A 72089-nucleotide genomic window follows, 5' to 3' on the forward strand; every position below is an offset into this window, starting at 1 on the left:
GTGGAACTCCAATTATTGCTTAAAGAACAAACAGATAAATATGCATTTATAAAAGATTAGGTGTACATTCATTCATCAAAACATTTTAAATATCTATTACATACAGAGTACTATGCTGAATTTCCATAGTAGTTATTTCTGACAATAAAAAGAGAAAAATCTTTGAAACTTGTTAAAGCAACCATATTGTCATCACTTAAGCTCCTCATTGTTTATTCATATCCAGTTATGGAAACAATGTCTTCACATATAAATACATATTTACCTCCCAAATCACAGTCAGTGATATGACCGTAACAGATAGAATGACATTTTGGTGGATTGTTATAGCATTGGATAAATATCCCATGGGAAATACATTTCTTTCTCATGGGGTGACTCATAGATGCATTAATTTAGGAAGGGTAAGTATTTTATGTGCACCATGTTTGGAGAGTACTTTAAACATGACATAACTTTGTAACTTTTATATTTCCCTCCTCCTTTGGAAAAGAAAGTTCATTTTTTTTTTTTTACAATTAAAGACATCCCCATATTAGGAGGGACCTTGGAAGGCAATGATTCCAGCTCCTCTCGATATCTGAATTCTGACCAGACACATATTTGAATGAAAGTGACAGTCAAGCCACTGAGTTATGATTCAGCTTGTTCCAGTTGGTGTCAGCTTGTTTGAGAAACTTTGTTTTCTTCTATTTTCTTCAAGCTCTAACTTTTAAAACAACAATGCTTACTATGAAGACAACATGGATATTTCCCTAAACTCTGTATGGCATGGTGATCCTAGGAGCTCCAAGATTATACTTCTACCCCAAGTCACTTTTGATAATTTTTTTTCAAGTTCTTTTGTTAAGAAATGGCTGGATTTTCTGGCTGGCAACAGAGATCTTACTTTGCTCAAACTCCTTAGAGTATTCTGTTATAACTTAACCATCAACGGAACTTCAGGAATATCCAAATTTCAGATAATCAAATTTCTTAGAAGGTGACTATCCAAAGTCATTAGACTTTCTGTAACATAAAATCTAATTTTGAACCCAGAGGTACTACATTTTGTTTCTCTCTTCACACATAGGCCTCTCTTGCTCTTTCAGTCTCTAATTATACCATCTGTTTCAAAATTAGTCAACCATTGGGATTGGATCTAGTTTTGTTTGTGTTTGCTTGACTGTCCTTTTATTTTCTATCAATAATACTTTCAATATGGCTTCTTGCTGTGGGAACCTGAGGTCATTTGTTTTGCTTCCCAAAAAGTGACATATTTTATTCAAATACAGTAATGCTATAGTATGAAAGTCATCCTATCAAAATACAGGTCTTCCTTTTTCTCATTCATTGCAAAACTGTGTAAGAGAGTCTAACAGATTATATGGGAAAGAATAGATTGAAAGCTAGAGGCTTTATACATAGTACCAAGTGGTATGTATGAGAGAGCAGACTAATTCCTAGTCATTTATGAGTGGACTAATTCTTCCATTTGTTTAACAGTAATCTTACCCTCCACATAAACATTATTTAGAAAAAGTTTGAAAGTTATTTAATATGGCTAGATGTTTACATCTACTCCATGTGTAACTGAAAGAACCTGGGATTGGGATTCCTAAGGCATTAGTATTATGCCAGCACCATAGACTGCCTGTACTTGGTCAAGTCACTTAAACTCTTGGATCATTAATTCTCTGTAAAGAGAAAATATGTACCCTCATTATTTCCCAGGGTTGTTTAAAGAATTACATGAGATGAAATAAAGAAAGGAAATGAAACTCTGCAACATATAAAACCCTCTACAATTTGAGTTTAAACCGGAATTGGTGTGAATGAGTGGATTTGTCTTTGCAGATGTTACTAATGTCAACGTTTGAAAAACATTTTCAAGTATAAGCTCTTCATATAAATAAGAAAGTAATTCCATCCTGGTTGCCTTTAGGCTACATTTGTCAGTGGATCTGCCCTGATTCTCACATCTCATAGGGTTCTCTATAGTCACAGGCCCTCTACTATGTAGATGTTTGTATTCTCCATTTCTCAAAATGCTGTTGATTAAAACATTTCAGGCAATTTGCACAGGAACTTTTATAGGGGAGCCCTAAGAGGAAATAAATATCTTTGGTATGAAAACCTTTTTCTGAAGCATTCAGAGAGTAAAGAGAATAGTGCAATTAAAACCCATGTACTGGGGGTTAAGCAAAATGGCAAAGTATTTACTCCCCCAGCAACTAACTCACTGAATATCAAATAAAAACAAGGACAGTCTGAGATCTCGGCTCTTCGGACGGCCACTGAGGTGCTGGAGAGTTGGGGTGAGTCCAGAAGCAGGGAAGGGGAAGAATGAGGATGGCACAGAAGCTGGAACAACCTACACACTAACACTGGAAGTACTCCCTCATTGCAGCCATTTTGGGATGGGGCTGGACAATACCCCAAACAGGGAACACAGAAGGGGAAAAAAATCTGAGGAAGCTATAGCCTGATTTTTTGAGGAAGCACAATTTAACCATGGAAGTTCACTGGAGTGGAGGGGATGAAAAGAGACCATGGCATTGTGAGAGTGCTGCTGAATCTTGCTGAGGCCTGAAATGAATAGGCACTAGAACTGGGAGGGACTGAAAGGCCAGCAGTGTGAGCGGAATACTTAAGACTGAGGAGCAGCACAGAGGGAAATGGTTGGCTCCCTGCCCACAAGGGACACCATGGGAAAGCCTGTTCAGAGATGCCCACAAAAAAAAGACATAGAGGGACCCCAACTTTGCCACAGAAAACTCAAGCCCCCTGTTTATGTCAGCATCTGCTACCACTAAACCCCCATGTCCTGTGCATGTGTATTGAATTCCAGAATTCAAGCATCCAGAACTCCTGAATCAGCATGGGGGGGGGGGGACTAAGGAAAAGAATGTCCTCTAGTTCTCAGGACATGATACCAAGCCCACTGTCACTGGGAAGATTCTGAGTTATAGAGACCCTGTAGGGTGGAGTGGAACTGACCCATGTGGTTCCCAGGGCTGTGAGTCTTTGTGGAGGTGGGCTGCACACCTTTCTCCTACAGAGTGGCAGGTGGGTGCAGACCCTAGCCTTTTGGTTGGCAACCAGGCACTTGACCACTACTTCATCAGGGCACCCAAACAGAAAATTTCCCACAAAAGCCAGGGTACAAAATTTAAAGTAAAAAAAGAAAAAGAAAACAAAATAGCATGAGTTCAACAAAAAAATAGTAAAACATGAAATCACAAAAAAAGAAGGACCAATCAAAAGCAAAACATGAGGAAAAGGAAATTTCTTCTATGGAGGCCAGACTAATGAAAATAGTTGATAATTTTCAGACTGTCATGCTAAATATGTTTTAAAAAAGCAAAAATCACACAGGAAACAAACTAGCGAACATCAGGAAACAAATGGAGGAACAAAATGGGAGACTCAAAAAGGAAATCAAAAACTTCAAAAAAAAAAAAGAACAAACAGAACTGAAGACTAAAGCAGCAGAATTAGAAAACGCAAGAGAAACACTCAACAATAGTGTCAGACAGAAGATGAATATGTGAAATAGAAGACAGGACAATTGAACTTAACAAGTCTGAAGAGAAACAAGAGAAAAGAACAAAGAAAAGTGAACAAACACAAAAGGAAATATTGGGTTCCATTAAGAAATCTAACATTACAACTATTGAAATCTCAGAGCACCATGACAACAATAAATGCAAGAAACAATTTTCCAAGAGATAGTCAGAGAGAATTTCCCAGACCTGAGCAGAGAAACAAGACTGCAAATACCGGAAGCTACACAAACCCCAATCTGAAAAGACTCAAAAAGATCAACTCCATGCCATATCCTAATAAAATTCTTGAAAACCAAAGACAAGGAGAGAATTCTGAAAGCAGCAAGAGAAAAATGCCATGTAACATACCAAGGGTCTTTCATAAGAATAAGCTGAATTTCCCCCAGAAACTCTAGAGACGAGAAGACAACAAAGCAACATATATAAAATTCTGAATGAAAACAATTGCCAACGAAGAATTCTTTATCCAGCAAAGTTGTCATTCAAAAATGAGGGAGAAATCAAGATATTCCCAAACACAAGTTCTGGGAATTTGCCACTACCAGATCAGCTTTGTAAGTATTACTCTAAGGAGTACTCCAAATGGAAAGACAAGAGTGGCTTGTGCATTTGAACTGCAAACCTTTTGGTTAGTAGCCTGAGCTCTTAAACACTGTGCCACCAGGATTCTAATTAAATAAATACTTGCATCTATACACAGTAAAATAAATAAGACAGAGAGAGAAACCTCCAAAAAACACAACAACACAGGTGTCATGGATTGAATTGTGTCCCCCCAAAATATGTGTCAACTTGACGAGGACATGATTCCCAATATTGAGTGGTTGTCCACCACTTTGTGATCTCATGTGATCATCCTATGCGTTGTAAACCCTAACCTCTATGATGTTAATGAGGCAGGATTAGAGGAAGTCATTTAATGAGGCAGGACTCAATCTACAGGATTAGATTGTATCTTGAGTCAATCTCTTTTGAGATATAAAAGAGAGAAGCAAGCAGAGAGAAAAGGGACCCCTTATCATAAAGAAAGAAGAGCTGGAGTGAGCACATTCTTTGGACCTGTGGTTCCTACTCTGAGAAACTCCTAAGCCTGGAGAAGATTGATGACAAAGACCTTCACCAACAGCCAACAGAGAAAGAAAGCCTTCCCCTGGAGCTAGCACCCTGAATTTGGACTTCTAGCCTACTAAACTGTGAAAGAATAAATTTCTGTTTGTTAAAGCCATCCACGTGTGGTATTTCTGTTATAGCAGCACTAGATAACTAATATAATGGGCAATCACAAGGACCAAGTAGATGATATTTTCAGGGAATAAACTTGAGAATTAAGTCTCACAAACAATACAATATCAAGTATGTAAGAAATAAACACAAAGTAGACTTGTTGAACATAGTTTGTGTAATGATGTTTACTGAAGACACACCAACAGAAATCGGGGAAGGGGGAACACATCAAGAAAAGATTTATTATGTTAAGGTTGTATATTAACTGTTGTTCATATTGTAAACATTGTTGCAACTGTAAGTTGTGTAATGTAATAAATACAGTAACCACTAAGAAATCACTGAAAAAAAAAATTCAGAAGAAGGAAGAAAGCAGGAAAGCTAATACAAGAAGGCATCAAATTAAAAAAAATCATAATAAAAAAACAAAGTAAATAGGAAACACTCAAAAAACAAATGGCAAAGTGAGTGTAGTAGACACTTTGCTTTCAGTAATAACCTTAAATGTAAATGGTCTAAACACCCCCTGCAAAAGCCAGAGAATGGCAGAATAGATTTAAAAAACAAACAAACAAAAACATGATATGTCATTTTACTGTCTAGAAGAAACACACTTTAGATGTAAGGACACAAATAGACTGGAAATAAAAGGTTGGAGAAAAATATTCCATGCAACCAGTAGACAAAAAAGAGCAGAGGTAGACAAACTGTTATCAGATAAAATAGACTTTAAATCAAAATTTCTTACAAGAGATATAGAAGGGTGTTAAATAATAATAAAAGCGTCAACACAGCAAGAAGACATAATAATTATAAATATGTATGTATCTAACGGCCATGTACCAAGATACATGAAACAAATACTAATATAAAAGGAGAAATAGACAACTCCATGATAATAGTAGGGGACTTCTACACACCACTTTCAATTATAGACAGAATAGCTAAAAAGAAGGTCACTAAGGACATTGAGGAAACCCTGGTGGTATAGTGGTTAAGAGCTATGGCTTGGCTGCTAATCAAAAGGTTGGCAGTTCGAATCCACCAGGCACTCCTTGGAAGCCCTATGGGGCAGTTCTACACTATCATATAAGGTCGCTATGAGTCAGAATTGACTCGACAGCAACTGGTAACCAGTAAGGACATTGAGAACTTAAATAAAACCATAAGTCAATTGGACCTAACAAACATATATAGAACACTCCACCCATCACCAGAACAATATATATTCTTTTGGATCTCATGAATCATTCCAGAAGAGATCATATGCTAGGACAAAAAATAAGTCTAAACAAATTTAAAAATATTGAAATTATATGAAGCATCTTCTCTGACCATACAGTATGAAGCTAGGAATCAACAAAAGAAAAAATAAGAAAAATAAATAAATAAATAAATACACAGAAACTAAATAGCACACTACTGAAAAAATATTGAGACATAGAAGAAATCAAAAGTGTAATAAAAAAGAATTCCTGGATCAAACAAAAATGAAAACACATCAAAATCTTTGGGACACAGCAACAGCAGTACTCAGAGGGAAATTCATAGCAATAAATGCCTATATTAAAAAAGAAGAAGGATCCAAAATCATTAACTTAAACAGTTCTAGAAAAAATAGAAAAGGAAGAGCGAAAAATGTCAGAAAAAGGAAATAATAAAGATCAGGGCAGAAATAAATGAAATAGAAAATAAAAAAACAATGGAAAGAATCAACAAAACCAGAAGTTAGTTCTTTGAAAGGTAAGTAATAGACAAACCAGTGGCTAGACTAGCAAAAGAAAAAATCCAGAAGAGGCAAATAACCAAATTAAGAAATAAAACTGGTGACATTACAACCAATTCAACAGAGATAAAGATCATAACTGATTATTATGAAAAATTATACTCCAACGAATTTGAAAACCTAGATGAAATGGACAAATTCCCAGAAACACACTACAAACAAATACAAACCAGTACAAACAAGTAGAAAATCTAAACAGACCCTTTACAAAATAAGAGATTGACAATATCATCCCAAAATTGCAAACAAACAAAAAGCCCAGGACCAGATGACTACCCTGGAGAATTCTACCAAACATTCAGAGAAGGGCTGACATCAATCCTACTCAATCTCTTCAAAAACATAGAAGAGGAAGGAATGCTACCAAACTCTTTCTATGAAGACAGCATAACCCTGATACCTAACACAGGAAAAAAAAAAAAAAGGAAGAAAATAACATATAAATATCCCTATGAATACAGACACAAAAATTTTCAACAAAATTCAGCACCATATCAAAAAAAAATTATACACCATGATCAAGTGGGAGTCATACCAATATTACAAGGGAGAGGAGTTTTACATTAGAAAACCCATTAATGTAATCCACCGAATAAAAACAAAGAAAACAATACATGATCACATGAATTGATACAGAAAAGGCATTCAATAAAATTCATCACTTTTCTGATTTAAAAAAAAAAATTCTCAGCAAAATAGAAATAGAAGTGACATTTCTCAACATAATTAAGGGCATATATGCAAAACCTATAGCCAACATTATACTCAATAGAGAAAGGCTGAGAGCCTTCCTTTTGAGAACTGAAATGAGACAAAGTTGCCTATTATCACCACTCTTATTCAATATTGTACTGGAAGCCCTAGCCAGCGCACTAAGACAAGAAGGAGAAATAAAAGGTACCCAGATTAGAAAGGAAGAAGTAAAACTATCTCTATTAGTAGATGACATGATCTTATACAGAGACAACCCTAAAGATTCCATAAGAAAAGTGCTGGAACTAATAGAAGAATTTAACAACATTGCAGGGCACAAGATCAACACCAAAAAATCAGCTGGGTTCCTCTATACTAACAAGGATTACCCCAAAAAAGAAATCAAGAAAGCAATACCATTTACAATAGTCCCCAAATCGATAAAATATGTGGGAATTAACCTAACCAGGACATAAAAGACTTATACAATGAAAATTAATAACACTGCTACAAGAGATTAAGAGAGACTCACAAAAATGGAAAGATATCCTGTGCTCACGTATTGGAAGATTTAACATAGTGAAAATGTTACCTCTACCTAAAGCAATCTACAGATACAATGCAATCTGATAAAATCCCAACAATGTTCTTTACTGAAATGGAAAAATTAGTGATAAGTTTCATATGGAAAGGAAAGAAAGCCTAAATAGTGAAAACAATATTGAAGAAAAAGAACAAAGCAGGAGGCCTCATTCTTCCTGATATCAAAACATACTTATAAAACAAAAAACCAAACCCATTGCCGTTGTGTCAATTGTGACTCACAGCGACCCTACAGGAAAGAGTAGAAATGCCTCATAAAGTTTCCAGAGAGTGCCTGGTGGATTTGAACTGCTGACCTTTTGGTTAGCAGCCATAGATCTTAACCACTACACCACCAATCTTTCCAAAACGTACTACACAGCCATTGAATAAAAACAGCCTGGTATTGATTCAACAATAGACACATAGACCAGTGGAATAGAATTGAGAACCTAGAATTAAACTCAACCATCTATGGAAAACTGATTTTTCACAAGGGATCAAAGTCCATTCAGGGGGGAAGAAACAGTCTCTTTAATAAACGGTGCTGGTAAAACTGGATACCCATCTGCAGAAAAATGAAACAGGACCCATTCTCACGCCCTACACAAAAACTAACTCAAAATGGATCAAAGACCTAAATGTTAAGCCTAAAGCCATAAAGTTCCTGGAAGAAAAACCTATGAAGAAAACTATGGGACCAAATTTTTTCTGTAAAAATGGGAAAACAGATATAACAAATGCACAAATACAAAGAAAACAAAATAGATGGGACTTCATAAAAATTAAAAGTTTGTGCTCATCAAAAAACTTCATTAAAAGAGTAAGTAGACAACCTATAAACTGGGAAAAAATCTTCAGAAATGGCTTATCCAATAAAAATCTAGTCTCTTAAGTCTATAGAAAACTGCAACAACTCAACAATAAAAAGACAAACAAACCAATCTCAAAATGGGCAAAGTACATGAACAGAACCTTCACCAAAAAGGACATCTAAGTGGTCAACAAACATATGAAAATGTTTTTATTCATATTTACCAAATTGAGCAATTCAAATTCAAAGAAGATAATATTTTTCAAAGATTACAATTATTAAATGATGGATTCTTTTAACTATAAGTTCAGTATTTTTCCAAAAACCAAATTTATTACTAAATGAATAAACTGGGTAGGTTACTCTTCCACTCACCTAAAAGGTTACTCTTAACCTGGCAATTCTACCTCTTTTTTACAAAAAATGCATTGATAATAATAGGTATTGCTTTAAAAAAATAAGATTTAAATGAATTCTTACCCCCCCTTCAGTAAAATACAGGCATGCACAATCACTCCACTATTTTCTCATATTGGTGGGGGTATTTCATATATATTTTTGCTCTCGATAATTCCTGGAGACAATTTGTCCTAATACACATTGGGGTGCCATTTGTTAGATCCTTACTTCAGGCTGGTGGCGTAGTGGTTAAGTGCTACGGCTGCTAACCAAAAGGTCAGCAGTTCGAATCCACAGGCTCTCCTTGGAAACTCTATGGGACAGTTCTACTGTGTCCTATAGGGCCACTATAAGTTGGAATCGACTCCATGGCACTGTGTTTGGGATTTTTTTTTTTTTTTTTGGTTTGTTTCCCATAAAGAGAATAATGAAAGCTGGGCTCCCTCTTTCCTTATTCAATAAGCGGGTCACTGATGACAACCTCCTCAACCTTCTACAGCACTTTAGGGATTTCAAAGAACTTTCATATAATAATTTGAGTCTCGTAACAACCTTATGATGTAGTCAATGCAGGGATTATCACTCCCATTATACAGATGAGGAAATGGAGACTCATATGAGCTGGGGGATTTGTCAAAGACTATAAACAGATTCAGGTTTGGAAAATTGGTCAGTTGATTCTAATTATCAATGGTATAAATTACCTTCAAAGTTGAAAATAAGAAAGTTGGTCAATGAGTATTATCACAAACTATTCACATAACCATGGCTGGTTTTCGTACCTGTCCTAGACATCTAGTGCTGCTATAACAGAAATACCACAAGTGGATAGCTTTAACAAAAATAAATTTATTTTCTCACAGTCTAGTAGGGTACAAGTCCAATGGCAGGGCTTCAGCTCCAGGGGAAGACTTTCTGTCTCTGTCAGCTCTGGAGGAAGGTCCTTGTCATCAATCTTTCCCTGGACTAGGAGCTTCTCTGCACAGGAACCCTGGGTCCAGAGGATATGCTCTGCTCCTTGTGCTTCTTTCTTGGTGGTATGAGGTCCCCACGCCCTGCTTGTTTCCCTTTCTTTTTATTTCTTGTAAGATAAAAGGTGTTGCAGGCCACACCCCAGGGAAACCCCTTTACATGTGACCTTAGTAAGGGTGTTACAGCCCCACTCTAATCCCTTTCCACATAAAATTACAATTAAAAAATGGAGAACAACCACACAATACTGGGAATCATGGCCTAACCAAATTGACACAAATTTTTGGTGGACACAATTCAATTCATGGCAGTACCTATGGCTAGTTTTTTTTTTCCTCAGGCAATTTCACTGCCAAGGACTGAGAAATCTTCACCAGTAGAGTGCAATGGATAAGGAAAAAAATGTCATAGTTGTGAATGACAGCGAAAATAAAGAAATGCAAATGTATTGAACCCTAAGGGAAATAACTAATATGTGGAATTTACAAATGCCTAATTAAATATGTTGAATAGAAGATCAATGACACTCAAAATCAGATAGGCAAAAGTACCACGGCTACGTGAATACACATTCTAGTATTAGTGGAAAAAGAGCAGAGTCTAACTTTCTGTTATAGGAAAACATCCAAAATAGATTATCAGGCTCCTAACCAGGGGGACTTAATTTCACCTTCAATAGCACCACCCTAACCATGACCGACATCAATAATTGAATACCTATCTCAAACTAGGTAAATAACTAAGTATTTTATGTACATATGACATTTAATGCCCATGATCACCTACACATCAACTTTTACTATCTTCCTATATTTTCTAAACTATATGTTTTGTACTTTCTATGTCATAGACTCATTCAGGTAGGTAACGCTGTATCATCACCATCAATGTACAGTTAAGGCAACTGAGGTTAACAACAGTCATGAAAACATTTTCAAGTTTATTCAGTTTCTAAGAGACAAAAAAAGAATCAAAGCCATGCCCATAACTAATGTACCATGCTGCCTCTTGACACAAGAACTGGAGAATTCAGCTATAAACAAAAGCTGAAGCATCCTAATCTTGCAGGCTGGCTCTATATAATTCAGGTAGGAAATTAATTATGAAATTCACCGTTAGTCTTGGTGTCTACACTTACATGAGCATACTAGACACTGCACTCAAGCCAGTGAGACCAATCCCCACCCTTACTTTGATGTGCCCCTGTCACACAATATAGATAGTATACTGTTGTTGGTTGCCATTGAGCGGATTCCAACTCATGATGACCCCATAAGTGCAGAGTAGAACTGCTCCATAGGATTTTCAAGAATGTGACCTTTCAGAAGCATATTGCAGGCCTGTCTTCTGAGGGATCTCTTGATGGGTTCGAATCACCAGACTTTCAGTTAGTAGTTAAGCACTTAAATCATTTGTGCCACTGGAGAACTCCGTATTTGGCATTACTGAATGTTCGAATATACCTTGCTGTTGTTAGGGTTGCCTTGGAATATAACTATTTCTGTAACTCTGGAGTAGAGATTTAACCTCTATAGTCTATCAAAGCTAGATGAACAAATTGCTGATCTTCTAAATATGACATGCTTTTAAATTGCCAAGTAAAACAATTCCTTGGGTTATCTAAAAAGCTTGTCAATTGAGCAGGCAAAGTGAGAAATAAAAGCCTGAGCTATTTAGCCCCTTTTATATAATATTCATTAAGATTTTAAGTGCCCATGATAGATTTCTTTGTTAGCATTTTTCATTATCTTTTCTTTATGGTCATTCTTCATTCAGTTTTCAATCTATGTGGCAATACTTGCAGCTAAGATAATTTGAATTAAATTTTCAAGCAAAATCTTTTTTGTATGTGTGTGTAAATTGCTATCAACTTGTTTTATTATGATCAAGGTATTTTCCATCTACTCTATTCCTTTATCCACTAATTTAGTGAGTTTATCAAAAAAGCAATCAAGTTTGTCTGACATAACACGTTCTTTATAAATTTAGCATGGCCCCAGAGAATGTAATCTGCTATTTATCAACAAAGCAGGCAACAGAAGCACAAGCTTTTTCTACCACACTGCTCCAGGGGACTGCTGCAGAGACTGATTTCTGGTTTGAAAGAGGAATTCATGGTTTGTTCTCTGTAAAGGGTAAGACCCCTGAGGCAAAGGGTGAGTCTCATGAAATTCACAGAGGAATCTCAATTTTTGAAATTGGATTGATTTATAAGGGGCTATATCCTTGACGTGAAATCAAGGGCCTTGAAGTATCACGGATGTGGTATCTGAAATTCTGAAAGCTGGTCAGAGCAACAGCTCATGGTCAGAGCACAGCTCACAGTCAGCCTTATTGGGGCTCTTGGGGGTCAGAAAGTCCCTGCCATCTGCCACATACTTTAAGTGGTAACCTTTTAATTGGCCCATCACGTTTTTTCCCTGAACTCATTTAGTTTAATTTTCTTAAACAAAGAACAATAATAATAATTTTAAAAGACCTTATTTTGTTAAATGAATTTTTGCAAGCCTCATCTTTGTACTTTGTTTTGTTTTTTAATAGACTAAGAGGGGCATAATTGAACATGTACAAATAAGTAAAACACTTTGGAAACACCTGGTGAATCAAGTAGGTGCCTATGTAGATTAAATCAGGTGATTCATATTAAAGAGCCTGTACCATTCAAGTACAAATCTCTAATTTTAGTCTGTAGAGGGATTATTTGCTAAAACTGCAAAACATGGGGTTCCACTCCCATATATTCTTACTCAGTGAGTTAGAAAATGGAAATCTGCCTTTAAAGAAAAAAAATCTTTTGAGGTGAGTCTGATAGACCAAAAAACCAAACCCAAACCCATTGCCATCCAGTTGATTCCGACTCATAGTAAACTTATAGGACAGAGCAGAACTGCCCCATAGGGTTTCCAAGGAGTAGCTAGTCGATTTGAACCACAGACCTTTTGGTTAGCAGACGAGCTCTTAGCCACTGTGCCACCAGGGCTCCAAATCTGATATAAAAAAACTACACTATAAGGAAAAAAAAAAATTCTAAATGCTATTGAATTGGAAGAAATTGTTATTAATTAATTTTAATTTTAGAATGTTGAATTCTAGATAACATCTGTGATATCTATACTATATATATGTATATATCACAAACTTGGCCACTATGGGGTGAAGTATTATTTTACCCATAGAACTAGGTCTTTGTCCTTGGTTCCCAGGAGGTAACCTCTAAACTCTTTGAATTTCCCAAATAATTGGAATATCTCTGATGTTCCTGGAGGACTCCAAAACACCCCTAATAGCTTATGCTAATGAAGTGACCGAGAGTCCTTGTGTGGTAGAAACAGCTAACCCTGTTGGCTGTTAATCCAAAGATTGGAAGTTTGAGTACATCCAGAAATGCCTTGGAAAAAAGCCCTCCTGATCTACTGCCAAAAAATTAGCCATTTGAAAATTCCATGAAGTAAAGTTCTACTGTGACACATATGGGGGTCACTAAAAAAAAAAAAAAAAAATTTTATTAGTTGGAGTTGACTTGATGGCAACTGGAAACTGAAGCAACTGATGGTGTAAGTCTCAGAAGACTCACCACATGATACAGCATAGTCTCTCCCTGACCTATGGAAAGGGAAGGGGCCCTGGAGACTGAGTTCAATCATGTGACCAAAGATTCAATCAATAATACTTGTACAATGAAACCCTAAAAAAAACTGTGGACACTGAAGCTTAAGTGAGCTTCCTAGTTAATGACAGACATCAATTCATGGGGGAGACTAACATGTCCCTTGAGATATGGAAGCTCTACACTGGGGACACTCCAGAGATAGCACCTTATGTATTTCTTCATTTGTATTCTTTTTGGTAAAATAAAATTTATAATAGTCATAAGTATAGCACTTTCCATGAGTTTTGTGAGTTGTTCTAGTGAATTATCAAAACTGAAGGGATAGTAGGAACCCCCAAATTTTTAGTTAGCAGATCAGAAGTGAGGGTGCCCTGGGGACTCCAAGTCTAGTGACTAGTGTCTGAAATCTTGGGCAGATTTGGTAGACTGGAGGACTGTGCCCTTTAACTTATAAGATTTGACCTATAGGTGTGCCTGACTCAAGCCGTGGTATTTACAATTGCCTTGTATGCATATGAAAACTGTACAATGAATAAGCAAGACCAAAGAAAAATTGATGCATTTGAATTATGGTGTTGGCAAAGAATTTTGAATATACCATGGACTACCAGAAGAACAAACAAATATGTTCTGGAAGAAGCACAGACTGGATGTCCCTTAAAAGTGGGAATGATGAGACTTCGTCCCACATACTTTGGACATGTTATCAGGAGAGATCATTCCCTGGAGAAAGACATCATGCTTGTTAAAGTAGAGGGTCAGTGAAAAAGAGGAAGATCCTCAAAGAGATTGACTGACACAGTGGCTGCAACAATGGGCTCAAATATGGCAATGATTATGAGGATGGCTCAGAACTGGGCAGTGTTTTGTTCTGTTGTACATAAGGTCACAATGAGTCAGAACCTATTTGAAGGCATCTGACAATAACAATGGAATCAGAATTACATTTGTAATTGGTTCCAGAGAGCATATTTAGAGTTGGTCTCTGAGAAGACAAACATAGACACCTTAGACACATATTCTCTTCTTTGATAATGTAATTATTAACATTTATAGGGAGCCATGGACATGAAATTAAGGAAGTAGCATATCTGGAAATGACATGTAACAATTCCACCATTATTCTTTGGCTAGAACCCAGTCACATGACTCCAAGATAATTTAAAAGGAAAATGGAAAATATCATCTTGTTCTGAGCCTGGGAAGACGATTGGTGAGCAATCTTCCCAGCGTCCACCAGCATGTGAAAGAATTTAGATCTATATATCACTGAAAGTCAGAGCTAGCTCATTTTCTGAGCACTGGGCTGGGGGAGGGGGGGGACGGGGAGAACAACTACAGAATTATGAAATTTTGACCTTGCAATATCTTTGTGATCCTTAAGTTTGTGTGTTGACTTGGTTGGGCCATGATTCTCAGTGGTTTGGCAGTTATGATGATGTGATCACTTCCATGATGAGATTTGATACAATGTGATCACTTTCATGATGGGGTCTGCTGTGAGTAGCCAATCAGCTGAAAAGGAGTCTCCTTGGGGGTGAGGCCTGCATGAATATAAGTGGGCTTTCTGGCAAAGCTCCTGGGCTTTTGCTCACTCTGGATCCTACAGCTGGCTCCTGTTTGTCTGACCTCAAGTTTTTGGGACTTGAGCTAGCAGCTTACCTGCTGTTTTACCTACCAATCTTGGGATTTGTGGATCGTTGCAGCCTGTGAGCAAGAGCCCTGCTGCCTGATCTGCCAGTCTTGGGTTTGCCAGCCCCTGTGGCTATGTGAATCAGTGGAGTCCCCTATTCTGACCCACAGACTTGGGACGTTCCAGTCTACGATCACATGAGCCATTTCCTTGACATAAATCTCTCTCTGTATATATTTGTAGGCTTTACTGGTTTTACATCTCTAGAGAACCCAGCCCAAGACAATCCTTTAGAGATAACCAGATGCCAAAATTCTAACTTTGATTTTTTTTTTAAGAAGTGAGGAAAATAACCAATTAATATCATCGAGTAAAAAGCAAGCAAGTAAACAAATAAAAACCACAAACAAAACAAAACAGGACAAGGATACCCAGGCCTTTGACTAAGTATATTTATTCTTTAAAACACGGGCATAATTATGCACTCCTTCAAGGTAAATGACTTGGAACAGTTAAGTTCCTTAAGTTTTAAGTGCTTTGACTAACAGAAAGAGCTTAATTCGGTATATATATATAATCTGTCTGAGGTAGATTAAATTCTATAAATGGCAGTTTATGGACAGTTATAAGAGAAACAAATGGACTGTGTATTTATTATTTTTAGCTACACTTACAAGAAACATAATATATGATAAAAATGAACGGATTCCAAAATCTGGAGATACAGGCACAACTAGAAAGACACAGTCAGCTTCGTTTCGCAGGAGCAAAAACTGCAAGATTCATTTCTGGTAACAAAACCCAAATTAAACCCATTGCCGTCAATTCTGACTTGTAGTGACACTACAGAACAAAGTGGAACTGCCCCATAAATTTTCCAAGGAGTGACTGGTGGATTCAAAATGCTAACCTTTTGGTTAGTAGCTGAGCTCTTAAGCACCGAAGCACCAGGGCTCTACCGTTATATGTAGGAACACTGAAATGTTAATTTTGATCAATTGCTGAGGGCTAAGTGTATGAACTAGTGTGAGCGTGAGAAACTCCTGGGGGCTGCAGTCTTAGGAGGGCCTCCACACTTTCCTGAGCTTTACCGCCAGGGATTTCATCATGTCCTCATGGTGAAAATCACAGAAAGATACCCTCATGGCACTGGCAAAAGAGAGAGTAATCGTTGTGAAATATACTAAGAACCTTCTCCTTAACAAAGGTATATTCTGCAAAAGAAAGACTTTCTTACAACATTATCCCATCTGAGGTAAGAGTATTCCTTCCATACCACATCTTTCCAGCTTTTCTGTCTCAACTAAGTGAGGAAAACAAAAAACAGAACTTCTATCCTTCAAGGAAATAGGTAGAAAACACTGGCTCTCAGGGAAAGGAGTACACAGCAGGGGAAAAAGGTACCCCACTGGAGAAACACTTGTGACCATCACAGGCCCATGAAACAGGTCTACTAAAAGACTGAGATATAATCAGAAGATTATAGAATGCCCCCCTCCACACCTTACCACCACAGAAAAAGGGCTCCAATATAATAACAGTGAATTCTAGATGAAAAAGTTGCAAGACACAGGCTATCTCTGTGGAGGAGTACTTAAAGAATCCCAAAATCATGATGGGAGACAAAAGTGGAGTTTGAAGGCTTTGGAACTTATAACTACATCAAATAGTTACCATAGCCTGATTTATGTTTAGATTTCAACAGACTTACAAGGCCTACCGAAGACAAGAAAAAAACAAAGTCTAAATTTAGAAGTCATCAGAAGCAGATTCAAATATGACACAATGTCACAAAGGACAGGTGGGAGGAACTGGAGATACTTGGTTATAAGGCTCCTGAACTACATATGAAGTGGTATCATGTGATTTAAATGTAGGCCTACGTGAGTTAAAAATGGATATTGTGGACTCTAAAGGAACCATTAAAAAATAAATTAAGTAAAACTAAGAAAAAAAAAGATACTTGATACACTAAAAAGGAAATAAAATGAAAGCATATAAAATTCATAATTAAAATCACAGCAGGTAGAAAAAAAGAGGAGGGACAAAAACTAAGGTACACAGGTAGAAAACACTTATAAACAGTAGATATTAATCCAATTATATCAATAATCATTTTAAAGGTGAATGGTCTAAATATACCAGCTAAAAGAGGTTGTCAAAGTAGATTATAAATAAATAAAACAGAAGAAAAGACCCAACTAAAAATCTACTTTAAATAGAAATACTCAGACGGCTAAAAGCAAAGGAATGAAGAAAGATATGCCATTCTTAGATTAATCAAAAGAAAGCTGGAATTGCTCTAACAAATTAATAATTTCAGACCAAATAACTACGGGACAGTGAACGGCAGCTGAGACAAAGAGGAGCATCACGTAATAATGAAAGAATCGATTCTCTTAGAAAACATAATGATTCTAAACATGTATGTACACAATATAGACTGTCAAAATAGATGGAGCAAAAACTGGTAGAAGTGAAAGGAGAAATAAATAAATTTATTATAATGGTGGAAGACTTCATAACTCACTGTTTCATGATTGATTAAATCAAACAGGCAGACAAATCAGAAAGAGTATAGACAATTTGAACAGCATTATCAAGTAAATTGACCTAATTAACATTTATAGAATATTTCATCCAACAATAGCAGAATTCCACATTCTTGTTAATATCACACAGAACTTTCACCAAGATAAACCACATCCTGGGCCAATTTAAAAGATAGGTATTCCACAGAGTATGTTCTCCTAAAGGCACAATGGAATTAAATAAGAACCCAATGACAGAAGATAGCTGAAAAATCCCAAAATATTTAAAGGTAAAATAATACACTTCTAAATAACTATGGATAAAAGAAGTCTCAAGATATTAAAGATAATGCTAATCTGAGCATATCTATAGGTAAATTATTTCAGTTGTATGATATCATTACCAACATCATTAATCCACATTTACAACAAATTTAATAAAATGAGCCATGAAATGTAAGAGAGAAACAACCAAACACATAAATAAAACTTCAAGGTCATATGTACAAGTTTGCGTGTGTTGGGAGATCAGTGTGACCAGGGGTAAAAAATCATGAAGTACCACTGAGCCACGCAGATTTCAAGTATGGAAATTCAGAAGAGCTTGTCCCTCCAAAGGGAGCTCTGGGATTACTGAAATCACAGTGATAATTTTGCTTACTGTGTTTGAGTTCATATGGCATATGCAGACATACTCAGTGGGGGTAGAAGACCTTTATAGTAGTCACTGCACTCGGGTTATATGAATATAATGGCCATGTATGAAGAATCAGCAGTCAAGAAATCAAAAGACGCATTGCATTGGGCAAATCTTTTTTTAAGGACCTCTTCAAAGTGTTGAAGGGCAAAGATGTCACCCTGAAGACTAAGGTGTGCCTGACCCAAGCCACGGTATTTTCAATCACATCATATGCTTGTGAAAGCTGGACAATGAATAAGGAAGACCGAAAAAGAGTTGATTCCTTTGCACTGTGGTGTTGGCGAAGAATATTGAATATACCATGGACTGGGGCAGTTCTACTCTGTCCTATATGGTCGCTATGAGTCGGAATCGACTCAACGGCACTGGGTTTTTTTTTTTTTGGGGGCCAAAAGAATGAGCAAATCTGTCTTGGAAGAAGTGCAGCCAGAATGCTCCTTAGAGGCAAGGATGGGGAGACTGCGTCCTACATACTTTGGGCATATTGTCAGGAGGGATGAGTCCCTGGAGAAGGACATCATGCTTGGCAGAGTACAGGGTCAGCGGAAAAGAGGAAGACCCTCAACGAGGTGGATTGATGTGGTGGCTGCAACAAGGAGCTCAAGCATAACAACGATTGTAAGGATGGCGCACGACCGGGCAGTGTTTCGTTCTGTTGTGCATGGGGTCGCTATGAGTAGGAACCGACTTGACGAAACCTAACAACAACAGCAACATGAAGAATCAGCTTCAAGATACATAAATATCAATATACAATACCTGTACTTTTGACTTAACATTCAGCTCTAATTTGTAAATAGATTGCAAATAGTCCCCAACTTATGACATGTTCAAGTTACAATGAGCCACACTTTTTTTTGTTTGTTTTTTTGGCATATCTTTTCATTAGTAAGGCGTACTACATTCAGTGTTGTAGTGCGAGATATTAGTCATTCTCAGATGTTCACTCACAGATGTTTATATGTAATGTTTCAACTCCCAAAGTCAAATAAAGATCAGATTTATAAAGATACTGATAAGAAAAGGCAATAATACTGAAAACTAACTACAACAAAAAAAAGATACCTGACTCACAGAATAGACTTACCAGGGAGTCCTCTGAAGAAAACCCCATTGTAAGTCAGGGACTATCTGTATTTCATTTATAAGAGTGTTGAGTGTGTGTGTGTGTGTGTGTGTACGTGTGTGTTCTGTGCCCAGTTACCCAAACATGTGCAGGTAGATTCAGCTTCTTAAAATAATGTCACTTTGTGAGGTCCCAAATGATGAATCATCAGGGAAATAATTTTTTTTTTGCCACGAAAAAGTGTTACCTCTTGATGCTATCAACTAATGTAGAAAAAATGTTTGACAAAAGTCAACACCCTTCATGATTTAATATAAAGGGGTAGCACTAGAGAAATTTTTGTGTGATGGAATAGTTGTGTATTTTGATTGAGGCAGTTGGTACACAAGTCCACACATGTGATAAAATGGCATAAAACTATACACATAGAATGTCCCAATGTCAAGTTCCTGGTGTTGATATTGTACTACTGTTACGTGAGCAGCAACATTTGGGGAAACTGAACAAAGTAGGCAGGACTTTTCTGTTCTATTTGTGTAACTTCCTGTGAATCTGTGATTATCTCAAAATTGAAAGTTAAGTATGTAAGCTAAGATTCAGTAAAATGTTGCATAATACAGGACACTGGGAAATTGAAATGCTACACATTAAACAAAAGAAAAAAAAATCCTTGATTTTATCGTCTTTCTTTTCTGTGTTCACATTAAAAACGTTGATATATTTTCTTGAATTTTTTCCAGAGTTGGCAATATCTGCAGTTTTAATTTGATTAAAATCAGAAATTTTCCAAGGGTGTTTCTGTACAAGAACTGAGTAATTTTACCCCCCTGCAGTAAACAATGAAAACAATCAGGCCACCGAAAGATGTATCATAGCTGTTTTATTTGCATCCGGGCTTATTCAGCAAAGAGTAAGTGGCCATGGCATGCACTTCTCAACCTGTAAATGCCCAAAAAGGTCTGGCCGTGTTATGACCTCTTTCTTTTTCTTAAACTAAATGTTATTCCATTTCTTATGAATCTATTATATAGCACATGGCTGCTTAGCTTATTTATCCTGAATATGCTTTGCTAACTCATTGATGGGGATAATTCTTACCTGACTGGGTTTATAAAGTGAGCATTTTCAAAAGTCCTTTTGCACAGTTCCATCGTACATCCCTTGTCTAACATCTAGAGTTTGTTTGTGGGAGCTTTCGCCTTTTCTTTTTCACAATTCAAATGCATAATACTGTAAAGTCACTTCTGTTTTAATCAGGACTTTGAGCCTGTTTGTTCTGGTTTTGAACCCCTATTGAGAATTTGCATTTCTAGCAAGCTCCCTGCTGAGAATTCGCATTTCCATCTCAGATATACTGAAACAGAATCTACGTTTTCACAAGATCCCCAGGGGATTCTTCTGTATAACTTCCTGGGACCTAGTTAGAAATGCAAATTCTTAGCTGGGGTTCAAACCGGAACAAACCTGTTGAAACCCTGATTTTGATCAAATAGCTTTCTTTAATTCTTTCTGGTATAGTTCCCATATTACAATTTTTTTTTCTTCCTTCTTCCCTCCCTGCCTCCCTCCCTTCCTCCTTTTCGTTTCTGCTTCTCTTTTTTTATTTTCCTTCTATACGAAAAATATCTTTTGAATTACCATTGCTATTATTTCTACTATTACTTGCAGGTAATTTTGATAAAAAACCAAAAAACCCCATTGCTGTCGAGTCAATTATGAGTCATAGCAACCTTATGGGACAGACTAGAACTGCCCCATAGGGTTTCCAAGGAGCAGCTGGTAGATTCGAAACGCCGACCTTTTGGTTAGCAGCCTGAGCTCTTAACCACTGCGCACCAGCCACCAGGGATCCATTTCTATAAAAGTCTAAAATAGATACAATCGTGATTTTTTACATAAGAAATGCATATTTTAAAAATAAAGCACTTTTTAAATGGCTATGATATTTCAAACTTGGCAAAGCCATAAATAAAAGGATTAAATTGCATATTAGCATCCAAAATAATGAGTTGTAGGTGGAAGAAAAACTGGTTAAATTCTCCCACCTAGTAAATTATTGTTCTTGAAAACAGAGAATTATTATATTTTTGTTTAAATACTTGGAGATTAACATAACACTTAATGAATAATTTTCTTGAATACATGTTTGTTGAACAATAATGAAAATAATAAAATAATTAAAGATCTGTAGAATTTATTTAGCTCATCAGCTACCGAGCTGTCATCTAGCCTTGTTATGCTGTTTTGAAAATTTACAGTACCCATCATCAGGTTAGATTTTCATCCTTTTGTAAACTTTAGTTTAAAATAAGATAGCATCTGTTTATGACTTTGTTATGTTTTGTACTTTATTAAGCATTTTCTCATCATTTTTTTCCTTCTAATTCTTACTTTAATATATTGTGGCATTATGATTTCCATCTCCAGGTTACAGATGAGGAATCTTAAATTGAGACGGGTTAAGTAAAGCCTTTGTCTTAGCTCTCTAGTGCCATTGTAACAGAAATACCACAAGTAGGCGGCTTTAAAGAAGATAATTTTCTCACAGTTTAGAAGTTTGAATTCAGGGCAGTGGCTATAGTGGAAGGCTCTCTCTGTCAGCTTTAGGGGAAGATCTTTGTTTCTTTTAGCATCTGTTTAGGCTCGGTTCTGTTACCTGATAGGGTCCATGCCCTGGAGCAGTCAAGCCAATGAAACATACTCCAAGTCAGAAAGAGTGAGAAAGTTTATTAAGGAGATGCATACATCACGGGGGACCCAGCAGCAACACAGCCTGTCTCTATGGAGTCCCAAAGAGCGGTTTTACATTAGAGCTTATATAGAATCTTACAAGGGTTACAAGGGTCTTTGTAGTTCCCTGCCAGACATTTCTTTATTAGGCTAAAGATATACATATCTGATACCTGGGCTCCAACTTCCCTGTGGGGGTTGTACTGCACAGGTAGTCAGGACAGAACAAAAGGTTATTTGCATCAGTTTTAAAACAAAGAACAAAGTCATTAACATTTGGTCAAAACAAAGTCATTAACAGGGATATGGGAAGGAGGCAGGCAGGGGAAGAACAACTTATAGGTTTATCATGGCCTTAGTTATGTTAAGCTCTCAGTTGCCCATTTTGAAAAAGGAGAAAACATGCTGGGGGGTATTGGGGTCACAGTTCATTGGTGATCTCTATGTAGCATCTATCTTCTCCTGTTTGTGCTTGCTTAGTTTCTGGGTTTATGCTGCTTCTTATATTACTCAGAAGTAATTAAACCCCGTTGCCATCGAGTTGATTCTGACTCATAGCGACCCTATAGGACAGAAGTAATTAGGTCTGGGAAACCGTGGTGGTGTAGTGGTTAAGTGCTACGGCTGCCAACCAAAGGGTTGGCAGTTCAAATCCACTAGGTGCTCCTTAGAAACTCTATGGGGCAGTTCTACTCCATCCTATAGGGTTGTTACAAGTCAGAATTGACTGGAAGGCACTGGGTTGTAATTAGGTCTGGGACATACCCTACACTGATATGCACTCATTTACAAAACAAAGAAAATTCTATCCCCAAGTGGAATTACATTCACAGGCACACAGAGGTTGGGATTCCAACTCACATTTTGAGGGGACACATTTCAATCCATAATAGTCTTCAAGGCCAAAGAACTATAATTCCATCAAGACCAGATTTCATATTTTTAAAGGTAACTGCCAACCTCTCTGGGTGAGTCACAATATGGAGTTTTCTAGCTATTTTGAAGATATGTTTTTGGCTAGAATAGTAAATACCTGTAGAGAGAAAACCAAACAAAGCATTAAAACTTTTGACTGACAAGCTGGTATACATCCTGACTTCTGGTTTACATCAAATTCATCTTAAGATTGTTGTTTTGACTGAATTCTGAGGGAGTTTTTCCACCACCTGCTATTTTGCGTGGATGAAAGGTTTCCAAAGACCACGCCGTACCTATCATACATACCACTTTTTACAGGCTGCCTGAGGTGTTCAGCACTCTAATGACTTTAGACCAAATACAAAACAGACATAACGACATTAGCAACAGATGTTTTCCTGTAAGATCCTCCGATTAAATGACAGAAAATGATATCATGCTTTTTAAAAAAGGTTTCAAGTCAACTTATTTTTTGAAAGAAATCCCACTCTAATACCAAATCCTTTTTTGTCATTGTCAATGAACTCTTTGGTACTGTTTGTGTCATCATAACTACATTGCTTTTTCTTTTTTCTTTTATTAAACAAATGATTTAAACTGGTTATTTTATGTTAACCCAATTATTAAAATGAGGGGGGCCTCATGCAACACCATAATGTAATGTGTGTATTTTGGTAGAAAGAAATTATATAAAACAGCATCTAAGGATGCCTATTTTACATAATCCTTTCAGCACCTCTGAATATTTTATTCTTAAAGGCAGGCACACAGATTTTTCAAATGAATACAATAACAAATTTTAGTACCCTTCGTGGAGTTGCAGGCACCAAAGTGACACAGATTATGGGGCACATTTCAAATCAGCTTGCAAATATAGTCAAATGAAACACTTGGGGGAAATAAACACCGTACACTGACTGGTTTTTCACAGTGCTCCCACTTTCCTGATTTACTCAAATCCCAGAGAACACACCCACAAGGGCAGGTAATAATATTTGATGCAGGAAATCCCCTCCACGGCCTATGAACCAGGGGGCTTTCGGAGAAATGCCAACGGGATCATTATCTTTCTGAGTTTAAGTGTTATCAATAAAATGACCCCTGTTTACATCACAGCTGAAAGAAAGAGTAAGGAAAAAAAAAAAAAAGAATCTAGTTCTCCCTAAAACAAGCTACTGTCAAATACCTTTGGGATATCTTTGTGCTAGAGCTCCAACCACCCTCCCAAGCCTGCTTAAAGCCACTGTTCCTCCAAGATTTTGTAGTGAAATTTTACACATCACAACTCAAATGTGAAAAAAAAAAGTCTAATTGTTGTCGTTTTGCTCTGTACCCACCAGTCCACGCTCTAGACACAGATGAGAGAGAGGAAGGGTGCAGACATATTTAAAATTATAAGTTTTTCTGACTCTTCTGGCTTACTTGATTTCCTTTTTGGTCCCTTTTCACCCATTATTTATCTATTTAATAATGTATTTATATCACTCTGAAGTAATACTATTTATTTATTCCTTGGACATTACCCATTACAATCATTATTTATTGCTCTTTTTTTTTTTTTTTCCAGCTTTCCTTATTCGAAGATCTTTCAGATGGGCAACTGTGTCCTCTTAAACCATTTTCTTATTTTCTGATAATATGAGAAGATCCAGGCTCAGGCTCAGCTTATATTTTCCTTGTCTCAACCCTAGGATCACCTATTTCTCCAAGGAGTCTTTGTTTCCTTTATTATAGAATGGTATTTAGAAACCATGACCTGGTGACTAGATGTCCTCATTGCTGCTGGGCTGTCTCTGCTTCTAGGCTCTCTAAGAGATCAAAGTCAGGAAGAATATGTACACATACACTTAAATCTATATTTGTTTTGTATTCGTATGTATATATATTAAAATAAAAATGGCTTCATGTTGATATTTCTGTCTTGAACCTGGCATTACAATATTCATTCTAACATTTCCGTTACACACTTGCAATATCTTTCTCTAACAGTGAAAAAATTGCAACTCAGTGTCTATATTACACTAACTTATTTACTAACCCTGAGTATAAACATAAAGTAATTTAGAATTACTAAGCAATGCCACTCTGATAAACACATTTGTAAGTAGAATAGAGTGTTTATGTACAGTTTTTTTGTCTTTAGTCTTACGGTTATTTAGTTAGCTTCTGTCTTCCCCACCTCTTTCAGACAGCTTATGTCATATATTTGTTATAATACAGTTACAATGTAAATTCCACTCTGAATTTTCCCCAAGAATCTAATCTAATCTAATCTAATCTAATCTTTTTTTTTTTTTTTTCATTCTTGAAGTGTTTTTTGTAAATTTTGTGTGGATTTTCTACATAGACCACCATGCCACTTCCAAATAGGGACAGTTTTTATAATTCTTTCCAACTTATATGTTTTATTTTTACTAACTACTTGTATATGAATACATCTTCCTTCTACTTGGTCTTTAGTGCAGGTGTCTTACTCATCCAGTGCTGCTATAACAGAAATACCACAATCGGATGGCTTTAACAACAGAAATTTATTCTCTCACAGTCTAGAAAGCTAGAAGTTAGAATTCAGGGCACCAACCCCAGAGGAAGGCTTTCTGTCTCTGCCGGCTCTTAGGGAAGGTCCTTGTCATCAATATTCCCCTGGTCTAGGAGCTTCTCTGTGCAGGAACCCTGGGTCCAAAGGAAAAACTCTGCTCCCAGTACTGCTTTCTTGGTGATATGACGTCCCTATGTCTCTCTGCTGGCTTCTCTCTTATATCTCAAAAGAGATTGACTTAAAGGACAATTAATCTGGTAGATTTTGTCCTACCGCATTAACATAACTGCCACTAATCCCACCTCATTAACATCATATAGGTAGGATTTACAACACATAGGAAAATCACATCAGATGACAAAGTTGTGTATAATCACGTAATACTGGGAATCATGGCCTAGCCAAGTTGACACATATTTTTGAGGGACACAATTCAATCCATAACGGTGGGTATTTATGTTAATCTATTCAAAAGCTAGACTAGATTAGATGTTTTTTGTTGAAATGGGAGAGAGGAAGAGTCTCTGGGCTGACTATTCTCTTTTGGGTCCTTGCTGACATACACCAAGACTGCTTTTACAGGGCATTAAAAAAAATGACTGTCTTAGGCTGGGTTCTCTAGAGAGGCAAAACCAGTAAAGTGTATAAATATATACAGAGAGGAATTTATACCAAGGAAACAGCTTACACGATTGTAGGGGCTGGAATGCCCCAAGTCCTTGGATCAGGATAGAGGCCTTTCCCAATTCATGGAGCTGCAGAAGCTGGTGAACTGAAGATGAGCAGGTCAGAGATCTGGGCTCCCACTCACAGGCTATGAAGGTCAAGGAATCCCCAAAGTCGGCAAACAAGACCAAAAGATTTCTCCTGATTCACTTAGCTTCAGGGGCTGGGGAACCCAAGATCGGCAGGCCAGGGAACAGGACTCTTGCTCGAAGGCTGTGAAGATCGATGAATCCCAAGATGGATATGTAAGCTGCTAGCTCAAGTCCCAAGAACCAGAGGTCAGACAAGAGACAGCTGCCGGATCCAGAACAAGCCAACAACTTTTGTGAGGCAAGCAGGAAGGAAGTAGGCAGTGGAAGGCGGAGAGACGAAGGCTGAGGGAGCTGCCATAGGCCCCACCTCAGCTGGTACCACTCAGCAGATTCCATCAGGGGGGTGATCACATATCAAATTTCAACAGGGTAGTGATTACAACATTATACAACTGCCAAAACGCTGAGAATCATGGCCCAGCCAAGTTGACACACAATCTTAACCATCACAATGACTATAATACTTTCCACTTATTCCCATTAAGAGGGGTGTCCGTTTCCCCAAATCTTAAATCTGGGCTGACCTTTTGACTTGCTTTAGTCAATAGGAAGGGAAAATGATGGTCCTAGGTCCCAAAAGGAGCCCTGGTGGCAAAGTGGTTATGAGCTCAGCTGCTAACCAAAAGATCTGCAGTTCAAATCCACCAGCTGCTCCCTGGAAACCCTATGGGGCAGTTCTCCTCTGTCCTATAGGGTTGTTATTAGTTGGAACTGACTGGATGCCAATGGGTACAGGTATGGGTAGGCCCCAGGTGGTATTGGAATGTCTACTGTTGATACTGATTGGAACTCCACAACCATAACCATGTACATGAGCCCAGGTTAGCCTGCTATATGATGAAAGACATATGACTTGGTTCCCCTGTTTCCTGGCCAATAGCCAGCCAGTTGCGGGCCAACTGCCAGATAACCTGAATGAGGCCTTCACTACTTAGCCAATTAATTAATAATTAAATCCACCCAAGACCAGCAGAAAACCTGTTCAACTGAGCAAAGCCCAAATTGTCAATCTACAGAATTGTGAGCCAATAAATAATTGTTTCAATCACTGTATATCGGGGTGGTTTTCTATATCCTTCATCCCACCTTGTGTCTTGATGTGATGTCTGCTGACAGCTTGTTCTGCCTGTGTTTTGTGGTGTTGCTTTGGCACCTACTGTTAATGATCATGGGCCTCATTGTGACCTCCAACTCATAAGAAAGCAAAACCTGTAACATCTACTTTCCGAAAATTCAGTCTCTATCAATCTGTCAGACTCTTCAGCACTTTGTGACTCATTTGAGGATAAAATGTCTAAATTTATATAGCTTCCTGAACCCCAGGCCTCAGTGTATGAGATTCAGTGATTTCATCCTCGTATGACCCTCTCAGGTGACTTCCTAATCTTTGCAATTCCATATATCCCATGTGATATTGGGCTTAGTGCCATGCTAGATGCAAGGCTTCACTGAGTGCCTGGAAGCTTCCTCAGGCTATACTCTTGGAAGCAGAATAACAGATTCCCAGGTATTGATGACTTCAGAGTAATCCCCCCTCCCACCTCAGTGTGTGCATCCACCATTTCTCCCAGGTTTGACTACAGGGGTGCATGGTAGTTGCTACAGACATTTTTCTTTCCTGTTTTCCCTCCTATTTTTAGCATCCAAAATTGGGAGGGCTTTCTTCTTATTATTGGATAGTAGATTACCTTATGTTTTGTCTGTCCTTTCCTAATCTATGGGCTATAGTAAAAATTCTACCATTTGAGAACTCTTGTCTCTTGATTACCAAGAGAAAAAAAAAAAAGACCTTATAATATAGAAAATTCTGGTATTTCTCTGCAAAGCCTGGCTTTCAAGACCCTTTGCTCACTGTGGACAAATCTATCTATACAATTTAAAATTCAGACATAAGCAGTGAACCATTTGTCTGAGGCTGCTGCCTTGAAGCAGTGAAAGAATTGATTTCAATGGGTGGAGAAAGCTAGAAATATATGGACTAATGATCCAAGGAACATCGGTTCAATATCACATAAGTATTATCCCTGTTATCATTTACTGACCACAGTGGTTCCTCTCATTCTTTTCTGGTGTCATCCATCACTAATTTATGGCTTGCCATTCTACTCTTTCTCTCCTAACTTAATCTTAACTTAGGCTGTAGCAAAAATGTATTCCCATACAGTCTAAAATAACATTGCAATGTCTGAAATGATTCATGGTTACCAGGGTCTTTGCTGCCAATTGTATTTTCTCAATTTGCTACTGACATTTTTTTTTTATACAAAATATTTGAAATAGTTTTATTGTTATTTTTGACATACGATAGAAACTCCTTATGTAGAGCATACTTTTTGTTACCTACAAAAATGTTAGTTAAGGAAAGGAGTCATTAGTATGGAGTAATGTATCAAAGGAGGATATTTCACAAATATCTATTCAGCTTCTGCTATAAAAAACAAAAGTTTCCCTCAAAAGTAGCACATCAAATTTAGGGTCAAATCCATACTGCTTATGTTGTGAAGCCCTATAGTTCTAGGCCTCTGACAAACTAACTAACTGCATCACTACTCAGGTCCCATTAACTTAGTCTTCAAAAACACATCCACTCCTCCACCTACACAAAGAGTGACATAGGTGGATCACTTTTCTTGTAGTGCTATTCTCTTCCTCATTTTACTGAATAAAGTCTAAAAATATTTTGAAGATAGACTTTTTCACACTCCTGATTGACCTTTTCATGATTTCAATAAGCTATTTCTTTCTTCAAGACATTTGTACATTTGTACGTAGCTCCTTAAATCATACTGCATTCCATAGCAGTTGTCCACTTACATTTACTTCACATCTGTGGGACTGTTTCAAGGACAGAGAACTTGTCATGATATTACTTGTTCATGGAGTACCTGGAACAATCTAATGCTCCTGCATATAAGGTTACGAGGACCAAGGTCGTGCCTACTTTGCTGTTGGCTCTCTTCTCATCATCTATCACATGTCTTTGACACCTAATAAAAGTTGAGTAAGGCTAGGTTTGGTCACATGATGATGTCAGAGATGGAAGAGCAAGAGCTGAAGAATGCAAAATCTCTTGAGGTTTAGGCTTGCAATTGGTTCAATGACACTCTCACCACATTCTCTTGGTCAAAGTAAGAGTCACAAGTCTGGCTATGATTCAAAGAATGGGAAAATTGACCTGCGCTGATAGTAGGAGCTGAAAAAGTCACATTACAAAGAGTAATGGATATAGGGAGGGGGATAATTTTGGCCATTTATGCAAATATATGCACCTCAGATTATTAGTCCAGTAAAGAAAATCTCTGGAATTTTATAGAGTGAAAATAAGTCTCTTTTCAGAGAAATACTAGAAAACAAGTCCTCTCTTCCATTCCATTAAATCGTAGACAGAACTTCAATATCCAATTAATCATTGTCAAAGGAAGTCATAAATGTTACCAGGAATACCATTTAGAAATGGAAAAACTAACTGCGGTATATTTATTTCCATAAATAAGAGCTCTTGTTCTTGGGACTCTGATATCATCATATGATCAGCCTGGGCTTAGCCTGATGGGTGATGAAAACACGTGGCCAAGATATCCCGTGGCCTCAACTGAGAGGCAGTCAGCTCCAAAAATCGGACCCACCAGCTGACTGGCAACTGAACCATTGGAGAAGGTGAGGTCAGCCAAGTTAAGAACTGCTCAATCAAGCCAGACCGAACTACTGACAAATGTAGTCATGAACTGTATTTTTTTTTTTTCTTTTAGCCACTGTTTTGGGGTGGTTTATTATGCAGAAAAAACTGACACCTTAAGTAACTAACATAGCAGGTGAGAAAACAAGTCTTAATGCCATTGCTTAATTCTTGAATCCAGCTGTCCCTCAACTATTTAGTTTTATGAATGAAATTTTCATTAATCTTGTAAAAATTGAATTTTCCTGACAGTTGCAACATAAGGGAAAAACCAAAAACAAACAAACAAAAAAAACTTGATAATTCACCTACTACTCAATGTGTGTGGTCTTATTTCTATCCCTTTAATGGATTCTACCCACTACGAATATGGCATACTGCTCTGCTGTAAAAAATGCATGTGACTCCTCATCTCCTTCTCAATATATCTAAAAGACTTAGCATTGCCCTTCAGACTTTATGCCCAGTAGGATTCTTTACATTTATTCTCACTGGTAAGCTAGACACACTCCTCTTCCTCCCCTCCCCCAAACACCGTAGAAAAACCATCTTAATCATTGCCATTACAAACATGAAAAACTGCACTATACCACCATGTTTTTATGCATGACATTTTCTTTGTCAGAAATGTCCTTCCCCGTATTTCTCCCATCCTAATACCTGAGGGAAATTTAAAAAAAAAAAGTTTTAATTTTTCAAGAATCACCTCCTTTCACAAACTTTTAATAAATCTCATAAGCATTGTACAGGGTCCACCTTCTGCTCCATTTTGGTGACACAGCTTTGGAGTTATCTAATATTGTTGTAATTACGGAAGACCATACCAGATTTATTTCTGTCTCCCCAGGACTTGGAACAGTATTTGCCACACAATCGGTGTTCAGTGTGTTAAAGCGCTTGGCTGCTAACCAAAAGATCAGCAGTTCAAATCCACCAGCTGTTCCACGGGAGAAAGATGTGGCAGTCTGCTTCTGTTAAGATTCACAGCCTTGGAAACCTATGAGACAGTTCTACTCTGGCCTATAGGGTCGCTATGAATAGGAATCGACTTGGCAGCAGTAGGTTTTTTGGTACATACATGTATAAACAAAAGACTTTGTCCAGTGCATTTAGGTTGCATTTGTCATGAGATTTAAAAATTTTAAGGTACAACGTTAGTGAACAGTTTAATCATTCCCTTTGCCTTTCCAATGAAAACGAATAAGAAACTATTAATAAAATTACCTAACAATTAAAATCTAGAATTGCATTAAAATTTAATTCAAAGGAAAAGATATTTGGAGGATAGTCAAGCAAGCATATCTATGAAATAGAAATTGCTACCAGGCACATTTATTAATTAGACAGTTAAATATGTGACAAGATCCAAAATGCTCTCAAATGAAGTCCAAGGGTTAATTGTTCTCTGCCTTTGGTTCCTTGAACAGCTCTCTGTATAATTGTGCTAGATGGTTCCCATTTTGCATTCTTATTTTCACAGAAATCAGCATCTGTCCTTCTTTAATTAGGATACTGTACACTCTTCACACTTCCTAGTATTTCATAATTTTACCCAATGCTCTATGTTGATTACATTTTTTTAGCTTCATAAAACTGAATTTTACAAAGTCTAATATCCTTTTAGTGTTATGCCCTTGAAAATATTCCTTTTTATTTGAAATTGAGAAGCCTTTTGAGATGGTTGGTTTGGTGTGAAGGGGAGGTAGTCCACACCCAAAGAATTATCTAGGGAGAATTCCTGTATGGAACATGAACATAAACCACAATGAAGAGGAATAGGTGACGCTCTTAGCCCATTTAAAAAACTTGGCAACCAATAGTAGAAAATTATCCTTGCAGCATTTAGAGTATAAGCTAAACTCAGCATTTTATGCTATGTGACTATTGAGCATATCTAAAATGAGAATGTATTTGTAAGAAACAATTCAATGGAATTCATTAAATTATATGCTTTTGTCCATAAAACAGAGCTTTTAGTTCTTTGATATGTTTTTATGAGTTATTCAAAATTTCTCAGTTGTGTGTATACACAGATTTGGGGGAACAATGAAAAGACACCAAAAAAAAAAAAAAAAGTTTTGCCCCTAAAACCCAACCATATTAGTGTGGTTAACTTACAGTTGCTGATGACTCACTGAAAGCATTAATCTAGTCTATTTTTTTCCCCATCGTTTGGAGTCACTAAGAGAGTTCTTAGCTCTATTAAAATGTAAGGGCTATTTCCTATTAAATTGTAATTTCCCAGAATGCTAATTGTATGGTTTGTGTGGTATCCCTCAATGTGCCTTTAATAGCTGGGGTCTCTGAAAATGCAAATTGAAAATCACTAAATTTCTGATTTTTCCCAAATTTGAAAGTATTTAACAGGCATACGGGAGGATCACCAGGTTTGGAGATAGTAACCCTGGCCCTGGTTTTGGCAATCTAGGTGAAGTCTTTGAGAGCTCTGAGTCTGCTTTCTCAACTATAGAGTATAGTAGTACAAGTCTTGCCCACAGTGCAAGCTTGTTTAAAAGATTAACAGATATATGGCACTTGTCAATGATTTGAAATACATAATCATATAAAAAAGAATATCAAAATTGTAACATTAGATGGTATTTTTGTCTTTCCAAAATGTGTGAGTTATTAGTTGATATCTTTCACAGCATTGGCAAAACAAGGGATATAAACTGTTAATGCCAAACAGATTGTCTTTTTGTTCATAAAATATATTACCATTTTCTATGAGTATGTGTGTGTGTGTGTGTCAACATTTGAGGACAATAGGGCCATACTTCTCACTTAAAAGGCTTGTTTTAAGAATCGAATGATACAACATGGGAACATTCACATATGCTTTATCAACTCAACAAGTGCTGAATACACAGAGTCCATCAATGTAATTCTTTTTATTTTCTAGAAAGTGCTCAGTTGTAGAGAAGCTTACCTGAGGTAAAATAAGGAAAGTCAAACCTGGGGAAATTGAGACTAAAGTTTTTGTTATAAGAAGTAGCCTTGGAAAAGCATGTTAAATTTACTAAGACAAAAATGAAACTAAAGAATGGGCGTGAATCATTATGTTACAAGAGTATAATGACGAACTCTGTAGAATCAGATAATATTGAAATAATAAATCATAACGAAATAGTAGGCTTCTGGTTCAACAATCACCTGGTAAAAGCGCCATGAAAAAACACGTTGCCATGGAGCCGATTCCTAATCATAGCAACCCTATCAATTCCAATTCCTGGTAACCTCTACCAAATTCTCACCAAAACAAAACAAAATGTCATACAAATTAATAAAAATAAGGAATTAAAAACTGAAAAACAAATATTAATGTCCCAAAACAAGCACTGATAATCTTACACCAGAAATAGAAGAGGAGCCCATCTAATAATGATATTATTCTTTTTAAATTACTCTGGTGGTGCCACATGGAATTAAAGTCTGCCACAACATGATGGTAAGGTAACTGATACATTTTCCCCCCACCTACTCCTGCCAATAACAAATAATAGTTCTGTCTTCCACAACAGGTTGTTGTGCAGATTGACAGACCCTGTTATGTCTCCCCTGGTTAGTCCATGCTGGTGTCTTTAAAGGCAAGTTAATGAGAGAGGCATGACCTTCACAGCCAAAATTACTTCATGGAAAAGATGAATCCATACCTGTGTCTTCTTTATTTAGAACTGATATTTACCACTGCAGACCAGAACTCTTACTGATAATTGGCTAATAATAATAATAAAAACCAACCAGTTGCCACTGAGTCGATTTATAGTCATGACGATCCAGTGTGTGTCAGAGTAGAATTGTGCTCCATGGAGCTTTCAATAACTGATGTTTTGGAAGTAGATTGTCAGGTCTTTGTTCTGAGGCACCTCTGGGTGTACTTGAACCTCCAACCTTTCAGTTACCAGCCAAGTGCATTAACCATTACCCATCCAGGGACTAATAATAGTAATAACAACAATAATTTTGTACATACGAATGCTTATCCAAAATATATCCAGAAACATAATGAGGTACATACCTACTTGCTATATTGATCTTATTTCCCATGTTAAAATGAGCCCTATTTTCTTCTGGAAAAAATATAATTGTTGAACTATGTAGAAAAAGAACAGAAGTACTCATGAGCACCATATTATTCCTAACAGAAATGCCAAGTTTCAGCTCATTAATTCAATATTCTGTCCTTGTCCAACTTTCCAACATAGAATTTCCCATCCAACTGCAAACAGCATGAAAGAGTTTTAAGGCTGATGCAGAGATTATAAAACAGATGACATTTAAAGTCCTACTCCAAAGTCAATATTTCATTTGAAAGGAGACACAGAAAGGAGGTGGAGACACAGGTGAATGATAGTTTAAACACATACTTATGCCCACATCTGTTTACAAATGTCATCATTCATGCTATCCATAATCTTTGGAAGTGAAATACTTATTTACCTATCTTCTTTCATGCACTGCAAGATGTTCCTATCACTCAGTGAGCACCTTCATTTCCTGGGAATGGAGAGTAATTATGCAGGCAGTCTCTCCAGTCAGACTGTGTGCATCCAATGCCAGCCACTCCCCTTTCTGCCTGCAAAGCATTGGAGGAAATTATTTAACCTACCTGCACCTTGGAAACCCTGGTGGCGTAGTGGTTAAGTGCTGCAGCTGCTAACCAAAGGGTTGGCAGTTCGAATCTGACAGGAGCTCCTTGGAGACTGTATGGGGCAGTTCTACTCTGTCCTATAGGGTCTCTATCAGTCGGAATCAATTCGACGGCACTGGGTTTGGTTTTGGTTTTTTGGGACCTGCACCTTGCCTTCTTCATCTGGGAAATGGGGCAGGAATATTTCCTAATTCTTAGAGCTATTGTGAAGATTAAAGGAGTTAATATTTAAAGCTCACTTAGACTATGTCTAAAGGTTCATTCTAAGGTCTCTATAAAAGTTATTATTATTATCAATTCTCAGAGCCCAGAACAATATCTGGCTATCGTTTATTTTTCTTTTTACTTTTCATTTCCATTAACTAAAATATTTGAATTACTTTTCCATCTTTCCTTTCCTCTATTTCTCTGAGAAACATGAGTAGCAATGATACTGAAAATGAAATACCTTGAGAGAGGTGTGGGGGCTGGTCCCCCTTTTCATCTTGAGCCTGAGAGATAGTCAAATAAAGAATATTTTAGGAGAAAGCCAAATCACAAAGCCAGGCAAATCTGACTTACTCTTCAATCTGAATGTACTGTGCAGATGGGATTTTTCAGTTCTAAGCAAATGGGATAAAACTTGGTGAAATAAATGAATATGGAACCATGCTATTTCTTTAGGTGCAGAATGGTAATCCCAGGTGTGGGGCAGTGGTCTCTGAGAGCTTACTCATGCAACCCTGGAAAAGATATTATGTCTCTTCATTCGGTAAATACTGAACAGAATAAATTTGGGAGTCTGTTGGACATGAGGAGTATGTCTTTGTCATCTCAATGTTTTGCTCAGTGCTTAGTACATAGCTCAACACATGTTAGGAGAAGTGTGAATACCTGCACAATGAACAAGGTGTATTATTAAGAATAAGGTCCTGAAGACTTTGGACCTACCGGCAATTTAATGAAAGTCCTGTGTACGCAGTGCAAGATCTAATTATTGATGGTATCAAAAGTTGTACTTACCATCAAGTCGGTTCTGACTCATCGCGACCCCATGTGTGCAGAGTAGAATTTATCCACAGGTTTTTTCAAGACCGTGACCTTTCAGAAGCACATCACAGGCCTGTCCTCAGAGGTGCCTTTTGGCTAGTTGTTAACCTTTAAACATTAACCTTTTGGCTAGTTGTTAAGCACATAACCATTGCACCACTCAGGGACTCTATGGTATCAAAAGCACCTGCCCAATATTCAGCTCTACTTCCTACTATCTCAGGTTTTCCAAAATCACCTCTTTTTTCTCTCCCTTGGTGGATTTAGCTTGCTCTCACCCCCAAGCTATCCAGATTTGGAGGAAACTAGTAAAGAACACCAACCCCAGACTGCAAATACTCTTATTTTCAATTATACCTGAAATTTAGGATTAGTTTTTAAACCTTTGCTCATGGTATCACACCTTTTGATAATCAGAGTTATGTCCCCATGCTTTTATCTCTTCCTCTAAGCAGTCTTATGCATAAATGAAATGCATCTAATGCAAGAAGATTTCAAGAGATTAGAATAAAAGAAATACATCAAGTCCTTGTCCGGTATTTATTACATGCAAATCACCAGTACTGAGAAGGAAATTGTTGCAAAGTTAAACTATAGATCTAGGAGCAGGAATAAAAGCCAGTAAAATGGTAACAGCATATTAAATTTATAAGATTTTCTTAAAGTACTTTAAAATATAATTTATTGTTTAAGTGAAAATAATAACAAAATAGACTGAGGTTACAGCATACCTAATTTAAAGTGTATAAACACAATAGCAGAAAAGTCAGCAGAGCTCAATTGAAAGTACCTTTCTGTAATATTAAAGTTGCTTGTAATAAGCTAGAAATGTATCTTAAAAATCCTAAAGCTTCACTAAAATAATGAAAGAATCGGAGTTGAAAAGCCAACAAAGAAAAACGGAAATCAAAAAAAATATTCAAACCACTCAAAAGAAATCATACAAGAAAAAAAAAGAGAACAAAGTGTATAAGTACTGGCTTAAGAAACAAGTAAAAGAAGAACAAATGAGACCCAAAGCAAGCAGAAAAGTAATAATGAAGATTAACATGATGATCAATGACATAGAAAATGGAAAAATGTTAGGAAAATCAATGAAATCAAAGTAGATCATTTAGGAAAAGCATTAAAATTGAGAAACATACAGCCCCACAATTCCATTCCTAGGTATATACCCCTGTGGTGCAATGGATGGCTTTTGTGTGGCCTTTCTTGCCATGGTCTTTTAACCTTCACACAAGTGATTGGGTAGGAGGGCCACCAAGGGGGTTGATCCATTTTGCCATCCTGCTAGGCTTAACATGAACCATTCCAGAGGTGGGAAGAGAGAATCTCACCACCACCAAGGAAGAAGAATCAGGAGAGGAGCGTGTCCTTTTGACCTGGGATCCCTGCATTGAGAAGCTCCTGGAACCAGAAAACTGAGAGAGTGAGCTGTAACAATGAAGACTGAAAGAAGCAGTGGCAAAGATTTGACAGCAGGAGAGACCAGCAGAAGACAATGTGGTGGGCTTCCTGGCCCAAGAAGTGAGAGAGCTGATGGCCTTCAGGAAAGAGGCTTACTGACAGTGTTGGGTGCCACAGAGCTGAGAACCTTTGGGCCAAGGCTTATTGAAGGAGTGCAGTGCCTTGGGGCACTTATTGACAAAACTAAAAGAGCTTCATAAGACTTGCCCAAGCAGAGCAGAAGCCAAGGGCCAGAGAGAGGTGTGCATGTGGGCATGGCTGAGAAGAAGCTGCCCTGATGGAAGGACCATATCCTGAGTATTCCTAAACCTGAATTGTAACCTGTTACTTCCCCAATAAACTGCGTAATTATACTGTCTGTGAGTTCTGTGTGGCCACTGCAAAGAGTTATCAAACTCAACAGAGAAGTAGAGAGTGGCACTAAGAGGAACGGTTGGTGTCAGAATTGGTAAAGATGATGGAGAAAGGAGGCATATTTGACACCCGCCACATAGGAATCAGCCTTAGGCTGTTGTTCTTGATTCTCCTTCCCCCTCGTGAAGTTAGAGGAAGCCAGATGATGCCCCTGCAATGCCATTTTTACAACCCAAACAATTAAAAGCAGGAACTCAAATAGATACTTGTACACTGCAATGTTATTCATAATAGCTAATAAGTGGGAAACACATACAAACACATACACAAAACTCAAGTGTCCATCAACAATGAATAGATAAAGAAAATGTGTATAAAAATACGATGAAATATTATTCAGTCATAAAGATAAATCAAGTTCTGATACATGCTATGACATAGATGAACCTTGAAAACATTATGCTACGTGAAATAAGAGCAAATGTTGTATGGCCCCAGTTATATGAAATATATAAAACAAACAAATAAAAGACATTGCTGTAAAGTAGATTCTGACACATGATGACCCCCATCCATCTGTTACAGAGTAGAATTGCCCCATAGGGTTTTCTTGGCTGTAATCTTTATGAAAGCAGATCACCAGGTCATTTTTCCATGGCACTGCTATGGGTTTGAACCACTAACTTTTTGATAAGTAGCCAAGTGCATACCATTTCAGCCATCCAGGGACCACTAATAGGCAAATATGCAGAAACAAAAATCTATTAGTGGTTTCCAAGGGCTGTGAGAAAGGGGAAATGCTATAACATAGTTGAATCTCAAAATAACCTAAAAATAATTATCCTGAATGAACGAAGCCACGCCAAAAAAAAAAAAAAAAGTAGATACTGTATCATCCCATTTTCATAAAACACAATCTAATATATAGGGACAGGAATCAAATCAGTGGTTGTCTGGGAAGGTTGTGAGAGATGGAGGGGGAGATTACAACGGGGAGGAAGGAAACTTCTGGCAGTGAAGGGTATTTTTATTATCTTGATTGTGGTGATGATTTCATATATGTATATCCATGTTAGAATTTATCTTAGTATACATTTCGAGTATGTGCTGTTTATTGTATGTCAATTACAGTTCCGTAACCCTGTTAAAAATAATACGAATCAAAGCAAAATATATTTTGGTCGATAGGCTGAAGGAGATAAGGGCCAAAGCAAGACAATAGTTAGAAAGGAATTTTAGTAGTCCATATAAGGAATTATAGTAGCTCACACCAATATGGCAATATTTGAGATAGAGCATAATGGTGAGATTTTAGATATATTTCATAGAAGAATCATTATGATTTTCTGATAGATTGGAGGTAGAGTGCGAGATAAAGAAAAGTCTAAAATATCTTCAATATTTTTACATGAGCATTAAAAAAATAAGTTGTATTGTTAACAGAGATGGAGAAGACTGAATGAAAGCAAGTTTTCTTTTTTTTTTTTGAGTGTTATCAGGAATTCAACATTTGAGAGGTTAATTTTAGATGTCTATTAGATGTTGAAATGGAGATGTTTGTAAGTTGTATATGCTTGAAGTTCAGAATCATGTTTGAAGTTCAGAAGTGAGGTTTAAATGACATACATAATGGGCCATTGGCATATAAAGATATAAAAGTATTAGTAATAATAGTGCTTATAACAGCTACTAGCATGCATTGAGTGTTTACTGAGCGCCAAGTTAAATGCTTTAAGCTCATTAATCAATCATCACTGCAGTTCCATAAAGCCAATACAGGAAATGTCCCAAATTCTGTTGTTAGTTTCTGTCAAGTCAGCTGTAACTCAGGGCAACCCCACGTGCAACAGAATGAAGCGTTGCCCCGTTCTGTGCCACCCTCATGATCATTAGTACACTTGAGTCCATTGCTGTGGTCACTGTGTATTTTGAATGCCTTCCATCCTGGAGGAGCTCATCTTCCAGCACTTTCTTGGGTAATATTCTGTTGTGATCCATAGGGTTTTCATTGACTGATTTTTGGAAGTAGATCACCTGAACTTTTTTCCTGATGTGTCTTAGCCTGGAAGCTCCACTGAAACCTGTCTACCATGGGTAACACAGCTGGTATTTTAAATACTAGCGACATAGCTTCCAGCATCATAGCAACATGTAAATTACTACAATATGACAAACTGACAGACGGGTGGTATGGCCCAAACCTACAGACAAGTAAATGGAGCTTTGAAGTAGTTAAATTGTCCGTACTGGTAAGTGGAGGTGAAAATGCTCATGGACACACTATTTTAAATCGAAAACTGAATCCCTAACCATTAAGCTGACCTGTTACCTACTTGTTAGGTGCCGTCGAGTCGGTTCTGGCTCATAGTGACCCCATGTGCCACAGAACGAAAGACTGCGTAGTTCTACGCCATGCTCACAATCACTGTTATGCTTGAGCCCATCGTTGCAGCCACGGTGTCAATCCACCTCATTGAGGGTCTTCCTCTTTTCTGCTGACCCTGTACTTTACCAAGCATGATGTCCTCCAGGGGCTGAACCCTCCTGACAACACTTCCAAAGTATGTAAGATGCAGTCTCTCCATTCTTGCTTCTAAGAGGCATTCTAGTTGTGCTTCTTCCAAGACAGATTTGTTCATTCTTGTGGCAGTCCGTGGTATATTCAATATTGTTTGCCAACACCACAATTCAAAAGCATCAATTCTTCTTTGGTCTTTCTTATTCATTGTCCAGCTGTCACATGCATATGACATGTGCAAATAGCTGGAAATAGAAAACCAAAAGGGAAGAACACACTTGGTTTTTCTCAAGCTGAAAGAACTGTTACCTACTGCTAAGCAAGTATTTGCTTCAAAACAATTTGGATATGGATGCACAGACTTACGAATGGATGGAAGAAGTAATTCAAATAAATCTAAACAAAACAGCTGATAGCAAAAAGTATCAAGTGTTTTAAGAAGGCTAGGGAAGGGATGATTAATTCTGACTGAGGAGATCTGGAAAGACAAAATAAAATAAGTTAGAATGAGCATTAAAAATAAGAGGTTGTTGCTAGATATAGAAAATGGAGAACGGCAGTGTAGATGACAGGATAGCAAGAGCAATGACTTGAAACACTAAATGGCCTGTCAAGTCAGACAGAGAAGATATGGTTGGGCACTAGAAGCAGAGAGAATTGGTGAGAGATACATTTAAAGAGATCTAAAGGAAGACAGTCTTGCAGTTCTTAATATGACAACATCTTACAGTACCATGTTTGACATATCAGCATTCCTCACTGTAATTTGCTGGGTCCTTTGCTGGAATTAGGAAGCGGAAGTATCTGCAACACATTGTAACACTTAGAGAATATGACTGGATAAAATTTGTGAGCAAGCAACTCTTTAAAACCCAGTGAAGTTCCTTACAAATATCAGCCACTGAATGTTTAACGATAAAATTAGATGAATCTGTCACATATAATACATACCTTTTAAGATTTCTGATTATATCTAACTCTATGATCATTATTTTCATAGAGAAGAAAATATTAGAATTTCAATATTTTACACCTACTTATTTAGCATGGTACTATATTTTGAGCTAATTCTTTCTTTGTAATCTGGCAGAACTCTGATCAATATATCCAAATATTTTAGTAAGAGAAATAACCTCAGGAGATTAGTCAAATAAACAGTTTATTTTTTTTCAATTTTCCTTGTTTTTAAGATAACAGTATTGAGACCCAAGTAAAGTATTAGTAAAATATTATTAAACTACCCAACTAAACCATTAGCGAGTTGTGGAAATAAGGACCATTTTTAAAATAGTCATTTTTCCAGTAGGTACTGTTTTTCTTACATAGGTCTAGTCAAACTGAGCCTCAGCCTGTTTCCTGTCATTAGAGCATCATGTAATGTATGTAACCTGTCATGCGGTATGTATGTATTTGCTCATGCATTTTCTTTTATCTGAAATGTTCTAAAACTAACAAAAAATAAATAGCAAAATTAAAAACAACAAAACTTAAGCTGCTTGAGCACTTACTATGTTATATAAAAAAAAATAACTGTACCTTAAAAATCCCAGTCCTTTTTTAAGTTCTTAGAATTACACTTATAGTATGTTTGAATTTTTACAGTAAACCTATGATGTCGGTATTCTTAAGTATTCTCATTTTGTGTAGAAAGATGCTGAGACTCAATGATTTTTCAAAAATGTTCCTAACCTCTTACCATCTCACTGCCAATAAGTCTCAGAGCATGGTTTGTCTAATGCTGAAAACTTTGTTCTGAACTACTGTATACTATAAAAAAAAAAAAAAAATTTTTTTTTTTTACGGACCTTTTTTTTTTTGGAACATGGTATCTTCATAGCCCAGCTCAAAAGGTAGCCATATTGGGTTACTCAATCTTCCTTTATACTACTCTGCACCCTGTGAATAAAAAATAACCCCTTATTCTTTTGGTGGAAGAATAGTCAAGAAAAAAAGGCCTCTAAGTGATATGTAAATTATTTTCATGCAATTTTTTTTATTTTTGCATTATCATTCTCATAAGCTAAGAGCTTCATGATTCAGGTTCTAAAGCTAGAACAAGCACCCTCTATCTCCACCTGTGCTGGTTCGGACCGGCCGAACTGATTCCCGCTCACTTTACTTATGTGGTCACAGAGAAGCAAAGGTCCTGCAGTTTTATTTTTTTTATTTTAATTTTGTTTTGCTTCTCAAAGATGGTGTGTTCTCAATAAGTATAACTGGGAGATATAAGTGCATGTTTATGTATGCATATATGTAGATAGAGAGATAGGTAGGTAGATGGATAGAGAGATGGAGAGACAGAGATGAATAGAGAGAGAGATGGATAGATAAAGCAGTAGAAGATAAAAAGATAGATGATAGACAGACAGATAGATAGGTAGGCAGATAGCTAGCTGTTGTTAGGTGCCATCCAGGCAATTCCAACTCATAGCTACCGTGTATACAACAGAATGAAACACTGTCCAGTCCTGCACCATCTTCACAATCCTTGTTATGCTTGAGTCCGTTGTTGTCAATCCATCTCATTGAGGGTCTTCCTCTTTTAATTGACCCTCTACTTTACCAAGCATGATACCCTTCTCCAGGGACTGATCCCTTCTGATAACATGTCCAAAGTATGTGACACAAAGTCTTTCCTTCCTTGCTGCTCAGAAGCATTCTGGTTGTACTTCTTCTAAGACAGATTTGCTCATTCTTTTGGCAGTCCATGGTATATTCAATATTCTTCACCAACAACATAATTCAATGGTGTCCATTCTTCTTTGGTATTTCTTATTCATAATCCAGCTTACGCATGCATATAGGTGATTGAAAACACCATGGCTTGGATCAGGCACACCTTAGTCTTCAAGATGACATCTTTACTTCTCAACACTTCAAAGAGGTCTTCTGCAACAGATTTGCCCAATGCAATATGTCTCTTTATTTCTTGACTGCTGCTTTTGGAAACCCTGGTGGCATAGTGGTTAAGTGCTACAGCTGCTAACCAAAAGGCTGGCAGTTTGAATCCTCCAGGTGCTCCTTGGAAACTCTATGGAGCAGTTCTACTCTGTCCTATAGGGTTGCTATGAGTCGAAATCGACTCGACGGCACTGGGTTTAGTTTTGGTTGGTTTGCTTCCATGGGTGTTAATTGTGGATTAAAGTAAAATGAAATCCTTGACAACTTCAATCTTTTCTCTTTTTATCAAGATGTTGCTTATTGGTCCAGTTGTGAGGATTTTTGTTTTCTTTATGTTGAGGTGAAATCCATCCTGAAGGCTGTGGTCTTTGATCTTCATCAGTAAGTGATTCAAATCCTCTTTACTTTCAGTAAGCAAGTTTGTGTCATCTTTGTAGCCCAGGTTGTTAATGAATCTTCCTCCAATCATAATTCCCCATTCTTCTTCATATAGTCCGGTTTCTTGGGTTTGCTCAGCATACAAATTGAATAGGTATGGTGAAAAGATACAATGCTGACGCACACCTTTCCTGACTTTAAACCTCACAGTGTCCCCTTGTTCTGTTTGAACAACTGCCTCTTAATCTATGTGCAGGTTCCTCATAAGCACAACTAAGTGTTCTGGAATCCCCATTCTTAGCAATGTTATCCATAATTTGTTATGATCCACACAGTCAAATGTCTTTGTGTAGTCAATAAAACACAGATAAAAATCTTCTTGGTATTCTCTGCTTTCAATGAGGATCCATCTGACATCAGCAATCATATCCCTCATTCCACATCCTCATCTGAACCTGACCTGAACTTCTGGTAGTTCTCTGTTGATGTACTGCTGCAGCAGCTTTTGAATGATATACAGGAAAATTTTATTTGTGTGTGATATTAATGATATTGTTCAATAATTTCTGCATTTGATCAGATCACCGTTTTTGAGAATAGGCATAAATATGAATCTCTTCCAGTCAGTTGGCCAGGTAGCTATCTTCCAATTTCTTGGCACAGACGACTGAGCACTTCCGATACCGCATCCATTTGTTGAAACATTTCAATTGGTATTCTGTCAATTCCTGGAGCCTTGTTTTCACCAATGCCCTTAGTGCAGCTTGAACTTTTTTCTTCAGTACCATTGGTTCCTGATCATATGGTATATATATATATATATATATATCTTGGAATTTTGATGTTTGATTTGGGTTCTTGAATTTATTTCAGTAAGAAAAGTATAAATTATCAATATTTTTCATAAAAGATAAGTCTAAAAGAATCACTGATTGGAAACTTAGGATATCACTGCTGAATTCTAAAAAATAGTGGACATAAAATAAACTATGTTAGTAAATTTTGTGGATATATGTATATGCATATATATGTATATATCTAGCAGCCCTATGTACAACAGAAGGAAAAACTGCCCAATCTTGTGCCATCCTCACATTTATTGCTATGTTTGAGCCCATTGTTTCAGCCCCTGTGTGAATTTATCTCATTGAACGTCTTCCTCTTTTTCGCTGACCCTCTACTTTACCAAGTGTGTCCCTCCTGTTAGCATGTTCAGAGTACCTAAGACATAGTCTCTCCATTATCCTTTCTAAGGAAAATTCTGGCTGTACTTCTTCCAAGACTGATTTGTTCATTCTTCTGGCAGCCCATGGTATATTCATTATTCTTCACCAACACCATAGGTCAAAAGCATCGATTCTTCTTTGGTCTTCATTATTCATTGTCCAGCTTTTGCATGCATATGAGGAGATTGAAAATACCATAGCTTGGGTCAGGGACGTCTTAATCATCAGAGTGACATCTTTGCTTTATAACACTTTAAAGAAGTCTTTTGCAGCAGATTTGAACAATGCAATATGTCATTTGATTTTCTGGCTGCTCCTTCCATGGGTGTTGATTGTGAATCCAAGTAAAATGAAACATTTGACCACTTAAATATTTTCTCCATTTATCATGATGTTGCTAATCAGTCCACTTGTGAGGATTTTTGTTTCTCTTTGTTGAGGTGTAATCGATACTGAAGCCTATATAGTCTTTGATTCTTATCAGTAAGTGCTTAAAATCCTTCTTACTTTAGGCAAGCAAAGTTGTGTCATCTGCATATCTCAGATTGTTAATTTATCTACCTCCAATCCTGATGCCACGTTCTACTTCTTATAGTCTAGCTTCTCGGATTATTGGATTATTTGCAAAGCATACAGATTGAATAAGCATGGAGAAAGGATACAACCCTGGCACATACCTTTCCAGACTTTAAACCACACAGTATCCCCTTAAACTCTGTACAAAGGATTGCCTCTTGGACTATGTACAGATTCCTCATAAGCACAATTAAATGTTCTGGAATTCCCGTTCTTCACAATGTTTTCCATAATTTGTTATGATCCACGTAGTTGAATGTTTTTGCATAGTCAATAAAACACAGGTAAACACCTTTCTGGTATACTCTGCTTTCAGCCAGATCCATCTGACATCAGCAATGATATCCCTGGTTCCAAGTTCTCTTCTGATTTTGGCTTGAATTTCTGGCAGCTCTCTGTTGATCCACTGCTGTAGCTGCTTTTGAATGATCTTCAGCAAAATTTTACTTGAACATCAACCAATTTTTTTTGGTGCAATGGCTGTGTAGTCCTTCCACCTTCTTTTGACACTTCTTGTGTCATTAAATATTTTACCCATAGAATCTTGCAGTATTGCAACTAGGGGCTTGAATTTTTTCTTCAGTTCTTTCAGCTTTAGAAATGCTGAGTGTGTTCTTCCCTTCTGATCTTCTAACTCCAGGTCTTTGCACATTTCATTATAATACTTTGTCTTCTTGAGCCACCCTTTGAAATCTTCTATTCAACTCTTTTACTTTATCATTTCTTCCTTTTGCTTTAGTTATTTTATGTTCAAGAGTAGGTTCCAGAGTTTCTTCTGAGATCCATTTTGGTCTTTTCTTTCTTTTTCCTCTTTTTAATGACTTTTTGCTTACTTCATGTATGATGTCCTTGTGACATCCCACAACTCATCTGGTCTTTGGTCATTAGTGTTCAATGCGTAAAATCTATTCTTGAGATGGTCTCTACATTCAGCTTGGATGTACTCAAGATTGTGCAATGGCTCTCACAGACTTGTTTTAATTTTCTTCAGCTTCAATTTGAACTTGCATCTGAGCAATTGTTGGTCTGTTCCACAGCTAGCCTCTGGCCTTGTTCTGACTGATGATATTGAGCTTCTCTGTAGTCTCTTTCCACCGATGTAGTTGATTTATTCCTTTCATTCCATCTGGCTAGGTCCACCTGTATAAAATAGTCACTGTTTATGTTGTTGAAAGAAGGCATTTCCAATGAATATGTTGTCAGTCTTGCAAAATTCTAGCGTGCAATCTGTAGTGTCATTCCTATCACCAAGGCCATAGTTCCAAATACTGATCCTTCTTCTTTGTTTCCAGCCATAACAGTATATAAAAACCTATGAAAGTGCTTAATGGGGACAAATCACCCTTACTTCTTGAACAATGCCATAAATGAAAGTACCATCCCATTCAACCTAATGAAATCTGTGTGGTGTTATTATTGGGGGGAAATGCATAAAATACCATAAAATAAAAATAATAAAAAAAGATTAATGCAATTTCTAAATTGACTAATTAAATAAAGGCAGTGATATTAAGATATTTGCATCATTCTTCCTATGGCCCAAAGTAAGACACAGAATATATATGAGTATTCCTGACCCAAAATTGAGAAACCTTGAGTTAACTCATATGCAATATATAAATAGATTAGAGGCAGAGATAAAGATTTTTTCTAATTGTTGACAGAGGAGGGCAGAGGAGGTTTGTTTCTGTCTCATTAGACCACAACACTGACCATACACACCCTGGGTGAAATGGAGAATCCAACTGAGTGCTCAGAGTGAGTGTAGAGGAGCACAGGGACATTAGACAGAGAAGGGAGGTGGGGAGAAAAGTGAGAGGAGATAATACAGAAAAGAGATCAATGAGAATAGGTAGGTAGAAAGATTTTATAGTTGGTGGTGGTGTTGGTGATGGTGTCTTTTGCCTCCTCTTAAAATCAAACATAATAACAACCTCCTAAGGCTTTTGAAGCAAGAATCCTGCCGCACAAGATAAATTATTATTCTAAACATATCAGGCCACTTGAGGGCACTGTGACATTGCATTTTGGCCAAGTGACCTTTTAAGACTCATCTCCTGGAGAATAATGTAGTTTTTAGAAACCCAGGAGAAGCACACACAGGTACTCTGGTGTCATGTCTGTACATGTGGGTAGGCAGAGCTGTGTGGACATATAAATCAGTTTGTGCCCCACTGAGGCAGTGCCAGGACCAGAGATTGCTTTCCACATCCTGCCATTTCTGCATGCTTCAGAGATTTCCTCCTGGCTGTTCAGACTGAGTTGTGATATTATGATTTTCCAATTGCAGTGATAATGGATCATTTCTGGCATTTCCCACTCATTAGAATCTGTGCCAGCATGATGGATTAATTTAGGTGCGTTTTCTGTCCTTGGTATAATTGTTGGGAAGGAAATGAGAATAGCTGTCGCACTGGGTAAATTACAGCAGAGTCCAGGACTTCTGTGTTAAAAAGCACAGAGGGAAAGGAAGAGAGAGAGGGAGAGAGAGATGTTTGTGTTCATAAGACTTAATGGAACAGAGGCAAAATCTTTGCTTGCTGGCTGGGATCAGAACCAGTTGCAGGTCACAAAGAAATGCAGCCCAAATATTGGAAAAGGTTTAAATGTATGCTAATAGAGCTGGATCTTCTCATGCGTTAACTTTCTTTTTTATTAAAAATCAACTGACTGCAATAAAAAATCATGGAGCCTTTATGTTTTCCATTTGCATTTTTTTACATTTATAATTCTTTTAGTAGAGGAAATAGCAAAGACGTGGGTTTCAGTCCTGTGTCTGAAATACTCTGTATCATTAGATTTGGTTGATAAATATGTATTGCACCCCTATACTGTGCTTGACATTGCAATAAGGGAAATACAGAAAAAGCTTAAAAACACTTCCTGCCCTCAACCAGGACAATTTTTTAAAATAAATTGAAATATTTGTTAAACAAATGAAACAATATTACAATATGAATTGGCTTTATAAAATCTTAGGTTCTTCATCTGTTAAATTTCTTTATCCATTAAAAAACCAATTGACCCATAGCAACCCTATAGGACAAAGTAGGACTGCCCCATAGGGTTTCCAAGGAGCTCCTGTTGGATTCAAACTGCTGACCTTTTGGTTAGCTGCCATAGCTCTTAACCACTACACCACCAGGGTTTCCAAATTTCTTTACAAACTATAAAATTCTACATTTCCTTGTTGTGAGTGAAGGAAGCATCCTCCAACCTCACCCTTTTAATAACCAACATTACTGATAGCTTTGGGATATTTCCCTATGGCATGATAAAGTGGTTGAGTATCCCCTCAGTTTTTGACTTGGATGTGTTGAGAAGTCAGCAGTAATCCTGTTGCCAGAGAAAAAAGAAAAGACAAAGTAAAAAGTGTGACAGAGTTTAAGAAAAAGACGTGGGAAAGAAAGGCTTATTTGAATATTAATAACTGACAAAGAACTTTTAATACAGATTCACATAAATGTGGAATAATGAAGACTTTGATGGCTCTGTAACATAGCTCTGTATATCTTAAAATGTGGAAGATGAAACATAGAAAGATTTAGACAACAGTCACAGAGTGTCATTAATGAATGATGAGAAACAAAACACAGAGGAGAAAGCTAGATACATGGGCTTATGCTGACACCTTTGGTAAGTCTTTCTGCTTCAAATGAGAAGACTCTATAAATTACAAAGAGGAAAAAAGGATGAATCCATAATGGATAAGAAGAATTTATTGAAAACAGCAGCTAAAAGGAAACAAAATTAGTTAAGTGAATATTTAAAAGGAAGTATCCGAAGTGTTATAAATAAGCCAAAATCAATGAGTAAAATCAGTATAAGGTGGAAAAATGATGATTATTATTATTTTTCAATTGTTCTTCAGAAATCTCCTCAATAGATAATGGGCATGCTGTCATTGGTAATGTCCAAAACCAAAGAAACAAACCCGTTGCCATCAAGCTGATTCTGACTCATAGTGACCCTACAGAACAGAGTAGAACTGCCCCATAGGGTTTCCAAGGAGCTCCTGGTGGATTCAAACTGCCGGCCTTACGGTTAGCCCTCGAACTCTTAATTCTGGAGGTGTCCAAATAACCTTAATTCCAGAAGTGACTACATGACTCAGTTCTAGGCAATTAGTGTATTCCAGCTCCCTTATCGTTATGCTTGGCTCCAGAAGTGTGTTTGACCAAACCCGCTGCTGTCGACCAAAGTCAAGTCAATATATCTTAATATCAGACTTTTATTTAATTTTATTATTTTTTAAAATAATAATGGGGAAACTCTCTTTCCACTAATGTTGTCTAGCTGGTAGGTCATAAGCCTGCATCTGCTGGTGGCTACCTTTCTACTGTGAAGGTAGGTCTTGCCTCAGAATAAAACCAAATCAAGAAATCAGGACCAAGAGATGGAATTGGGCAGATTCTTCTCTCCCCTTAAAACAGTTTGAGTTGAGTGTTTTGCTGCATGCAATCAAAATTTTTCTGACAAATAAACATCCTTGCATACATTTTTGCATGAATGCAGGTTTTATACAGAGCTGTGGTGAGTGAGTTTCACTTCAGCAGTGTTGGCCTCTGGTATATAGAGATTTATGGGGCATCTTACCATGGATTGCTTTGTCAAAAGAGTCTCTGCTCCCCATCTTCTATGAATTGTGGGATGCCTCAGACTACTCTGAGGATCCTCATTCCCTCATCGGTGCCTTCTGATCCATTTTTTATGTTCCCCTGAAACATACCTTTCTTATTCTCTGAATTACTTGGAATTACCTTTCTCAGTTCCTTAGCACACTGTGTGTGACCTGTTGTGTCTTCAGAGCCAGTCTTCAAATATTAATCCAAGATTTCTCTACACTACTTACACCTCCCAGGTACTCTTAACCATATACCTGAACCCCAGTTAACCCATCCTTGCCAACACTTAACCCACTCAATGACAACCCAGCCCAACTTTAAATTTCAAGAATTAATAGTCTTCCTTCTATAATACCTGTTATATGTTCCAGGGTTTTGGTATAGGTAATTTATTAAACCATTAACTCTTTATGGAATAATTTATGCTATTTTCATTCTTTTTTTCTTTTTTGTTATTTATTCATAATACTACAATAAGCACTTCATTAATGTGGTCTCTGCTTTTGCTGAAGCATATATTTAAGATAAATAGTGGAATAACATGATTGATGATTAAAAATACCATTAGAGTTCTTGCTGTAAACTACAGTATTGCTTTTCAAAAGACAGTGTCCACCATACAGCGAATAACCATGCTAGACCATTTTTCTAATATCACCACAATTGGGTTGTTTTTTGAAATTATTACCTTTGTAGGTCTAAGAAAATGTATCTGTGTACCTTTCATTATTTCCTACTATTTTAGATTCATATTTATTTGCTGTAGCTCCTTGTATGGAATAAATTAGATTTATGTGTAATGTAAAAAGGCACGAGAAACCAATTAAAAAATAAATAGCAAAGAATACAGCAGAAACACAACAAATTGGGCAATATAGTTTTTCATATAGGTGACAAATCTTATCTTTATTTGATTTGTTGATATGGTATTCTGTATAAAGTAAATCAAAATATGTACACTAACTATTTATTATTATTACTAATTTAGAACTTTTACAGAAAACCACCTCTAAGTGTGTTGTTGTTGTTAGGTGCTGTCGAGTTGATTCTGACTCTTAGCAACCCTATGTAAAACAGAACGAAACATTGCCCAGTCCTGAGCCATTCTCACAATCATTGCTGTTTTAGCCCATTGTTGTAGCCCTTGTGTCAATCCATCTCATTGAGAATTTCCCTCTTTTTGCTGACCCTCTACTTTACCAAGCATGATGTCCTTCTCCAGGGTTTGGTCTCTCCTGATAACATATCCAAACTACAAGAGATGAAGTTTCTTCATCCTCACTTCTAAGGAGCACTCTTGATGTATTTCTTCCAAGACAGATTTGTTCATTCTTCTGGTAGTCCATGGCATATTCAATATTGTTGCCAACACCATAATTCAAGAGCATCAATTCTTCTTCAATCTTCCTTATTTATTGTCCAGCTTTCACATGAATATGAAGTGATTAAAAATACTGTCACTTGGGTCAGACACACTGTAGTCCTCAAAGTGACATCTTTGCTTTTTAACAATTTAAAGAGATATTTTGCAGCAGACCTGCCCAATGCAATAAGTCATTTGATTTCTTGACTTACTGCTTCCAAAGGAGTTGATTGTGGATCCAAGCAATATAATATAGACTTCATGATTTTTGTAGTTAACTTTTATTTTTTAGCACAAGCTATCACATTCATGACAATGAGAACCAAAGAACTATGTTTGGGCAGTGATAGGGCTGATGAGTGAGTATAATACATTAAGACATGTTGTGACCTGGAAATGAAGACTGTGACCCATATTATTCTTCCTCCAACCATTCTACTCAGGCATAGAGCATGTGTTTTGAAGAAAAGTTAAAAGTTGTTGTAGGAGGTGTTAAGGTCATTGTGCCAGGTCTGGTTCATATCCAGTTATAATATTATATTGAAGAAACATAGGCCAGTGTTTTCTTTCCTTAACCAACATATTTTGGGCACATTTGGTAAGTTTAGTGTCACATATTTCTGTAGATGTTTGGTTTTTTTTTTTTTTTTTGGTTATTCAATTTTTTGGGCTGTACAGTGAGTTAAGTGGATGGAGGAGAACATTGTTCCTCAGACAGAATCTGATCAGTATAAAGAGGACTGGACTAGAAGTCAGAAGGTCTGAGTTTTAAACTTGGCTGTAATGCTTATTATCTACATCTTCCTGATAAAGTGCTTGACTATTTGAAGTCATGGTGTCCTTAAATATTGAATAGGAATGAGATAAGGAGTGTTCATGGGCCTCAGCGCATGGACCTTGTGAGGCTCACAACTGTTTGTATGTTTGCAACTAAAACTCAATATGAACATAAATACTTCTAACTTTTTGCATCTCACCACCTTAGACATTGAGGGATAGTTTTGTCCATCCTGTTTAACAGAGAAATACAAATTGAATTCATTAATTCAGACTGAATGTATCTTTGTATGTCTTCCCAGAAAACACACCATTTTAGCTGTCTGATTCTAAGAAAGCATTCCTCCATAAATAATTGTTGTTGAAACAAAGTGCTTTTCAACTCATGGAATTGCAATCACATTAGACAAGCATGCCCTCCAAAATGTTGTCATTGTTCATCAGACCTTAGAAAGAGATGTTGAATAATGGAATTCTGAAATAGAAGGGGAAAAAAAGTCTTTATATTCTGGTAGGCTTGTGCTCAAATATGAATGCTAACAGACATTTGCAGACAATATTATCGTAAGTTCATGAGCAGTAATTGTAGTCTTCACTTGATTCCTTATTTTGCCAGTTGCTCTCAAGATTAAATGTGAAAAATGCATCTGAAATATACTTAATGTGCTATCCAAAGAACGTTGTGGAAGATAGTTTATTTAAAACTGTTCCAGACTCAATTGAAGATTTACTACATGAAAGTGTGGAAATTATTGCAAGTGATTGTAAGATTTGTCATGAGAAGTCCTTTATTGACCTTCTGCATATTTAACTACTAATTAATTAGCTGGCAGTTGCTGTGTATACCCCAACATGCACAATCAATCTCTCTCTCTCTCTCATCCCACCACGCATATAGGAATGCATTTATTTATGCATATATATGCACACAAATATATGATATATCACACATACATACACACACAAGTATGTGCTTGATTTTTTTAAATCTTCTAACTGTTGATTTGCCTTAGACATCATTATTTTCTACTAAACTTGCTCACCTTTGTTGTTATTGGTAGGTGCCATCCAGTCAGTTCCGACTCACAGCAACCCTACAGGGCAGAGTAGAACTGCGCCACAGGGTTTCCAAGGAGTGGCTAGTGGATTTGAACTGCCAGCCTTTTGGTTAGCAGCCAAGCTCTTAACCACTACACCACCAGGGCTCCTAGCTTGCTCACTAGAACATTACAATAACAAATTTTTTCTTAATGGAGTTATTTTAGTAGTTCTGTAAACTAAATAAAATATAATTGTTCTGAACAAACCCAGTTTCTAAAAAGTAAGGCAATTACAGATATCTTCAAAACACGTTATAGTTATATCTACTTTTGCAGTCTGAAACTGAACAAATATGCACTCAAGATGCATTCATAATTATTGGTGATCAGAATGCAAAAGTTGGAAACAACGAAGGATTGGCAATGGACAAATATGGCCTTAGCAATAGAAACAACACCAGAGATCCACATGATAGCATTTTGCAAGATCAAGAAATTACTCATTGCAAATACTTTTTTTTCAGCAACATAAATGGTGACTTAGTCTTCACCAGATACAGTACATAGGTATCGAATCAAGTAAATCTGTGCAAAGAGATGATGGAGAAGCTCAATGTTATCAGTTAGAGCAAGGCCAGGGGTCGAATGTGGAACAGACCATCAATTGCTCATACGCAAGTTTACATTGAGGCTGAAGATAATTAAAACAAGTCCACGAAGGCCAAAGTACGAACTCGAGTATATCCCAATTGAATTTAGAGACCATCTCAAGAACAGATTTGACACATTGAACACCAATGACCAAAGACCAGATGAGTTGTAGGATGGCATCAAGGATATCAGACATGAAGAAAGCAAAAGGGGATTAAAAAGGCAGAAAAGAAAAAATAAGACCAAAATGGATACTCTGAAACTTACTCTTGAACATTGAGTAGCTAAAGCAAAGGGAAGAAATGATACAGTAAAATAGCTGAACAGAAGATTTCAAAGAGCGGGTCGAGAAGACAAAGTAAAATATTATAACGAAATGTACAAAGACCTGGAGTTAGAAAACCAAAAAGGAAGAATACGCTCAGAATTCCTCAAGTTGAAAGAATTAAAAAAAAAAAAAAACTCAAGCCTCAAGTTGCAATAGTGAAGGATCCTATGGGCGAAAATCTGAACAATATAGGAAGCATCAAAAGAAGATGAAAAGAATGCACAGAGTCACTGTAAAAGAAGATGAAAAGAATGCACAGAGTCACTGTACCAAAAAAAAAAAAAAAAAAGGTTGATGTTCACATTTCAGCAGGTAGTATCTAATGAAGACCTCATGGTACTGAAGGAAGAAGCCCAAGCTACAGTGAAGGCATTGGTAAAAAACAAGGCTCCAGGAACTGAGGGAATATCAGTTGAGACGTTTCAACAAATGGATGCAATGCTGGAATTGCTCACTCATCTATACCAGCTATATGACTAATTACTGGAAGAGATCCATATTCGTGTCTATTAAGAAAGGTGACCCCATAGAATGTACAAATTATCAAACAATATCATTAACATCACATGCATGTAAAATTATGCTGAAAATAATTTAAAAATGGTTGCAGCAGTACATTGACAGGAAACTGCTGGAATTTCAAGACGGATTCAGAAGAGGATGTGGATAGAGGGATATCATTACTGATGTCAGATGAATCCTGGCTGAAAGAAGAGAATACCGGAAAGCTGTTTACCTGTGTTTTATTGACTATGAAAAGGCATTTGACTGTGTGCATCATAACAAATTATGGATAACGTTGTGAAGAATGGGAATTCCACAACATTTAATTGTGCTCATGAGGAACCTGCACATAGACCAAGAGACAGTTGTTTGTACAGAACAAGGGAGTGCCATGTGGTTTAAAATCTGGAAATGTGTGCATCAGAGTTGTACTCTTTCTCCATGCTTAATCAATCTGTATGCTGACCCAATAATCCAAGAGCTGGGCTACAAGAAGAAGAATTTGGCATCAAGAATGGAAGCAGACTCATTAACAACCTGTGATATACAGATAACACAACCTTGCTTGCTGAAATCAAAGAGGACTAGAAGCACTTAATGATGAAGATCAAAGACTACAGCCTTCAGTGTGGATTACACCTCAACATAAAGAAAACCAATGACCTCACAACTGGACCAATAAGCAACATCATGATAAATGGAGAAAATATTGAAATAGGGATTTCATTTTACTTGGATCCACAATCAAAGCCTATCAAAGCAGCAATCAAGAAATCAATGGATGTAGTGCATTGGGCAATGTGCAGTAAAACACCTCTTGAAAGTGTTAAAAATGGCACCTTGAGGACTAAGATGAGTCTGACCCAAGCCATGATATCTTCGATCACCTCATATGCATGTGAAAGCTGGACAATGAATAAGGAAGGCTGAAGAAGAATTGATGCCTTTGGATTGTAGCGTTGGCAAAGAATATTTAATACACCATTGTCTCAGGCTCGGTTCTCTATAGAAGCAAAACCAGTGAAGCATATGAATATATAGAGAAAGACAGGTTTATACGAAGGAAATGTGTCACATGGTTGTAGAGGCTGGAGGCTTCTTCTAACTAACCTAGCTGCAGGGGCTGGTGAGTCCAAGATTGGTGGATCAGATAGCAGGCCTCTGGCTCACAGGCTGCAGAGGCTGAGAATCCAAGAAGTCTGAAGAATTCAAGTCCCAAGAAGCAGAAATCAGATGAACAGGAGCCAGCTGCAGGATCCAGAGTGAGAAAAGCCAATGAGTTTTGCCAGAAAGTCCACCTATATTGGATGCAGGCCACACCCCCAAGGAAACTCCATTTCAACTGATTGGCTGCTCATAACTGATCTCATTATGGAGATGTTTACACTGTTACATAGCTATCAAGCTACATCATAACTGCCAAACCACTGAGAATCATGGCCCAGCCAAGATAACACACAACCTTAACCATCACAACCATGGACTGCTAGAAGAACAAACAATTTTACTTCAGAAGTATAGCCAGAATGTTCTTTAGAAGGGAGGATGGTGAGACTTCATCTCAGGTACTTTGGACCTATTTTCTGGAGGGACCAGTCCCTGGAGAAGACATCATGCTTGGTAAAGTAGAGGGTCAGTGAAAAACAGGAAGACCCTGATGAGTTGGATTGACACAGTGGCTGCAATAATGGGCTCAAACATAGCAATGATTGTGAGGATGGCACAAGATCAGGCAGAGTTTTTTTCTGTTGTACATAGGGCCACTATGAGTCAGAACCAACTCGAGGGCACCTAACAACATCAACAACATAGGAAGTATATTGGAAAACATTTTTTTTCCCCTCAATACAACATTTATCAAAAGTTTACTCTACGTAAAGCTGTGAATTGTCATCATGGACAGAAAGGGGGAAATTAGCACTATTTGAATTGCACTGTGAGGCATTTTACCTATATTATCTTCATTGATATTTACATCTTTTCCTCTACCTAAATCCCTATTTTCCTTGTTTCATAAGTGGTTGGCAGAATCATCAGAAATTAATTGTCCAAAGTTGGAGAGCTAACAAGGAAGGAGCTATGATTTAAATGTAGGACTGTTGACTCCAAAGTTCACTACACCTCATTGCTTTCCTGCTGGTATAGACATGATTTGTACCCTAGAATTGAAGAGTTAGAGCGTACAAATATGCAGGTAAATGAGGCGTGTGATTGTAATGTTTTGATGCCACACCTACTCCCACTGCCTCCACTAATTGCTGGGCATTTATCTACTTTACATATTGGGCTCTAGCATAAAGTTTCATTTGAAAAATGAGTTCCATTGCTTTAAATCAGCCAACCAACACACCAATCAACCAGCCTGTTGAAAACCATTAGTCTATGTGGTTTTCTCAAATCTTTATAAATTCCACAATCTTGTGAATCGATGAGTCCCTAGACTAAATACCAGATAAACATTTTTCCCAAATATTTTCTCTGAGGAGTCTAACCTTTTACAATATTTTTCAAGGTAAACAGAATATGTTAAATTTTTTCATTAAAAAAAAAGTGTACATTAGCTTGAGTTGTGTGTGTAGCAGGTACCATACGTTTGGGCTCCCACCCCAAATTTGTTTCTGCCATCTTTAAAGAACAAAAACTTTAATTATCTTCTTTTTACCGTAATCTAAAAAGCAGAGGGGATGTCATAAAGTGACTCGTTGAATGTGGAAACTTTGAGACAGAAATATGTGGTTTTTATTTGTTTTGTCCATCTATTCATTCATTCATTTTAAAATTTTGATACTAAGCCTTTCCCCTTCATGCTGAAAATAAAATCTTGCTGTAGGCTGGGCTGTAAATTAAAGGATTTTATTCTCTGGGGTATAATATGGAAACCCTGGTAGTGCAGTGGTTAAGTGCTTTAGCTGCTAACAAAAAGGTTGGCAGTTTGAATCCACTAGGCGCTCACTGGAAACACTATGGGGAAATTCTACTCCATCCTCAATGATTACTGTGAGTTGGGAATTGACTCCATGAGAATGGGTTTGGTGTTTTGGTTATAATTTTGGCACAACTGAAATACTGTTTCCTTTTTTAACTGTTACATTCCCAGTACTTTAAACACAGAGAACTCATTCAAGAAAATTCAGAGGCTGAGTTATTGAAGGCATTAATGGATCAAAGAATTTTGTACAACTGAGCTTGGCCTAACACATTCCCCTTACCAAGAATTGGACAGAGGTGGAGGTGACAGCAGATAGATTTCCGTCTTACCAGGTCTCAAGAAACACACTTCCACTTCTTGCTAAATACCTGTTTTCAAGAATATAAGCCCAACCGTGGAGGCAACTCCAATGGCCAGCTTTGTACCAGGAGAAATTAAGATTTTCCAATAACCAAGGAGTTGCGGATTTGTTTTTTAAAAAAAAAAAAAAATCAGCTAAAAACAAAGATCTCAAAAATTCCTCATCTGAAGCTATTCTACCCCGTGCTTATAGGCTAAGAATGAATAACAAGTGGGTTTGGGATGGGGATGCTAGAAATAGGAGAATGAAATGAATTATTTCCCTATAGTTCTTTTTTTTTTTTTTCTCTACTTAACATTTAAAGATTTATACATAATACTTAGTTTGCTAGTGCGGCTGTAACAAAAAATGCCACAAGCAGGTGACTTTAAAGAACAGAAACATATGTTCTCAGTTTAGGAGGTGAGAAGTCTAAATTCCGGGTACCGGCTGTAGCGGAGGGTTCTCTTTCTCTCTCTCTTTCTGTGTTGGCTCTAGAAAACCAAATACCAAACCAAACCCAGCGGCGTCGAGTCGATTCCGACTCATAGCGACCCTATAGAACAGAGTAAAAGTGCCCCGTAGAGTTTACAAAGAGCGCTTGGTGGATACGAACTGTCAACCCTTTGGTTAGCAGACATAGCACTTAACCACTACACCACCAGGGTTTCCATGTTAGTTCTAGAGGAAGGTCCTTTTAGCTTCTGTAGCCCTGGCGTTCCTTGGTTCCTTGGCGATATCCACGTGGCATTTATCTTCCCCAGTATGTGCTTCTTGCTTCTGTGTCTAAACTGTTCTTTTTATAACTCAGGAATGATGAGGTTTAGGACACACCTTGCACTGATACGGCCTCACTAATAGAACTAAAAAAACTCTGTTCCCCAAGGGGGTTACAGCCACAGGTATAAGGGTTAGAATTTCAACACATATTTTGGGGGGCACAATTCAATCCATAAAAGCAGATACTATTGCTTTTTTTTTTTACAGCAAATTTTCCAATTTTAGCCACATAGCACAGTAGCAGACATACATTAATCTTTCCTTCCGTGACTGTTATACTTTTATATTTAAACTTGGCAGACTCCCAGTGTGTGCCTGGTGTTAAAAACTATATGTTAAGAGCTACTTTCATGATTGTGAGAGCATGTATTATATACCCTATTGGGCATGTGGCTGCCTTGCCTGTCACGTGACTGAATCCAAGCGCTCTTGATCCTGCCGTGATCTGGGTGACTTTTGACAGAATATAAGGTTCCTTTGGGACTCAGCGTTTTTGTCTATAGATAAGGGAACTAAACCAGTTGGTATAAGTTGCTTTAGATTGCATGATCTAAATCCTTTCAAATGAGAATTTATATGTATTTTTTGCTTCTCCGTTATCATGTATATTATTCTTTTCTGAAAAAGGGTATATTTCATAATCCATGTATTTATCGGTGCACTTATGGACTCCTTTGGCATTCACTGTGTAGCAGCTATAGAGCATTACGGTAGTGTCATCAGACACAGCATCACTACTGCTGGAGTCCATAACGACCAAAAGTTATTGAGTAGGTTTCAAAAGTTAAGTACTGAACTAAAATAATTTATAGGTAATAATTTACTTAACAGGCGTGGTATTCCTCTGTCAACATTCAGTACTTTCATCTCCGTAAGAGTTGGCGTTTAAGCTGTATAGCAAATCTTTTTTTTCTCTATTATCATTTTTATTTTGAAGGTAAGGAAATAGAGGTGCCGGTAAGCTTTCCAATGTTGCAGTTTTATTTAATGCTATTAAATGGCTGAGCTGAGATATATACAGAGCTTGAACTCTTTACTCCTCTGATACCACCACTATGGTATTTTAAACATCTGCTTTTTTTTTATTTTATTAAATAAATAATTTTTAGAATAGTTTTAGATTTACAGTATCTGTTTTTTTAGTGAGGCGTGTACCTAAGAAATTAGCCAGTGAGATCTTAAGTTAGGATTTCCTTGAGGATAGAAGGCATAGTATAAAATAGGATAAAAATTCCCAAAACACAGAAGAAAATACAGGTCATCATTTTTTTTTTAAATCTAATGAAATACAAATGAACAAACAAATCAACAACGGAACAAAATAAAACAAAGAACCTTTAAAAAAAATGCATAGAAACAAGTTTTCTCCTGAAACAGAGGTAAATCGGATCATTTTCAGCCGTGGGGCTTTCCAGAAAATGTCAAGGAGCCTCTGATTGAAAAGTAGGTTGTAGGTATTTCTGAGTGTGGGACCAATTTAGGGAAGGGCCTGAACACCCAGTCTAAAAGGAAGTATTTGGAGAAGGATACATAAGCCACATTTGATAAGAACAATTAATTTATAATTTCATAGTTTTTAATGAGAAATCTGCTTGTATTAGTTTTATTAGGAAGTATGATGTACCATTATTTAACAAGAGAAGATTTCGATTGACTAGGCCCTTGGTTTAGAGCGCTAATACATGACTGTTCCATGCTACATGTCGTTTGTCTTTCTTGCTATTCATTTTAATGATTCTATTAACCGCATCAAGAGTGTCCTCATAATTTGTCTGCATTTCCTTGTAATTTATGTCATTGTTATAAGGGGGAAGCCCAATGCAAGCAAAGCATGTTTTATCATTTTTTTCGTCAATACATCTTTCCTGACGAGTTTCAAGCATTTCATTTATAAAATCAGCTTTTATTTAGTTGTCAATATTTCCAGCATTTGAAGTAAAAGCAAAATGGGATCTGACACATTGGAGGATCTCAGGTACAATCTATAATTTTAAGTGTCTTTTTTCTCCCTGTATTCTTTATTAAAGTTTTAAGCAGTTTTTAAAATCACTTAGAAAATGACTTGATTCCTGAAAAATATGACTGCAATGCACTTGGCATATTATTTTCAACATTTTGGCAGCATTAAAAAAAATTATGTGAATTCAAGCATTAGCGGTAAAATATAAATGGTAAGGACTTGAGTTTTAGGTTTGAACAAAATAGCAAGCGAATATCATGAAAAGATTTGATTTAAAAATAACTAGCAAGAAAAAAATCTTTATTCTTAATTTAAATTGGATATATTTAACCTCTTTGGGCTTCAGATAACTTTTACACGGATATTCTTTATTGTGTGTATATTATTTTCGGCAGTTTCTTGATTACTCTAGTTTAATGCTTTTCTTAAAAGCAGGCATTCACAAGCTTTCAAGATTGAACATTCGTATGTGCCTTCTATAAATATAATAGATAAGATAACAAGGATTGGGTTGTTGTGATGATTACATGATGAACTAGTATCTAGCATTTTCAAAATAAAGCATTTTGTTTAACATGTTAAAAATTGGAATAGAAAACCTATGTTATGATTGAGTAGAGGTAGTGCTACCTATGTTCTTAGTTGAATTTTGAGATAAAAAATGATATATGAAAAAGAATTTTAGGGCACATAAAGTACTTTGTAAATAATGAGAAATACCATTCTCATTTCCCTCATATTCACTGTAATGGAAACAAAACTAACTACAAAATACATTGATAAGACTCGTTGAATGTCACATGTCACCCGTTTCACTAGGAGCTTCTCTCTCAGTAAATTCCAACATAATAGCATGTTAGTTCTGCGCAGTAAAATGAGACTCAGCAGATTTTTATATAAAACCTAACATGATATTTTTTGTCGTCGTTATGCGCCATCAAATCGGTTCTGATGCACAGTGACTTTAAGTACAACAGAATGAAATACTGCCTGGTCCTGCACCATCCTCACAATCGTTATGTTGAGGCCATTGTTGTAGCCACTGTGTCAAATCCACTTTGTTGTGGGTCATCCTTTTTTGGCTGACCTTCTACTTTACCAAGCTTGATGTCCTTCTCCAGGGACTACCCAAAATAACATGTCTAAAGTATGGGAGACAGAGTCTTGCCATCTTTATTTCTAAAGAGTGTTCTGACTGTACTTCTTCCAAAACAGATTTGTCTGTTCTTCTGACAGCCCATAGTATATTCAATATTCTTTGACAATGCCATAATTAAAAGGCATCAGCTCTTCTTGGTCTTGCCATTATATATAATTGTTTTGTGATTATTTTAACATTACATCATTGTTGATCATTCTTATTTTATACAAAATACATGTGTTGTATTCTCATTACCGTAATTCTAGATTGTTTTCATTACTAAATTTTTTGCTCTAGTTTTCTTTTTCTTAAACTGGTCCAGAAAGAGTTATGATGCTATATAAATTCATTTGAAAATTAAAGATAAAGTATGACTGTTGGACTTGAATTTAAAACCTCTTTTTTATCTTACTTATTGCCTGAGTAAAACAATTTTGAATTCCTCCTCTGTAAGATGCAAGCAAGAATAATATTTAACCTACCTCACAGGGATGCCCTCGTGGAGTAGTGGTTAAGAAATCAGCTGCTAACCAAAAGGTTGGCAGTTTGAATCTACCAGCCACTCCTTGGAAACCCTATGTGGCAGCTCTACTCTATCCTGCAGGGTCGCTATGAGTAGGAATCGACTCACCAGCAACAGATTTCAGAGGGATGCTGTGGTCATTATTTAATGTTAACAGGCAAAACAAATTCACAAGATTGGGGTCGGGCACTTACAAGTCTTTCCTTAGCTTGTATCTCTTGTATAATTCTGGGGCACAAAAAGAGTCGAGGCTTTTGTTCCAAATATTATCATCACAGATTCATTCTGGACAGACTTTAAAGAAACCAATTTACAAATAAAAGTAGGTGTTTCAATCCTTTATTTAATATGGGAATTTAGATCTTTGGTGAGATAGGGACACTTTTCCACAGCTTCAGCATTATGATAATTTTTTTTTTTTTTCAATTACTCAAATACAAAACTCCAGCAAGTTTTAATGGGAACCGTTCCCTTTTCAAATCCTTGTGGAAACAAAATGATGAATCCTTTCCAAGCAAAGGTGGGAATGCAATTTCTCATCCCCGTAGTCTACTAAGGTTCAGTATTATGTTATATCATGTTATATTGTATTTTTATCAGATCATCTTACCCCTCGCTTCAAACCCTCTAAATAAGAGCATAAATTCGGCTGGTGGGCAAGAGATGCTCTGTGAACGTGTTAGTTATTACTTGCCCATAATAAGTGTGAGTAACTATTTCGCCACTTGTGTAAAATTTTTTCATCAATAGACTAGTTTCTTTTAGATTTTTATTGGATTTACAAAAGTATCAGCCTACCATTACAGCAGAAATTGCAAAACCAAACAGAAAACTAGTCTTTCACTGTGGGTAGTTTGAGAAGCATTGCTTTAACTATAAAAGGCCCAGCCTACCTCTCTCTTACTCTTTCATTTTCTCTGTTGTTTCCCAAGCAGAATGTAGTCACACTGGCCTGTCTTTCTGTTCCTTGAAACTTCTAATTGTATTCCTACCATTTAAGTCCTTTGTGTCTCGTATGTGTGGTGGTGTGTGTGTGAATGTCTGCATGGAGCACTGTTCCCACAGATGACCACATGGATAACCATTACTTGATTATCGCTGACCACTTTATCTAAAGATGTCATGCTACCCATCCACTTTGACCCTACCATTCACATTTTATCACATCACCACGATATTATTTTCACAGAATTTGTCAGGCTATGAATCATCTCATTCATTTATTTGTTAACTTATTTATTTTCCGATTCTCCACATAAGCATAGGGGCACCATGACAGGAGGGATCGTCTATGTTTTGTTTGTTGCTCTAAACATAGAGCCTAGAATAATGCCTGAAACATAATACTCACTCAATAAACATTGGCTGAGTGCTCAGTGTTGAATGTTTGTATAGCATTTAACATTTCAAAAAGGAATTGCATATGCATTATCTGAGCTAATCTCATGAGCTATAGGAAAGCTGTTTCAATTTGAAATAATATAATAATAAGTCAGGTATATTTATTCTCCATTAAGACTCCTAGAACCATTTAGTTTTATATTTGATTGACTAGAAGGTGAGAGAGAAATAATGACTACATGGGAAAGAGAGTAGGTTGAAGTAGGACCACGTGGATTATCAGTTATTATTTAAGCTTTGAAGAATCCCCTTCTCCCTGTGAATCCCAGATCCTTTATCTTTAAAAATGAAGGCTGCATCCACATTTCTAGATTCTTAAGAGGATTCGAAGAGATCATGTCTAAAATCATCAAACACAGGGCTTGGCATTTAAAAAAAAAAAAAAATTCTGTGAGTTGATTCCTACTCATAGAGACCCTGTAGGAAAGAGTAAGAACTGCCCCATATTGTTTCAAGGCTGTGATCTTTATGGAGTCAAACTGCCCTTCTCCCACGGAGTGGCTGGTGGGTTTGAACCACCAATATTTCGGTTAGCAGTTGAGCGCTTAACCGCTACACCACGAAGCCTCCTTTGACACATGATGTACTTTCTCAATTGTCTCCTTAATCAGAGAGGATAAAACTTGTTACTTATAATAAATTATACTCTACTTATTAACAGATATAAATTACACACATTACTTATTTACAAGGCACAACCTGTCTCCCTTTTATATATATATTTATACAGGTTTTATTTTTATCACCGAACTCTAATTTCACCTGCTGAGAAAGCATTTCTCAACATCAAGCAATTTTTACTTCACTTTGAAAAATTTTGTTCACCTTTGGGGCCATAATTGTAAATCTAATTTTCCATTTAGCATTCTTCGGGATTTACTGACTACTTTTAATTTGATAGTTTGGGGCCTCTTCACAATTATAATAAAAATATACATGTTAAAACTTGTTTCTGAATGGCACAGCTTTTTAATGACTACCATTTCCACCAGTCAGAAAGAGCACTACTGTCAGCATTTGGAGAGACTTTATGGGCTTGCTGGGTACAATGCATGGGAGGGAGTGTAATCTATATGGCATTCTTGCACATCTGCCCGGATCCCTGTTTTGCATCTCAGACTTCATGTGTTTTCTGATTTATGTCTTTATTCATTTATTTCTTATCCTGAGCTTAATGCTAATTTAACAGTTATATTATTAAAATCAAGAAACCAGAAATGAAGTGATCTATAGTGAAAATATTTATGCATTGGTTAGATTTTGGAAATATTCCCCTGGTGGGCATTTTAATATGACTAGGTTAAACAAAAGCCTACAGAATTGCTTCTTCAAACTGAGATTTATAATGAGAAATGTTTCTCATGAAAAACAAATAAAATCAGTTATCCTAAATTTCTCAGAAAAAAAAATATTTTTATATATTGGGAAAATATGAAATATTTTGGATATATTAGAGGGATAAAATGTCTATGCCTTATAAGCAGGTTATGATTCATTAGTTTTTTAAGTATCTTTAAAAAAAAAAGAAAAAGGAAAGAACGCAATAGTCATTGAATCAATTCTGACTCATGGTGACCCCATGTACTCCAGAGTAGAATTGTGCTCTCTACAGTTCAACAGCTGTGACCTTTTGGAAGTAGATCACCAGGCCCTTCCTCTGAGGTGCTTGTGGGTGAATGCGAACCTCCAACCTTTCCATCAGCAGCTAAGCATGTTAACTGTTTGCACAAAGTATTCCTAGATACAGATAAGAGTCCATTGGTTTCCAGTGGGGTAAATCAAGGAAGCACATGAAAGGGTACCTGACATGGTCATAGACATTTTTCAAGGGTAGGTAATAGTTATGCTGTCTCTTGGAACATAAATAGGAGCTCCCGAACCAAGAGTGATAGGAGAGCATGAGGAAGTATTCCAAGAAGTGCAACTATAAATATTTCAGGCTTAATGAAGAATATAGCAAGTTAACACCGGTCAGATAGATATGAGGCTGATGGAATTGGAGTATGATAGAAAGTAGCTTTAAGCCCTCCCAAGAACTCAGATTGGAAATGGTAAGATAAAACTCTCCAAGCAGATAGAAAAAGTTCAGGAAAAGTCTCAAGTGACATAACTAGGAGTTTATTCTGAAGAAATGAAACAAAAACCTGGCTTATTCAATGTAGCCTTTTAGAATACTCTGGCAGGTGTAATGTTCCTGTCCTGTGCTCATTCTTTATTAGGAAGCCAAAGCCTAGGAATTCTCCATTCCCTGTTGTCCTCTCACATTTGCCCTGTTTGTTTAAAGACTGGAGTCATTTTCCTTTCTCATAGTCTTCCCTACTACCCTTCTCAAATTTAATCCAACTTTTTGAAAAAAGGTATTGCATTTTCAGGAAGAAAGAAACTTTGAACCCTCCTTTATCTCATCAGAAAAGTACCAATGCTGTGGGAGAAAATAGGGAACAAGCTTCCAACACATCAAGGTAGCTCCATTGTAACATTTACCCTTGTTGAGTGTCAGAATGCGTCTCCCTGAGATTACGGTAGGTTCAAGGATAGACTGAAAAGCATGTACCATCTCTGCTGTTAGCCTGTGCTCCCTCCGTTTCAATTTTCCCTGCTGGAGAGTTAGTTAATACTTTCCCCAAAGCAGTGCATGGGTGTATTTAATAATTTAATATTCTTCAATAGCTCTGAGTATAGAGGAAGGTGCATATTTATATTTATTTATGATGCTATTATAGGTGTAATTTTTATTAAAGAAAGAAATGGATCTCAAAAGACCTTAATGATTCTCTCTCTCTGCCTCTCTCTCTCTCATTCTCTCTTACACACACACCCACACACCCACACACACACACAGTAGCACAAGTGAATTCCTCACTGGCCAAGTGTTGCAGTGTCTGAAGTCAGTAAGGGGCTTTTTATTCAATGAGTGGACAGGACCCACTTGTCCAGGAACAGCCAGTGTGCACACAAATACTGTGCAAATACTTTGAGTATTTGAGTACAAATACTCAAAGCAGATCAAGCCCTGCAGACTGTTACCAGGGATGCTTTCACATCTGCGTCCCTTTAGTTTTAACTCTGAAGCTGTTGCATTGACATGTAGAGCTAACAGGAATCTGTGTTCTAATTAGAACACATGCAAAGAATGACTTATAGAAAGCTGGTTTTCCTCATGCTCTGCTTTTCACCCATCACCTCTGCCCTTAACTAATACACATCCATGCTCATAGGCATCTAAATCCTACAATCATTTCCTGGTGGCCAGAGCAAAGTTTCCCAAATGTGTATTCCAAGATATACTAAAACCAGTTGCCTTTGCGTCAGTTCAGACTTGTGGAGACCCCATGCATGACAAAGTAGAACTATGCTCCATAGGGTTTTCAATGGCTGATGTTTCGGAAGTAGATTGCCAGGCCTTTCTTCTGAGGCACCTCTGTGTGGACTTGAACCTCCAATCTTTTTGTTAGCAGCTGAGCAAGTTAAATGTTTGCACCACGTACAGACTTCTGAGAACTGCAAGAGAAACACCCCCAAAAATCATGGCCCTGAATCAAATATATTTTGGAAACATTTCCTGCAATAAAATACCCCCTTCTTAAAAATTCATAATCCAGGGAAATACATTAAAATATCAATAAAAATTTTGTTTACTTTGCTTTAATGAATAATTTTAAAATTTATTTGACAATATAATCTGTCTCCCCCCAACCAGTTGTTGTCACCTCAATGAGTGCCTTCCTATTTGATACACGCGCAAACACACACACACACACCATTAAATGATGAGAATCCATTTTTAGAAACATTGACCTAGAAAATACAATAATTCTAAATATGGCATTGAAGAACTTCTTTCATAACATCTTTCCTCCTGACATTTTACAATCTGGGAATATATATTTCCCTATTGGAACTTCCTTAGCCTAGGATCTAAACCCCAGCCCAGCACTCCCACCCTCCCAGGCTGCCTCACAGGATCCCAGTGCAAAGTGAGCCCTGAAGCCTCTAGGACCTTCATTGTCCCGTCCCTCATTTGATGTACTGCAGCCATACTGCTGCCCCTTTGCTAAGCGCTCAAGGAAAAGGTTAAATAGAATAGGTGGTGGTGTAGGAAGACCATTTCCGAGGCTTCTGCAGTCCAGCAGTAGGCAAAATTAAAGCTAATTCTAACCATCTACAAAAAAAAAAAAAGGTGTCTGTAGTGCAGAAGCATGTGGTCCCATAAGTGGCTGAGAGATGGTATGGAGTGCAATGGGAAAAATGAGACTTAAAACTGGGCTCTGTCTAGTACCTGTCTTGCCACTTCCTACCTAAACTATTACAGGCTGTCTTTCTTTTTTGTGGGCTTATCATGTTTGCACTGGACTAACAAAATCTTCCTCAGAGAGCTACTTTTTAAATCAATTAAAATCGATGGCATGAATGAGAATACCACAAGTTCTAAACAAATATATTTTATTATTTCAAACTAGAGCATTAGTAACCATGGTAATAATAACTGGCATTTATTATGATTCACTATGTGAGTCAATGTTCTCAAAGCATATTTAACACAGTTTCTCATCAAATTCTACTGTATCCATCCCCATTCCACTAAGAAAACTGTCTCACAAGTTAAATATCTTGCTTAAGGTCAAAGAACAAGTAAGAGGTGGAGCTGAGAATCGAAGATCACGTTCTTAACCAGGAAGCTTTATTGAATGCTACTGGAAGTAGCCAACCTATTGTATAGATTTTTGTATCCCCACAAAGCACAACACAGTACCGGGCATGGCCTAGTTAGCAAAGAACTAAAGGGTTTATTTATTCACAGAGAAGCAATGTCTTACTGGAAATTCTACACAAAGGAAAAGACAAAACTGGTATCTATTTAGTCATCTGTTAGTGCTAATTAGAGAAAATTCGATGCTAAACCCATTGTTTTACATCACAGCCTATTGGTTTCCAGAGTAGACAAAATGTTCTCACGTTACTTTTGAATTAGGGCCCAAAATATATTAATCATCATCAAACACATTTATTATATAGATACCCACCCACTGCCGTTGAGTTGCTTTCAACTCATAGTGACCCTATAGGACAGAGTAGTATTGCCCCATAGAGATGGTATGACAAAACAGTATCCATGAGGTTTTCTGGATTTTTTTTTTAACAAAAATATTGAGGCTATTAAAAAAATCTCTATTTGAAGCTTGGAGAAGCCTTCCAACTCCCTTGCTTGTAGTGCAATATGGATGTAGACATTAGGGCACAAAGAGAGGAAATAAGTTCCCCAGATCTTAACAAAATGCTAGTGGCAGGGCTATGACACTTGGCCCTGTGCCTCAGTAATATTCGTGGGGATAGATTTGGCTTCCGGTCTTTGGAATATCACATGTTGGATAAACAAACTAGAAGGTTAAATAAATTGTTGGGCACTCTATGATGGGTAGGGCTTCTAGGTCAGATGGAACTATGAAAATGAGCTAGAGTATAATTGGGCCAAGCAGTCCAGCATCTTGAACCATATTCCATACTAGTTCCTTCTTAATGAGCAAGTGTTGCATGTTTTTTTTTGTTGTTGTTATTTATGTTTTCCTGTTGATTTTGTTGTTGTGTTATTGAGCAACCAGGAAGATGGTGAAATTTTGCCTGACAGGAACTCTCTCTTAATCTTTCTGCAACTTAAAGATATCAGGCCTTCAGACGGAATTTAATGGAGTCAATGTAAAAGAAAGATGAGGCCTAGCAATGGAGAGGAAGGAATGGTTGATGGATACATAGAAAGAGTAAATGAAAGAGATAAAACTGAACTAAGATACCCCAATGCCTATTTTCATCTTTTTTTTTCCCTTCATACAATATAAAGGAATCAATAATTGTGACTCCTCTTCTTCATCCTCCTTGTCATTATATTAGAGGAAATGTTATCATCATCACCATTATTGTCAATAAATACATTTACTGATTTTTAACTATATAGTAGACACTATGCTAAGAGTTTTTAAACATCACCTTATTTAATCTTTACCACTATTCAACAATACCCTGGAAGTGTTACTAAAAATGTATTATAATCATGTTGCAGATAATTTAGCTAAGTTCAAAGAAGTTGACTATGCAGGTCTCCAGGACCCCTAAATTCCTTTTTGGTGTAGATGTTGCATTTGAGCCAGAAAAGTCCAAGAGAGGACCTGAGACTAGATCAAAAGATGGAGGAAATGATAGGGACTCAGAAGCTTTCTAAAGCACAGTAAAAGGCAAGGGGAAGAGTGTGGAGAGCAGGCTAGCTGAAAGCAAATGTAGAAGCAAACAATATGTGAAGAAAGGAGGTAAAGGAGATTATGCAACCTAGAGGAGAAAAACGACCTTATCAACAGAAGGCACTGGGACCAGCTAAGTCACAAACAAGAACTTATCAACACCAACCAAACAGGCTCAAAGAGCTCCAACGTGTATAAAAGAAGGGACGCTAAGACTCAACTTTGGTCAAAGTCATAACCAGAGCCACCTCGGTCATATTTTGCTGACTGAGAAGCAGTGGGCTGCAGCAGCTCGACCAGGCTTACTCCCAAGTCCTAGAGACGTCACCCATCTCAGTCATACGTTGAGGACTAGGGCCCAGGAGGTTGGGAAGCAGTGGGCTGCAGCAGCTCGCCAGGGCTTGCTCTCAACCTTCCTCCTAGTCTAACACATGTTTCTTGTTGCTCTGCTATCTCAGTCGTACGTGGAGGGTCGAGATTCAGTGAGCTAGGAAGCAGTAGGCTGCGGCAGCTTGCCCAGGCTTACTCCTAGTTCACTCCCGACCCAACACACTTTGCTTTGGCCATACGCTGAGACCTAAGGGATGATAAGCCCTTGTACTCAAGAGATGTGAGAGAGATCCACAAGAGGTTCTCGGGGATCGAAGCTGATTTGCCATCCAAGCCATCAACGACGGCATGATCAAGAGCTGGCCTGAAGCAGAAAACAACAACACCCAAACACCATTCTCATTTGCCATAAGCTTGCTTGCTGTCTCTCTCCGTTCCCCTGGTGAAGTGAGATCCTGGCATCCGGGGTAGCCAAGAACCTGTATGCCTAATAACTAATAAAGACATTGTGGAAGGACACAAATCGTTTGGAGTAGTAGTTGTGACCCCCTCCTCACAACAAAGATGATCAGTAAGGAAGGATAAGGCCTAATCAGATCATTCCTTAGGTCATCCACCAACTGAAAATCAGAGGCCAGTAAGGATAGGAAAAAACATGCACAAGTGATATCATCCTGCAAACAGATGGGACCTAGAGCATGGCATTTAAATCCACAATGTCTTCATCCTGATTGGAAGAGGTCACATGATTCTTCCTTCACTCAAAATTGTGTTAATTTGGAAAGAAGCAAGACTATAGTATAACTATAGAAGTCATATATACTCAACAGTCATCATCAAAAAAACCCAAATAGTAGTTAAATAGACTGTTAGTTTCAGCTCATCTGTTACTCTAGTACTTATAATGTGGAGGGGTATTGGGAATGTTGTACATACTAAGAAGGCCAAATTCCTAATAGATGAATTATATAAATTATACTTTATTTTGTACCCAAGTTGGATTATGTGTTGTCTCCTGCTACTTGGGTTCTTGTCAAAATGCCAAAGGTGTTAACCATACACTGTCACAGTTCATAAGTGTCCAAAATAGATAACAGTTTATGGGAATTGTTGTTAGGTGCTGTTGAGTCAGTTCCAACTTGTAGCAACTCTGCGTACAACATAATAAAACACTTCCCAGTCCTGCGCCATCCTCACAATCATCGTTATGCTTCAGCCTGTTGTTACAGCCACTGTGTCAGTCCATCTCATCAAGGGTCTTCCTCTTTTTTGCTGACCCTCTACTTTACCAAGCATGATGTCCTTCTCCAGGGACTGATCCCTCCTGATAACATGTCTGAAGCATGTGAGACGTAGTTTCACAATCTTTACTTCTAAGGAGCATTCTGGTTGTGCTTTTTCCAAGACAGATTTATTCGTTCTTTTGGCAGGCCATGGTATGTTCAATATTCTTCTCCAACACCACAGTTTGAGGTGTCAATTCTTCTTCTGTCTTCCTTATTCATTGTCCAGCCTTCCCATGCATACGAGGTGAGTGAAAACACCACGGCTTGGGTCAGGCCCACCTTAGTCTTCAAGGTGACATCTTTGCTTTTCAACATTTTAAAGAGGTCTTTTGCAGCAGATTTGCTCAATGCAATGCAACTTTTGTTTTCTTGACTGTTGCTCCCATGGGTGTTGATTGTGGATCCAATTAAAACGAAGTCCTTGATGACTTCAATCTTTTCTCCATTTATCATGATGTTGCCTATTGATCCAGTTGTAAGCATTTTTGTTTTCTTTATGTGAAGGTGTAATCCGTACCGAAGGCTGTGGTCTTTGACTTCAT

The sequence above is a fragment of the Elephas maximus genome, chromosome 21 (genome assembly GCF_024166365.1).
Source record: "Elephas maximus indicus isolate mEleMax1 chromosome 21, mEleMax1 primary haplotype, whole genome shotgun sequence".
Classification (NCBI taxonomy): domain Eukaryota; kingdom Metazoa; phylum Chordata; class Mammalia; order Proboscidea; family Elephantidae; genus Elephas; species Elephas maximus.